We start from the raw sequence: 72,089 nt of genomic DNA, 5'->3' as shown, positions 1-72,089 counted from the left end.
AATCCAGCGATGTGAGAGAAAATCTCCTTGTATAGAAAAGGGCACAGATTTGCCTCATCTGCTCGTTTCACCACAGACAATTTATCTGCTGTTCAGGGGGAGAGACTTTCTGCGAAAGGTCCAGCTAGACAAGATGGCTCTGTGCTGCATACTAATGACAGCCGACTGTTTCCACCACACAGCCTCATCGTCATCACGCATTCCAGCCATGTTCTCCTGTTGTCACGCTGCAGTGGAGATGGAGCGCTTTATGAAGTGATGCTCTGGTGCAGCACATGCAAAGCCTCGACTTGTGTTGGAAATTCAATTCTGTATTGTCATGCAGATGGGCTCAGGCCTTACCCTCGTCATGCTGTCTTTTTTTTTTTCCTGTTCTGCAAGCTCATCATACCACGCCCGAAATACTGATTCAGCAGAAAGCTTGACCTGACAGAGGCTGATTATTGTGAGAGCACAGCTGCACTGCCTGCACTTCCACCTGCCTAATCCCACATGCATGTGGGAGGTGCATTAACATCAGATGCCCTGCAATAAAAAAAAAAAAAAATTCCCTTCCTCTTTTTTCTAACCTTACACTCCAATTAAAACTGCATAGCCCCAACACAGTGCAATTAAACCTACATCATATTTATGCAACTTGGCTGGTTTCCTTTCATCTGTTTTAATCTAACACTCTCATGCAATATTCACCAGAAGGCTTCGGGCTGATCCTGATGAACCACGAGGGCTAAATAATCCACTCTTTTGTTCCCAATCTGATTATTTTCTCATTTTCTCTCCCCGCTATAACTTCCTGCACTCTCTTTTTGTCATTCACACTTATTTCGACCTTCAAGGGCACTGTTCAAGATTTAACAGACCGTGCCAAGCACGACAGGTACCTCCAGACACACACACACACACACACACACACACCTGCACACATATAATTAATGGAGCATGTGATGTTGTGGTCAGGACGAACAAATGAACAGTGTTTTGTGTGTTTGCAAGCCATTTGTGTGAGCAAGGAGCAGTACCTCTGTCTTATCCAGAATAACAGGGCCGGCCTCACTGGTTCCTATTGATTTTCAACTTAGGTGGGAAAAGATCCTTTAGAAGAGAGATGGAGTTAATATCTCTGGCTGCCAGAGAGAGAGAATTAGATATATTTAAACTCTGGCTCGAAACTGTTGGAGAGACTTCAGCTGGAAGAGGTGAGATCAAAGAGTTGGAATCGATATCTTACACGTGTATCTTTATTTACCGCACTAGCAAAGTGTGTGTGTGAGTTTGGGGGCAAACAAAACCAACCAAAGGTCAAGTGCTTTATTAGAAGCTTCATGAAAAATAAACCTTATGTTCTCTTCTCAGTGGGAGAAAAAAAAAAGGAAAACATAACGCCTTCAGAGTTAGTGCACATTGGCGATACAGCAATCAGCTCTTTAAATAGCTCCCTCAGACGTCGCCGCCAATTATTTATGAATAATAATGAAATGACTTGCATAGAGACATGTCACAGTTCAAAACAACATCATCCATCTTTCCTTCCATCTCCATGCTCATTGCCCAGGGAGAGGTGGTGCGAGTGGGGGTGAAAAGAAAAAGAAAGGGGCGGGGGTGTTAGAGGTAAAAAAAAAAAAAGAAAAGAAGGAGAGATGAAAAGCTGAAAAATCTGTTGTTATGAGCAATGTGTGAGGTGGGTGCCTGCTTTGTTAAACCCCGCTGTCACTTAACACATCAACATTCACAGGAAGGAGAGGATCCAGAAATAGCAGGGGGTCAAATATCTTCCTCACACAGTGTTTCAGGGTCAGAGGAGATTTGGTGGTGAAATTATTTCTGGATCAAAGATGCATCACCAGTTCCTGCTTCACTCAGTAACATACAAAGAATATCACAACTCAGCTGCTCCTTAGGATTGAGAGGTTTCAGCTAACATATTGCTTTCCTCATTCTTAAAGTACTCAGCCCACGAGAGAGAGAGAGAGAGACGCACTTTTACATGCAGATATACAGTATTTAAATTACCTCCATGACAGTGTGAGCAGTACGGTAAATCAGAGCTATACGGTGATGGCACTGACAACTAAATGATATTCTGTGAGAAATCAACTGGCAGTAACGACGACATGTGACAGTAATACAATAACGACTTGTAGTGGATTACATCAGAACCCCTATCGTTAAAAGTGCTTTCTAAAGTGTGCTCCATCTGAGTGTAATGACCTCCGCCGCTGAAGCGTGTCACATTTTGGGATTGGACAAGCTTGGCCCATCATCAAACGTTACTCAGCATCAGTGTTCAGTTTAGTGTAAATATGAACCGGGGGGCTCACAGAACAGCCTGGGTCTTCTTTCAACGGTTTGCCTCATTTGCATTTATACAATGTTACACTAAAGTGTGATTGTGACAGTCGAGATGACACTATCTGATTTTTTTTTATGTAGCATTATGTTGTTTACTTTACTTCTTTGTACCTCAGCCTACAACCATCTTCACTGAGTTGCAGCTAAGTCCCTAAAACTGCACTAGCACATGGCTCTGCTGAACCCTTAATTCTGATTGGTCAATTCAGCTTAGCGCCGCTCGAGTGGCTGCTTGTTGCAGAAGCTCTCTCTTCGTTGTTCTTTTTTCGACTATTTTATCGTATCTGTTTAATTATCTTTGTATTTGGAGCCCGTCATGTCTTTAATGACTCATTTGTTGGCCATGGACACCAAACTTGCTACGTTTGCAGTGGTGTTTCTACTATTTTCGTTCCTGTGTGTGTCCGGAGATCCTATGTGTACCATGGTCGCAGTGTTTACATAGGAGATCAGCTGATAGCAGCCAGTAGCATGTCGATGCTAAACGATGCGAGGCCCGATGTTCCCTGCGAGCTGAGGATAAGGAGGCAAGGATGACGTGAGTGCAAGACAAAAAAGACGACATCGACCTGTCCTTCCACCCACCGTTATGGGGACTGTAAGATCTATCTACGATAAGGTGGACGAGCTAACCCAGCACCATAGGGAATACTGACAGAATAGTATCATGCTAACAGAGCTAACACCGACATGAACGCCACATTGGAAGGATTTCACCTGCTATGGCAGACAGGATACAGGAGGGAAAAGACTGAACTAACTGTGAAGAAGGCCAGCTCAGTCCATGACCCTGTGGAGGTGGTGGCTGACAGGAGAATCAGGCCAATCTGTCGTCTCTGATGAACATTTTCCTTTCTATATTCTTGTTAAATTCTGTACTGTACACCTTCTTGTTTGCTCGCTGTAACTCCATGAATTTCCCCGTTGTGGGACGAATAAAGGAGTATCTTATCTTATCTTATTTCACCCCCTCCTACCTCACCGACCTGCTCCACCACTACACCCCCTTCCCGTAACCTCCGATCCGCCAATGCCCACCTCCTCTCCCTACCACCTGACACCAAGCACCAAACCTGGGGGAGACAGAGCTTTCTCTGTTGCCTTACCACCAAACCTTTGAAAGTGCCCCAACCTGTCCACCTTCAAATCACTCACAAAAACCCACCTATTTAGAACTGCTTTTAACGTGTGATTGCTTTTAAATGTATTTTATTCATGTTTTTATTAATCTGTTGTTTTATATGCTGTTTTATCCTCTGTGCAGCGTCTTTGAGTTTTTAGGAAAGCACTTTATAAATAAAATGTATTATTATTATTATTATTATTATTATTATTATGATCTCTTATTTCTCAATGGCGACTGCTGCTGTTAATAACGGGCCCTTCCTCAGCACAGTTCTCATCATAGACTATATTTCATCACCATCAAACTTTTCAGTTTAATATAAATTATAACAACCATATCGGCTAATTTGAGGGCAACGTTGGATTAACATCACAATGGCTGCACTTCCAAACTTTGAATGTGACACACATTTTGTTGTTGTTAAGTATTAACTTTTGAATAAATAAAATACAATTCTAATTTATATTTTGGGTCAAATAATTTAACTTTTAGAGAAGTACGTAGCTGTTTCATAAGTCAGAGAATGAATAGGGAGCACGTGTCTTGGTTTATTTGTGCTATACTGATTTTCTGGTTGTACTTTATTCCTCACATACTGTAACACACTCCATACACTTATCTATATTTTGCTCTGGGATGAATGTTCAGCATTTGTGTTCAGTTTCCAGAATGCATGCAACTTTTTTCATAAATCACACCTCCCTACAGGGACAGAGGACTTACATTTAAGATATATGGGCGTAATCCTACATGCCAAGGACCCCTTCTTTACTTTGCAATGCAAAGCAAGATAGGGTTTTCCTTTTCAGTATGGCTCTAACCTTTGATAACACTTGATACTGTACAACAGTCAAAAAACAACTAGGTTTTTACTTCACATGACTTCAGTCGACCGCTCAAGCAATCAATTTATGTGAAAGACGAGCTCACAGTCTATGACTTCTCAAGAGCTCTACCTTAATCCTAATTGCGAAAACCAAGAGTTGGCTGAATTATCTCCATGATTTGCATAATATCTCCAATTCTGCACCTCCTGGATGAACGCAGGGATCATCTCCATCCATTTTTACACTCCTCATTATTACTCACCTGCCTTCCTCCCATCGTTCCTGCATGTGGAAGATGTGGCTAAATCAGGGCAATGCCCCCCTGAATTCTCCTTGACTTTTCTGGGTCATGCTGATAAGAGCCAACACTGAGCCTGTGTTTCTTATCTAAAGTTGAAACCTCTTTCAAGGGCTGTCACTCGTTAAAACACACAGCAAGAAGGTGCACAGGTACGTGTATTGAAGGTCTCACTCTTGGCTCCATCAAAGAAAATCTAACAGAACACCATCTTACCAGGTGAAATACAACAACAATCCCAATCAACTCCAGTGGGAGATACATCTATACATGCATCATTAAAGTACCTTTAAAAGGATTCCAAAGAAATCGTCTATTAGGGATGTTAACATTCAATTGAGTGTTGATTAATTCATTGTTAAGAACTTACTCAAACACGCATTTTTGTTTTCAATGTTTCATCAAATGGAACAAACAACATGTGGTCTCAAATTACATATCATATGTAATATCAGTGTATGCTATCAGTGTTTCAAGTTTAAAGCATGTTACAATGTGTATCCGCTGGCTAACGGTGTTGCGTCCAGCAGAGAAGCTCAGCTAGGGGCTGCAACTGAGCGCCAAGTTTCCACAAGCCCTTCTTTGAGAGGACTAATACGCAACTGTTGCCAACAACAACACGGACACAAAGGTTGAAAACTTTACACAGGACATTTCCTCATCTTTGGATACAAAGCCAACAGACTGGTGGACTGCCACTGATGTTGCTGGTATGCTAGTATGTCTCCAGGCCAACGCTCCTGACTGACACCTGACCATGTGGACACGCTTATTTATCTCAATAAGAACGAGTAGACAGAAAACTGGACACTGAAAGTCTCCAGTTTCTTTTCAGTTATCTTGTTGCAGCAAATCCACATAAAGTAGTTTAAGCCTAAACTTTATATGATTATATGAAGTGGAGATTAATTTACTAGCCTGCTCCTCACATTGATAATCAGCGTGTTAAATATTAGCCCTTAAATGATCCGTAGCTATTCCAATACCCTCAGTTATATTTTATTTAACCTTTATTCAACCAGATAAAAGACCCATTGAGATCAAGACCTATTTCACAAGGGTGACCTGGACAAGAGAGGCAGCAACACGTCATAGTAAACAAAACAGACAGATAACAACGACAACACGCAATTTGATAAAGTAAAGTGCAGAAGTTATTTTACAGTAACAATTTAAGAACACAGGCACTGCTCGAAGGATTTCTGTTGTCATTTTCTTAAGATAGAGCAGAAAGCTTCCAATGAAACAAATTTAGCTTTTTTTTCCGTTTCAGTTTGAACACAAGGAGTAGAAAGATACAAAAGGTCATTTGATCGTAGGGCATAACGGCTTCCAGTTCGACTTCCAAAGTGCATAAATAAGTAAGAGCCAAGCCAAGAAGAGCCTTATAAACCAGAGTCATCCAGTGTGTATATCTCCTTACATTTAAAGCTGGGGTTGGTAATCAGATTTAGATACACTTTTGGTTACACTGGTTAAAATGATCTTTATGTCCCGATGGCAATCAATACATAATGTGGTCTTAAAAAATAGCCCAAAAAAAGCCACTATCTACAGCAGGAGTAAACCTGGGAAAACACCAACCAATCACCGTTTTTGGGTCCCAAAATTTTAAACCAATCAAATCCTGTCCTGTCGTTCCTCCCACCTCCTGCACGTACATTTCCCCAGCGCTGCACCCCGAGTCCCCGTCCCCTGCCTCTGCTTCCCCTGACTCTACTGACTGCCCCTCTAGCTCCACCTCGGGCCTTTTCCCTCTGACCCGATGAGGTGCTTTGCTCAGGACTGTAGTCCAGATCAGAGTCTAAAAAGCTCTCACCACGGGGGCTCTGACAAGCAAAAGATTTAATGACATTCAGTAAGTCCTACAGAAAATGTAGATGCACTGTAGCGTCCGTCCAGACGCTGTAGGAATGACGAGCCAATTCGTGAACACGTTGAGCTTTACTAACCGGTCACTGTTGGCCGTGACCACGCCAACCAACAAAGCAACAATCAATGTTTGATTGAATGATAAACTTCTCTTGTCTCTCCTCTCTCCCACTCCCACTCTCTACACCTCTCCTGATCCCTTCACTGACTGTCAACACTGTAGGAATTAAGAACATCTGCACTGAACACGTTTAACAAACAGTAGAGTTGTTACAGTATTATATGTATTATAACTTTTCTCCTGATATCGTGTCACCAGTACAACTGGATAATGCTAGCATGACAGTTGTGAGTACTAACAATAGCCATGTTTGTTTGTGTTTTTAACTTTCACTATGATAATGTTTTGGTGAGGACCGTTTTTGAATCAGTCACGATCATATGGTCATGAATCAGCGGCGCTCGTGCATGTGAGCGGAGGCGTCGTTTTGGAGGAGCTCCGAGGGGAAGGGGGGAGGGGTTAGACGGAGTCCTGAAAACATGCTACATTCAAATTCATGCTAGTTTTCCGAGAATACCAACCCCAGCTTTAAGTGTGCATTCCTGTAACAAAATCCCAAACAAAAAAGGTATTCCTTTACAATGACAATACAAAATGTAATTTATATAAATTGAACATTAACTGTCTAGATGATTTCTCCCCTTTGTTCCCTCAATGTAAGTTAAACAGCAACATACTGTACATCATTTGTTGACATCTTTTTTTTTAGGGTGTATCAGAGCTGATTTTTGTGTGAATCATCTCTTTTTTCCCAACTCTACTTCATGCTGTTTAAATGTGGAGATATAATGGAGTCCAAACATTGTGTCAGCGTGAACTGCATCCATCCTACATGACTGTCCATGCTGCCACAGAGCGGATCAGATCGGCCGCGTGCGATGCAGGAATAGATAACAGCACCTCCTCTTTGCTGCCTACACTTTGTGCGTTTTTCTTGTAAATGGAAAATGTTCACCACCTGCTACAGCAGAGCAAGCCAGCAGCCTCTCAGCCAAGCCCAGACACACACACTCACACATACACACACATCTCCTGGTCTTCTGAGTGTGTAGGCGGACAAACTCCCTTCCACTTGCTAACAGCCTGGTATGTGTCCCTACATGTGTGTGAACTTCAGTACCTCCTCCTTCCTATGCATGTCTCAGCCGTCTCTTGAGAGAGAGGGGGATCTGTCAGCTCTACATCTGACCTCCTCTTAAGATCCCTAGAGCAACCTGAAGCAGAGTGAGACCACAGGCAGAGAGAGAGAGACAGACAGAGAGAGGGATAGTGAAAACAGCAGGGGTAGTAAGATTCGCCGGTGAATGAATCCATTACCCATTTTCACACTAAAGATGCGACTCCATCAGTAGTCCTAACAGGAAGAATGCAATACAAACTGGTTGATGGCCCAATCCTAAAGTTATGACTCGGTTTACGGAGCTTTTGCTGTCTACTCTGCATACTGTGCTCAGCCACTTCACTCTAACAAGACTCTGACGTTGCCTTTTGTTTTTCTTGTGTTTGCAGGGCTTTGCAAGGCCCAGGGAGTGAGATGTACAGAAGAGCTCAGATATCTTTGTTGGTAACGTTTTTTTTATATATTCCTCCAGTCGACTGTCAAAGTGACACACTTGGGCAGAGGTGTGTGAAATGCCAAAATATTCAGGTTCAGGTTCAGTTTACTTTTTTTGTACCCATAGGTAAACTTGTTTTGCAGCCAGTGAGATGTTAGGAATACAAAATTAAAAAGATAGATGTCAGACAGAACAAACTACTTAATGTGCAAAACATACAAAAATATCCTAAAACCAATCTAACACTAAAAATGGTAAAATGAATAGACATGATAAAATGATAAAAGTGCTAAAGGTTCCATTTAAAGTGCATATCAGAGAACAGTCAACCAATAAAAACAATAGAATCACATGAACAAATAAGACAATCTGGCCTCAAGTCTTAAAATTGGAGGCTGACTGTGTGAGAAAATAAATGCTATTGCTTGTTCAGCTCAGTAATAGCAGCAGGAACAAAGCTTTTCTTGTGACCCTGTGTCCTGCACCTTGGGACTAAAAACTGTCGTCCAGAGTGAAGAAGCTGGAAATCACTGTGCAGAGGGTGTGTGGCATTATTTAAAATGGAGGTGGCTATCCGCTGTAACTGATTAGTGTATAGGGATGCTGTGGATTCCTTTGTGTATATTTGTTTGTGCTTTAAGTTTAGTCTTGCTTCTTGGACGACTTGTTTTGCAAAATGGAAATGTAATTTTGAAAAGCCTAAAGGCTGATTTATACTTGTGCGTCGCCCCTACGCAGCAGGGGCTGACGCGGACATGAGCCCCACATACTTGTGCGTCGATGTGTCCGTGTCGCGCAGCAATTCTCCTCCGAAACGCTTGAGGGCAGTGTGGTCTCTCTGATAGCCGGTCGCCTGCTTCCGGTCCTGCTACGATCTCTGTTTACTTTTCCACATCGATTCAGAGCGTGTTCTGTTAATCTACAGCTGATACATGTTGCTGTGTATCATACAGACATGATTACATGAAGAATAGAGAGGAGGAGATGAAATACTCGGCCGATGTGTGGCCAATGTCCGGGATCCCGGAAGTGCTGTGAATGCGGGAAAGACAAAGCCGTCGAGCGGACCAATCACAGAGCTTGCGGTCCGCGTCGGCTCTACGCGTAGTTACATTTTGGAGGAGGTGCACGTCAGCTACGTGCGTAGGCCTCTGCGTAGGTACGGGAGCTACGCGGACCTACGGCGTAGGCTACGCCGTCGATTCGACGCAGAAGTATAAATCAGCCTTAATTGTCCTCTTTTTTCATCTTATATATCAGTTATATTACATAAAGTAGGGCTGCAACTAACAACTTTTTTGATTTTCAAATCGTCATCAATTATTGAAACAAACAAGCGACTGATTGAATAATGAACTGTACAACTACTTTATGGTTTATTTAGCAATCAACTTCTAACTTAACCATAACTCGAACTCTAAAAATGGCTATAAAATATCAATTTCGGATATTTCCTACTCTAGCTGATTCTGATTCTGATATAGCAATTGACACATATTTACAAGAAGCAAGGAAGGCAACACCCAGATATATTCAGGAAAAAAAAAGAGATAAACAAACAAATAAAGAAAGATCCAATGCATTAGCATAGTTAACAGCAGCAAACAGGCCAACCAAGTGGGCATCAGTCAGCAGGCATCAGATTCAGCTCTTTTACAAATTCAACAAATGGGGACCATTCTTCAGTAAATTTGTCAAAGAACCTCTCAGCGTATGTCTAATTTTCTCGAGTTGGAGCAGAGAGAGCAACTCATGTACCCATCTTCTAAAGGGAATCATTGTGTATCTTAAAGAATCGAATAATAGCCAATGTTTTGAGATTCTAATCGATGGTCTTGTAAAGGAGAGAAGCACATCTATAGAAAACATAGACGTGATGAAGAGCTGAGAGAGAAGGTACAACAAATGCGAGAGAACATCAGTGCCACTATGCTTTAGCCTCAAACAAATTGAGAAATGTTAAAACAAACATCATTATGCAACTGCCACAGTGGGACTTGATTACATTAAATGTCAAAGACAGAGGTGGCAAAAGCACAGTTACGTGCTTCCTGCTATAAAGAGCAGATCTGAAAAAGCAAAAAGATCAAGTTTTTAACCCTCATATAAATGACACCTTGTTAAGATGCAGACAGATGGCCTGATATCATCGTCCCGGTTTTTGTTTTTTTCCTGTATTTTCGTTTGAACACATAACCCTGAACTGGACTGACAGGGCCCTGTAGCTTGCCATCTGCTTGCCTTGTTTGGTGCAGGAGTATGTATTTCTAGTTTGAGTTGTCTCCTGTTGGGGACACCATTGATGACTCACTCTGACACTGCTGTCATAAGGATGGTTTATCATTTCCTAGCACAAATCACTTCAACTTCTTATTCACTTGTGAACTCTCTCAGTTCAATATTTCATCAGGAAGGATGAATTAGTTCTGACGTTTCAAATTGCACAGAAAAACAACTTTGTTGCTCACTCGTTTCATTTTGGACTTTCCCCGGAAAATTGTTAAATGTTCAGTCTCGGGGTGATGCAAAAAGAGTGTTTGAATCAAGACTAAGCAGTTGTTGGGTGTTTGTCTTGCTAATGTCTGCCTGTGAATTTCTTACAGAGCTCAGAAGAAATCCAATCTCTACTGATCATCCAGCCTGCAAGAAGAAATTACTGTCAATTTGTCAAGTGGAACCAAATCTAATATGTTTGTTTAATGATATGAGGCTCCTTTCTACAAGGCTCAATAAACAGCCTGTGTATAAGTCTCCCTGCCTTCATAGCTTATCACAACCGACATTTAATACCCTCAAGAACAAACCTACCACTTTCAGGGGTGTGATTACAAACGTCTTAGTAAGTCTCAGTTTTAGCTCCAGTGCATTTCACTCATTTACTCAAACTGTAAACAATGTAGTTAACATATTAATGGTATCCCGTCTAGAAAGCTGTATGACTTCATACGTGCATTTCTCTTCCATCAATGATTTCTCTACATTGCTTATATATCCTGCAAACTAAACCTTGAATTTCTTGCTTATATTTTGCCTTTGTGGCCAATAAATCAATGAACAGTACCTTCTAGCATGATTTCTTATGTCAATACAATGTGGAATCCCATTAAATTGTTATTGGCAATTACCATTTTATCTGGTAACATGGGCCTTTTTTTTCTCTAACCAATGCCAAAATCTGCCGTACCACATCATGCTGATGCCAAAATATAAACGTCTGTGATACCCAAGCGGCAACCCCCGGTCTCAAACTATGAAGCTCATGTGGAAGAGTTATAAATTGCAAGTCTTCGAGAATCCGCTTGAGGATGGCTGCAGAAACACTGGAATCCACATACACATGAATAGGAAAAATACGATCTTTGCAGCATTAATAACATGTTTACAGCCTGGTTCAAAAACAGCTTGGCCCTACGAAGCTAGTCTCTCTATCAGCACACACTATACAGGGGTGAATTTTTTTCTAACTTGACGGTTCAGAATATATTTAGATTACGAGTTTTTGCCCAAATAAGGACATAACTGACATGACTCCCGGTCGGGAACACATAGCTGTTGGCCAGGAGGCTCAAACTCCACCTCTTTACGTCACACTCTGCCTGGTTGAGTTCCGTATTTCCAATATGGCTACTGCTGCCGATTGGCTTGAAAACAGCGCTCAGGAACAGATGGGTGATGTCACGGATACTACGTCCATATTTTATACAGTCTATAGTGATACCGCCATGGAAGGTTTTTTTCTGATGACAAGAGCTTTGACTTAATATAGAATCCTCTACCATCAGTGTGATTAAATGACTGAATGTGATGTGTAGTGTAAAAGTGCTTTAAGTGGTTGGAAACTCATAAACGCGCCATATAAGTACAGTCCATTTACCATTCCATTTTCATACCTTTTTATATAAAAAGGGCCAGTTAAACAAAGGCTTGTGACTTAGGAATGTTTATTTTTAGCACTGACATGTTTCTGCCATTTTTTCATATTTTAAAGACAAAAACTGATAGATATAAGTAAGTCATGAGTTTTATTTTAACTGTTAAGTTACAGCTGTACCATCCACCACTGTTTTGTACCGCCTCCCTCTTAACTTACTTTCCAAGTCAGCCTGCCCAGCTTTCTGTCTGAATAAAGTAGATCAATTTATATTCTGCAGAGATGAGTAAGAGCCTGAGAGCATCAGCATCCTCAGTGCTGATAGACTAATTCACAGTGGAGGCAAACATCTATTAATTGAAAATGATCAGTAAATAACTCAACTCCACAGAGAGATCTGAATACTCAACGTCTCATTGGTTCTTCCTACTTCTTAAGTACAGCCAGATAAAGGTATTTGATGGCAGGTTTGATACAGAGCAGAGTATGAGTCAGCCAAGGTGACGTCAGCAGGATGCATTGATTGCATAGAAGTCTCTTCTTTACTATGACTCACAGCATTAATATTCTAATAGCACCTTCCTGCACATGCTTATACAAACACATACTTCCAGTCACACAGATGCCTGTTGGTGCCTTGAGAGTGAAAAGTGCTGATGGTGGTGACCAGCCCTGTGCTACCTTGACCCTATGCCAGACAATCAAGGGCAACAGACTGCTCCACCCATAGGCAGGGCAAATGCCCACTGTTACCTCCCACACAGACTGTCAGGATGTGTGGAGTCATCTTAGAGAAGCATGGGAGACCGGACTAAACTGCACCTGGTGTGTCTGGTGTTCTGAAAGGCATGATAACCTGCAGTGATTTAAGGACATCAGACTAATCCTGAAGTGCAGAGATAAATTGGCTTTCATTCCCCATCTGTCATAGGCTGAGTTTTGTACGCCTAGGTGTAAGAAAGAGCTGAAATCACTGTGCATCAACACCACAGCACACAGACCAAGTATGAGGAGCTAAGTGCTGCATTTAACTCTTAATTGCATGTAATTGACATCTATTTCCTACCATTCATACCGCAGATAAATGACAGGAAAAGATACTAGCGTCAAATTTTAGGGCATATACCCAGACTAATGATATCTATGTGGAAGTTAAAATGATGTCAAAGGTTTGCTTCTATATGATCGACAACAATCAGCATCTGGTCGATTCAGATCACACCTTGAACAAGTAATGAATCATGTATCTAAACTCCCAGCATCCTGCCAGGGAAGGCTTGGCAATAAAAACCCTCCTTATAACTGGTCATGAAGAAATGAACTAAGATTAGCCTTAACTTTTTTAATAGATATGAATAAATCTAACAGCCTATATAATACAGCAGAAAAGTAAACAACAGCCAGCCTAGGTATTATGATTACACCCTGAGGAGCAAAAACAGGCTGGATGCCTTTGGAGTGATCTAAAGGGGCATAAAAGCAACACTGAAGATGAACTCCAAATATCCTCTAATATGTTCAAATAAGAATGAAGAAATGTTGATAAAAAATGGTGACAAGCCATTGTCAAGTCAGCTATGTTTAAATTAGGGGCAGCTCCATCAGAGGATCCTTTACTGTGTCCCACAAATAGGGTGGAGAAACAGAATTTTCACCTGAATCAGCTCCCCTCTAAAATGTCATTGTATCAATGGTTTTGGAGAGGAAGAGGAAGAACTACTGCGGAAAATACCTTGTGAATGGTGAAAATTAGGGAAGTTCTGAAGTGAGCAATTTTTAGACGTTTAAACAGAAATTTTTATTCTGACTAATTGACTAGTCTGAGGTAAGAAAACACTCAGAAAACACTCAAAGTTCAGTAGAATTTATTTGAAGCGGATGATACAGGAGGATAGAGTCCTTGGGTAATAGTGACCAGCTAGTTTTTTCCCAAAGGTGGCTAACATCATTAGAGCCAGCACTTTTTAAAATTTTAGTGTATTGTCATTATTTGTGTGTCTTTATTTGAATGTTTGTAAAAATGAATACATTTAAAATCATAAAAAAAGAGCCAGCACCCACCAGCTTTTATCCCTATACCTGTGCTAGTTACATATCGATCAGTCGAGGTACCGGGTAAGCATATAACTGCCAGTTTAACCAGACACAACCTACATACAACTTCATCTCTACTTTCTACATCAAAATACTTCCAATCATCACAACACTATGAGATTCCAACTGTCATCTGTATACTTAATTTATTCTGTATACTTACATCTGGGCAGTAGAGTTATATTCATGGCAGTAACTATTAACCTGGGCCTGTATGCATGTCCAGCCATTACACAAACGGGACCATTTGTCTTAACGTACCGTTATGGAACGGCTCATTTGGCTATAGCGTTAGCCGCATGCACGACTGCAAATAATCGGCCAATCAACTAATTGCGCCATGAAAGCGAGGCTGGTGCAAAATGTCATATGTCCAGGGAACCTCCCGGAAAACCCCTATCCAACAAGCATGCCTACAACACATAAACAACAATAAACATGGGGAGCGGTACCGGTGTGACTGAGAGAAGATCAACAAAAAACTATTTTTCAGTGGAAGAAGAAATGGACATTATATTACAAGAATATAGAATGAACTGACAGCTATTATCAGCAAGTCAATCGTCAAAGATAACAAACAAGGAGAAAGGGAAAGTTTGTCTTAAGACCTTGAACCGGGTAAATGTGTGTGGTGTTTCTGAGCGTACAGTAGAAGACCTGCAAAATAAAATAGGCAACATGAAGGCGGCTTTGCGCAACAAGCACCGCCACCAACGTGGTCCAGGTGGAGGACCACCTGTCCCCCCATTGAAGGATGAGGACTTGTTAACGGAGTTGTTTGGAAAGGATTCACTTCACGGTATTGCTGGTAGGTTACATAAGAATTATGTCTCGTCTCCTAAATCAAAATTTTCTGTATATTTGACATCGTCATACTTTTCCAAAGGATTCGTTTGATCCCTAATATCCGTTGTCTTCCCATATTGTCTTAAATGGTAACGCACAAGCACAATGTCCTCCATCCTTTAAACAGCCTAACAGGTGCAGTAATCCTGCCGTTAGCACCTGTAATGGCGGGGTCTACTGCCATTAAATGTAATGCTTTGTCAGGGTGTTATCTGACTCATGCATACCACTAATCAATTTATTTTTCACCATTAGTACAAACGGCCTGTTTTCATTGCTAATGGCTGGACGTGCATATGGGCCCTGAGCTCTTGTAAAGCCCTGCTAGTGAATGGTGGATGTGCTACAGCTTAGACACAAATTATGAGTGACATTTCTGGTCTATCTAAAATAATTAAAATATTGATAACTACCTTAACATACTAAAAATGTTGGTGCAGACTACAGAGGGTGAGAACATTTAATCATTTGGTTGACTAAACGCGCACATCTCTGGTGAAAACTGAAGTAATCCTGCTGACATCCTGTGTCTGCATCAGAAAGACACTGGTCTATAACATTAAATTGCTTTGCTCAGTGTTTTCACTCATTTAAGTTTTCTTTCCTTAACTTAAAAAAATAACCAAAGTCCTTGAAATGTGTTAAAGACAATTGTGATTCAAATTAGAACAATAGCTGTTAGCATTATCTGCAAATCTGCCAGCATTATATGCAACTTTATAAAACCTAAATTATTGTTTTTTTATTTTATTTTTAGCACTATTACCCGGTCCTCCTGCCAGGTACATGAGCGTTGACGTGTTGTGCAGACCAGGATGTTGATATTGGCCTGCATGGTAGAGGGATGCTTCAGACCCTCAGCTGGCGTGACAGACACAGAGACAAAGGTGCTGATCTTTGTGCCACAGCTGCTTGAAGCGGCCCTTAATGAAGAGGTAGCAGCTGAGGAGGAAAGGGTTATACTGGCTCACACAGCCAAGGTGGTGGCCCATTAGTGGTGGACCGCAGATGAGAGAGGTCTGGCTGACAAGGTGTGACTGGGGACAGGCTTAGGATGTCAGCTAGCACCGGCTAATTATTGTAAGGTGCTAGCAAGAAGAGTGATATTGAAGAGAACCAGGCTAAAGCACAGGACAGCGGTTGGGGGAAAAATTGGCTGTTTGATGGAGAGAACAAAAGCAGAAGACTTGAGTCCTGATGTCTATGTCTACAAGGTGTAATATTGGAACCCTTCCCTGCAGGCATTACGTATCATTTAAAGTAGGACAGTTGTTGAGAGCTAAATAAATCACTGTTACATAAGGGCTACTCTTAGGTGAAAATAGGCAAGCCAGAATCCCCTTTTTAGTTTTTTTCATTTTTGAGGATTAGTGAAACTTCCTTTAAAGAGCCTCTAACCAGGAACTAAAGTCCTTACCCCAACGATCAAGGTTAATTTCCAGTATAGATTCCAGCCTTTGTCTAGCCCTTTGCTGCTGCATATCACATTGTCTTCCTCCCATTTCTTTGTCACTCTTATTCCTGCAAACACCATCCAAAATAACCTAATGTTCTCATACACTCCTATACTGATTTGTTTTTGTGAGGGATTGTGCATGAATACATGTGTACGTGTACAATCACGAGTTACTCTGCTTATTGATGGGCCTCCTGTTGGTGTTCACAGGCTGATCTATTGAGGGTAATCCCAAATCCCCCCAAAGAGTGAAAATCAAAGAGAAACGGAGGAGAAAAACAAGCATTGTTTGATGCCTGTGACTACAAGGCCACAAGGTTTCAACCACAGAGTCTTCTTTGCATTAGTGTGAGGACCAATAAGTACATGTGCTGTACAAAATATACAGACCTTTAGCTTTGTCTCTCTCCACTGCATACTTTAGACATGTACACTATATCATGTTTGACTAGAATAGTTTGAAAGGCTACACTTCTTTTTGTACCATATATGCACTGTGCTTCCATCTTTACTTAAGTAGAATAAGTCCGAGGGTCTCTCTTGAAAAGACCTTTGGACTTTTTAAAAATCTATATCACTGTTTATGAAGTTTCAAAGAAGTATCCCATCTTGGAGAAATCTCTTACCTCAGATCTTGTATATTATCTCCATGAAAGAAATCCTAACTAGAACTGTAAACTTGATAGTTTAACTGGCACTTATTATTTAAGTAGCATGTAAATAATACTATTTGGGTTTCCTGTTGTTACACATCCTTATGGTCATATTGCCCAACATTACCGACAACAGTGATGCCTGTTGTGGAAAACTTAATCTAAGAGCAAGCTCAATATAATCTTAATCTCTTTCTCTTCACCTGTTTACATAAGTCTATAAGAGATAAAATAACAGTGAAGGGCCCTTAAAGTCACTGTGAGGAGTTTTAAACTGATTTTAAAGTGGTGTCACTCTTTTACTGATGCCGCTTCATGACCTACATAGAATGACAAATTACCAGCAACATTTCTGTCTTCTGGATTTTAGTGCCTGTATTCTGGTTGGATATTCTTCAGAAGAAAAATAAAAAAAGGCTAAGCGAATATTCATCACTCACCTCAAAGTGTTCATGCTTAAAACTCCACTGGTAACATTTGGCAGAGAAAAGGACAGCAGGAGGAGTGTTACAACCAGGGCTTTGCTAGGTAAAATATCAAAGTGGCTATGAATAGAATGTAACGTGTTTGACTGTGTTTTTTTGTGCTTCACTGCTCTCTAAGGGCAAAAGAGTTAAACTGGGTGCATTACATCAGGGGTTCCCAAACTTTTCAACCCGTGACCCCCAAAATATAGGTGCCAAAGACTTGCGACTCCCACTGTCCCTCAAAGATTTAATGTGGCTTCATTTAGCTGGTCTGCAGAAAATTAGCCTACCTGTATGAGAATGTGGCTGCGTTTACTGTGCCTGGCAAAATGAAAAGCAGAAAACTCATGAGTTTTCTTTTTTTAAGGTTTTATTTCAAGGTTAGCTACTATTTTTGTCGATATTTTCTACTATAATGGGTAAAATGTACTACTTTTAGATAACAAAAAAAAAAAAACATTCTTGAGGACATTTCACGACCCCCCGTTTGTGTCTGGCGACCCCCAGGGGGTCCCGACCCACACTTTGGGAACCCCTGCATTACGTATTCAGTCACAATGATGCACTTATGACCGGGTCAGTGATGGGTTTCATTAAACCAGTATGTCTGGTCACCTTTAGTAAGCTAACCAATGATAATAAAGTTTCAAGTTTTGTCATTGTTATGTTACAGTTAATAATTCTAGGTAGCTACAAATCAGTACATTACCTCCATTACTTTGCATCCTGCAAGAAAATATAATTCATTTTGATCCACAACAAAAGCACACTTTGTCAAGTGCTACATCTTCACAACACTGAGTTATGGTACTCTAGGCATGCAGTCTCCACCATGGAAAACCTGACTGACTTTAAATCTCAACTAAATGTTACAAAGTTACAATGTTACAATGGCATTTAGCAGACGCTTTTATCCAAAGCGACGTACATACGAGAACAAGAACAACACAAGCAAAGATCTAGACAAGAGGAAACAAGATCAGTAAGAGTAACAAAGTGCTTCAGTCAATTTGGGTGCAGGTACTGCCAAGCAGTGTAAAGGCAATGCACAAAAGTATTTTTTTTTTTCAAAATAATGAACATCTACAATGAAGCAACCAAACAATTTAAGACCTTCCATTATCATCATCATCAACAATTAAAATCACCACAATAATGATCAAAGTACCAAGTGCTGGGTCACTCAAGAGCTGAACACAGATTCCCAGAGTAGAGCAGGACAGTGCGAGTCAATTGTAGCTGGAAGACATGATCTGCAACTGGGGACAACAGTGGAGAACAGTCTAGCTAAGTGCATAGTGCTTCCTAAAGAGCTGGGTCTTTAGCTGTCTTTGAAAGTAGAGAGGGAACTCTGCCGATCGAATGGAGTTGGCCAATTCATTCCACTATTTAGGGGCAACAGAAGAGAAGAGTCGAGCTAGAGGCCTTGTGTGCTGGAATCACTAGCACCTTGTCAGTAAAGTACGAGGCAAACATGTCCGGGGTCAACATAGTGGAGGGTTGTGGGTTTGAGGGAGAAAGCAAAGAAGTAAAGCAGAGAAGAGTTTGTGTGCATCGGTGGCAGCACAGATTTTTTCCATGATAAAACGCCTTCTTAGCAGATTTTAAAGCAGAGGTGAATGAGGAGAGTTTTGCTGATAGTCTGTCAAGTCAGTGGGTTGTTTGGATTTACGCTACTTTTCTCTCAGCCGCTCTTAGCCCTGCCCTTTGCTCTCTGATCACCTCAGTGAGCCAGGGACAGGGTGGAGTGTTTTCGGGCAGGCTTGGATACCAGTGGGCAGAGTTTGTCCAGAGAGGAGGTCAGTAAGGAGCAGAATGTGTCTGTAGCTTCATGAGTAGAGAGTGTGAAGGACTCGTTACATGAAGCCATAGCCGGCTGAGACCTCATCAGACAGCTTAGTTGGGTCAAGTGACCGAATGTTTCTGCGGTATGATATGAACTGAGTAGTGGACTGTTAAAATTCTGGTAATCCACGCGAAACTGAATAAAGTAATGGTCAGAGAGGTGAAGAGGAGTGGCAGATTAAAACAAAGTGCACTACAAAAACAGCTTTTAGATAAAACTAGCTGTGAACATAATCATAATTCTGTTAAAGTTATCGCTTTATAACATCTAAGTAAGCCTGTTTTCCACCTTTCTGTAACTGTATCGCCCAACATGGACAAATTACTCTAGCTAAAATGCCAACCAGGACTCCATAATAGACCACTACTCTGTGAGGATTGCTAAAACGGCAGTAAAATGTCATTGTGCTCCATTAAGAAGTCTTTTGTCTGAGATGCTGTGGCCACAGAGCCTAATGGTCTTTGTAGTCTTGAACATGTCACTTCTTTCAAGAGGGGAGCGTCCTGTCTGTTTGGTCCCACGTGGCTACTGAATACCGGAATAAGGCATTGTTTTAGCAGACAGTCTGCCAGGAAAGCCAGTGGGGCTGACAGGATTAGACCACAGACAGCATGGCAGCCTTAGCTCTTAACAACAGACACACCGAGAAAGTAACAAAAACACATGCACACACCCTGATATACAGCCTCAGGGGCTGAAATGTCCTTTACACAGAGCATGCATAAATCAATTTTCTTAATATGCATCCATGACACCGGAAAGTCAAAACCCGCACACCAGGTGACCCTTAAGTAAGACAACAAACTAGTTACTGTAGACCTTAAACTGGTTGAAGGAGAGACGCTGCTTAAAGAGAACTCGATCTTTTTCAGATACATGTCCCCAGAGGTAGCAGCATGACCGAACCTAATGAGATGACAAACACAGAGTGCTCTGATGGCTGAGTGCCTGAAGGGAGACGCATTAATGTGTGTTTATCTGCAGAGCGTGTGTGGTTGTCCTCTAACGTGCTTCCCTCAAGATCCATCCATCCTCTGCACTCACACCTCCCAACGGGTGAGCGTGGGGTCCCCCCATGCACTCCCTTGCGTTCCCACGCCTTGGCCGCCGCTCTTTGACATGGCTAACGTAAACAGATGTTTTTGCTGTGACAGGAAGTGGCCGACTTCTGAGGGGCTGATGGAGAAAGAAACTGTTGGGCTCCGTGACAGAGTACAGTAAGGAGGTCATAGTACAGCAGGAAACAGTGCATTTGCAAGGGGGTATTTGGATTGAAGAGGCTGCAGGGACAACTGTAACCGTGCGGACAGGGTTAAACAGCTGGTTTCACCTACTTCAGCTTTATGGTTCTAACCTTAGTGACCCGCAATAACTAAGGAATGGAAAATCAATGACAGGACATGGGGGAGAAAAAATGATTGAGTACAAGAGAGAAAGAGAGACACTCAGATGGAAAAAGACAACATCACAGATAGGTGCCTTGTCCAACAAATCACCACACCCAAATGTTTGAAGCTTCTACTATAGAGATTAATGAGGATCATTTTCAAGCACTTGTCAGAACCATGGTGATTCGGAAGACAACAGACACTGAACAGGTACGAGTATACGCAGATGACACTTTGATCTTTAGCCATAGAGCTTTCACCAAACTGTTGCCAAACATCCTTCTTTACATGTTTGTTGGGTCTGTCTCCATCTTTTGAAATGGTAAGTGAAACTGCACTCTGTGCCAAAACTCTATACAAACATTTCCACCATAAGCTACTAATAGTAATTGCTGATAGCTGCATGCACAGAATACTGTCCCCATAAGAATAGTAGGGCTATGCAAAAAATATTGATAGGGCAAAGTTAAGCGATATTTGTTTTCAACATGGTATATTGATCTTTCTGCCCTTCATATCGATACAATAAACTGACTAAAAACTCCTTCTAGTTCACTCGAACTCCTGAAATCACAATGACCTCTCCTGTAGATGAGCAGTGGTGGTTCAGGAAGAGGAAGTCAAAGCTGCTGAAACTGAGAAACAAGATGCTATCTTCTGATACTTCTGAAAGTTTCACAGTGGTTATGCTTTAAAAAAACAGATTTAAATGGCCAGTTTCACACAATGTGCAGGAAGGAGCTTAATCTTGTTTTTTTTGTTGTTTTTTTGTTTTGTTTTTGCAAAAACATTCCAGTACAGCCAATACAGTACAATAGTTAAGTCTTTTTCTGTTTTTAAACGAACACACATCTGCCCTCCCAACACCCCACTCCCTCAAGCCACAGCCCAAGTTAGGAAAATAAAATAATTAAAATACAATACATACAATACAATACAATCAAATGATAGGTGGTAAATAAATAAATAAATAGAAATACAAGATGTCGATCATAAGAAGTTTTGGTCTTAGTTTTGCTCACTGCCTGCATCCCAGGTGTGTTGTTGCAGATGTGTTGGTGCTCAGGACTTGAATTTTTGTTGCTGTATCAACAAAGGTATGAATATCACTTGTATCATACCACATTTTGAAATTTTGGTATTTAGACAACCTTTTGTCCTAATGAGTTGGAATGGAAAATTTGAGGTGAATAGTTTTAAAGAAGGAAATGAAGAATTCTAGTAATGGATGAGTGCCATGACAGAGATTTGTGCATCTGTCTCTCTGGGGGATCACATTTCACCACCGTACTATTTCACCATAGCAAAATAATAGATAAGAAAATATATAGAGTAATGACAAAAGAATGTGGAACATTGAGGGCTGCTATTTAATGTGTAATTAAATGATCTTGGTATCAAGAGCATTTAAGCAATGTTACCAAACAGCCTTACACATTGCACTTGATGTCACATAGAAACGACACCACTTCAGCACTAATGGACCAGTGCGAGGATGGAAGTGGGTACATTAACATTTCCTCAAGGACTGAGGTTGCATTTCATCTTCAGCAACTGTTCATCAATCTGGAGTGTTTAACATAGGAGCAGGAGAGGATGGGCTTCTTTTAATCTCTTCTTTCTTGATCCGGGTACTTTCATCTTTTACTAAATGAGCAGGTATCCAAAGAGACCTTGGGACTGAGGCCAAAGCACACTGCCCTGTGGTCAGAACCAGGCAAAATCTAGAGGACCATGGAATGTGTTCCTCCTTTCTCTGTTCATCTTCTACTCAGGTTCCTTCTTGTTCAACATCCTTTCAGGAAAATCCTCTGGGGGGCTTTGTGGATTATTTAGGAAGTGGATGAAATTGTTAAATATTAGAAGAAAAATATTCTTCCTGCAAAAACTATTGAACAAAAACAGGAGCAGCTCAAGAGACATCATTTGTCTTTCTCTTCTTCCTTTAAGTGCTCAGGTTCAAGTGAGGTTTCACCAGGAGTTTCTCACAGTTTGTGCGAAGAACAACAAAACCGATCAGATGAGAGCAGACTGATAACACTGGCACTGGGCTAGCTCTGTCCTGGAACAACCTGGAGCAAATCATAGTGGCACTAAACGGAAGTGCAGGATGCCTGACGCAGGGCGAAGATAAAAGTCCTTGCTTGGTCCTCTGGGCCTTCTTTCTTCCATCCCACTATTGCACCACTGCCTGTTGATGTTAGGCATGCAAAGTAGAGATTCGAAACCAGACGACCACTGACAGCCAATCTGCATCCACAGAGGTTCCTCTTCACAGACAGACCGCCACACATTGTTACATGGAGGGTATGAGCGTGCAATAGTGAATATCAGATAATGGAGTCTGAGAAACAGAGAAAAAGCTGGGTGAAATATTATGGACATAAAATATTAACCTCATTCTTCTATTGAACTGTTAAGTTTGGGAACACTTTTTTTGTAGCAGTACATTTACCCTTCTTGAAAACTTAGAGGATTTAAGGAAAGCCATGAAAAGGTTAAGGTCAGACAAGCCTTTTTTTCCTATGCACGTCCATTTCCACTCCCTGCAAGAGTCTTCTTCTGAAATGTGCAGAGCTTTCAGCTTCAAAGAGTAACGAGGGCGATCTTTTGAACTGATGTGCTGTGTAACAAACATCTAAGTGTTGTTGCAGAGGGGAAGATTGGTCCTTCGTAGGAAGCAGATACATGAGATTAGTAGTTTTGCACAAAAGATCTACAAACACCACAAAAACAAGCACATACCAAGCACATATCAACTACCAGGGGTAAACTTTCTTTCCCCTGCATCCGTCACTCTCCACATTGTTTATTCATCCACACATGCATTTCCTTTTGACCCACGTGCCAAGCACCATGTCATGCAATGTGAAGATCAAGTGAGATGTTGATGGCTTAAAACTTGCATTTTCTCTTCTTAATCCTTCAGTAACTGGTGGTCTTTGTGTGTCAAGTGGAAAGGAAGAACATATGATCTAAGTGTCTAATGCTTTCCATAATGCCAGATGGTAATTAAGGTTTTCCCCTGACCTCCTGTGTGTTGGAGATTAAAGGGTTGCCATCGGTACAGAAATAAGGACAAGATTCCATCAAGAAACTCGACTGAAAGCCAGACATGTAAGATGTTAGGATGTTAGGATGCAATTATTACTGTCTTTAGTCCTTTACAAAACCTACTTGAGGTGGGACTGTTTTGCCACCATGCTGTGATGTGTAAAAGGTATGTAGATCAAATGGGAGGTAGGAGGCGAGAGAGTGTTGGTTCCTTACAGTGTTAGACTTGTTTCTTTGGTGGACTATTATCAATCAATATCACAAGTACTTAACAAAATGTCAGGAACATGTGGATAATGTTCAACACAATTCATCATCAGAGCTTTTAATGGCATCCTCTCTTGGCTTGTTTTTACCAACATGCCAAAACCCAGAGCTGTTAAAAACCTCAAAACTCAAACAGGCAGCAAATCCTTACATTTAAGAAGAACTACTTAAAATGGCATTTTTGTACTAGTTGTCTTTTGTGCAAAGTTTTCAGTCTCTGTGACTGTTCTGCAACCTCTCAGTCTCTTACCTCATTAACCCTGTAGTGATCTGAGTAAGTGGGGAGGCTATGTTAATGAGGGCTGTGCTGATTGGCAACTTGAATGTTGTCAGGGGAGGATGCAGATCAGTGCAGTTTGATGTAGAGCCAAAAAAACAGCCAAAAAACATTAAAAAATGGTGAGCGCTCCAGAAGAACCTGCATCAGCAAACTAAACATATGATGCAGAATCTGACCCGAAAAGGAGGAGGCAACTGTTGCAGCATTGCAGCCGAGGTTACAACAGCAAATCTCTGAGTTGTACTTTAAAACTTAAACTATTACACAGAAAGCAAGAAAGGAGTAACTTTATGTGGTCTACTCTTGTCGTTGAAGCAGTCAGAGGGAAGTGGTTGGCAAAAACAAATTAGCAACAACTGCAGCCAGCATGTTGTTGTCAAAAATTTTAAAAAAGCAACCACTGTTTTCTTTGGCTCTCTGTTGCTTGGACAGAGTAAGGACATTTGTGTTGATTTTTGAAATGAATAACAGAGCAGTTGGTGTGTCTGGCTCTGACCTTCGACATCTTGACTCTGCAATGCCAAAGCAAAACCACAATTGCTTGGGGAGAAATGGAATCACTGGAGGAGTGGGAGTCAGAGTGGTTTTGCATGCATGCATGCTAGTGCAAATCATTCCTGACATGTCACGAGAGAAGCCAATTCAAATCGCCTTGTAGAGACTGTTTTTCCCAGTAGGTGGGCTACAGAAACAATTCAGGGGATTTGTCTCTCCCATTCTAAGGGAAGCTAGGCTGGAGGATAGGTAAAGAAATGCATAGATAAGCAAGGGGAGGCTTGTTTTTTAATATATGGGACCTTTAATGTTTGGAATTTTTACTCTCTGGATTGACAAATAAAAAAGTGCAGCTTATTAACATTAAAGGCTTTCAATTAAAGTAATTGAGCAGCCAACTAAAGTGCAATTATAGATATGTCACAAAACCCTGAGTATTGTTTAATAATTAGTTTAATAAGGTAAGCAACAGATGCCTTTTCTGCTTTACTAGAGGTTGTCTAGTACCAGAATGCCCTAAGGCACTGACTGCTTCTGGCAAATGAGCCTTGATAAAAGAAAAAATGGAGGGTGGTCAACCTCATGCTGATCTGACAGAGCAACTTAATTGAAACTATCACCAGAATCACTATCCACTATCTCTCTCTTCTGACTTTCATTCTATTCCCGCATAATCCATTTCTCCCACTCACAGCTGCATGAATTTATCTCCTTTCTGTTAGTCTCCCTGCCTCTCATGCTCACTTGCACACACATATTAAGACCTATGTTTGTGCACAAAATCAATACGAAAATATTGCTTCTCTCCTCCGGCTCTCCATCCTCATCGGTCCCCCTACGGTGCACAAACACATTACTTCTTCATTACATTGTGACAGAGCTAATTAATACATCATTACAGCATTTTCTGCAGCTTTTCCCAACAGCCTGTTTCCCTGACTCTGCAGCAGGTTGTGTGTTAAGCGCAGTGCCATCCAAAGTCTACGTGCATAAGCATAGTCAAGGCTTTTTTTTTCCTCTCCTCAAATTACCACAGCCCCACACGGGATGTCACAGTCACTGTCTGGGAAGAGAGGATAGAGTAAAGAACAAAAGGAAATACCTCCCTCCGCTGGAGAGGAAAGGGTTAAGCCTATTACAGAAGACCAATCAGGACTGGGGGAGCACTGCAAACCTCCGCAGTAAGAGAGAGAGAGAGGGAACGAGGGAGTGAGGAGAGAGAGAGTGGAGAGAGCAGAGCGGGAGATAGAGAGATACAAGGAGTGTGATGGTTTGCGCTCACAATCCACACAGTTGGGCAGGGAGGGGGAGCAACAGAGAGTAGTTCAGATGAGGAGTATTCACAAACCTGTTCATGTGAATGGATAGGAGAAAAAGAGGGGAAAAGGGAGAAAAAGAAGAATCCCATCAGCATCCCTGCAAGGAATAATCTCTGTGGACTTGTTTTCTCTGTCTGGGACTCAGGAAGGATATAACATCTGTCAGTAGTATGACCCTTGTATGTTCATCAATATTCAGTCCAACTTCTTGGATTACTGCAGGAAGGAGCAGAAGATAAACCAGGAGGTTTTATCGGTTGACCCAGATTGTTGCAGAGCTGTAAGGAGAGGAGACAGCGTTGTGTGTGGACCAGCTCCGGAGCATCTGTGTTTACCATGCATGGTGAGCTTAGCTGTGTTTTGATGGGGCACTCTACTTACTGGTTTGATTTACAGCACTAAGTAGAGTACAGCGTAGGTGACAGCCAATAAAACTCAATGCCAAACATCTCTGTCACAACATAATAGGCACCTGATTGAAAACCATCAGAAATGTCTGAATAACTTCAGTTATAATGCGTAGCTGGAAGACTTACATGTAAAATTTATTATCTTTATGAGACGCATATTTAAATGCATTCAGTCTAAAGCAAAAGTAGCTGCTATTGTAGACTTAACACCCTAAAAGGCTTTTGATGATTTATTTATACATTAACATGTCTTTATATTCTCATACAGCAGGCATATGTTTGCATCGACACACGTACATCATACTCTCAGCTGTCACATCCCATGATATGGGAGACTTGACATGCAAAAGCGCACTTTGAAACTATGCCTCTCTACAACATGCTTCCTAATCCTCTCTCTTGCCCAGTGCAGAGGCATTACACTCATTGCTCATTTCTGACATTGTGGCACAGTGAAAAACAGCATTCCTAATCGAAACAACCTTGAAGGATGACCGACATGTTCCCCCGAAGTGATTACATGGATCACATATAGTGACACGCAAGGGGGCATCCATGTCTTTATGACAAGTTACCCTAGGAATCACACAGCACTCAAGCTCTGAGGGCGGCATGTCCCACCATGAAAAATGTATGACCATTTCATCACCGCCGTGCTTGCAAAAGTCAGATTTGTTTTCCTGAAATGATTTACATTCAAAGAAAAAAAAGAACTGCAAAATGTTACCGCTGTTAATCTTGGATCTGAGAGCAGGAGGCTGAGACGTGAAGTAGTAGTTGTGCTGTGTGAGCCCTTTATTAGTGTTTATGTTATGTTAATTAATGCAATAGCAAGGATGTAAAGTGCATCAGGCGGTGAACAGGAACATGATAGGACATCAGAGGCTTGTTGCTATGCTAATAAGAGTTTCCTTGTCGACTCTCAACTGAGGATATGTTTATTTTCACTAACGCATCCCCCACACTTCTCTCTCCTACTCCTCCTACCTATCTTTTCTAACATCCATTATTCTGTCCTTTCTCTCTCTTCAGGTTGCTGTGAAAGAAAGATGGAGGACTGAGGGACGGACAGATGATGTAGTATGCAGCTCTTCCTTCATAAAGTCCAAATGTTGTCTGGGATCTCTGCAGTCTGATCAACTCACTTCCACTACCTCATGAGGATGACCTTCTCCTGAATTGCTCAATCAACCCCCCGTCCTGTGCACATATAAATACTGGTGATCACAAATGTCACAGTGATCACACATGTCATGGTGATTGGACACACATGCAATCTAATAATCTGCTCTTGCTCAAGCCATATTCGTTGATTGAGAGTTTGGCATGTAGAGCGGCGAACCGGAGACCTGTGCTCAATTTACAAGTCAATGGCAGCTGGAGCCAGGGGTAGAGTGGGTGACGAGAAAGGTGGAGAGTGAAGGCCTGTTCCATTAGAGCTCCCAGGGGAGGGACATGGGCCTGGACGCTGTTCGGACGCGCTGACCTCTCCTGGACAGATTCTGCACATTACTATGGCGGAAACTGGGGAATCTACATGACTGGCTGCCTCTGGAGTACAAGCTAAGGGATGTAACTGTTTTTTATATTTACAGATCTGACTGCTATCTTTTAACTGAGGACACAAAACAAGAAGCAAGAATTTGGATCCTACTTTGAGCGGTGCATTCCAGTCCTGCACAGGGGAAGGAGTCTGTGTTTCTTTGTTTTCTTGGTTGGCTTTGTCTTTCCTGCCTGGGAATATCATGATATTATAAACAGGAGGTTGCACTGACATCTTATCCCTTTTCCTCTCATACATCAGTGCTCCCACTGTTACCAAAGCAAACGGACAAGAGATCTGGGGGGAAAAAAAATTGGTGCACTATAATAGCTTATATTCTCCAGAATCACTCGCTACAGGTAGCTGATTCTTGCCATTTGGGTTGCAAAGAAACCCAACTGACACTCTTTAGGGAGGTGGACAGGTACTTTTCTGGCCGTCAGCTTCTCTGGGAGGGACAAGAAGTGAAAGTAAAAGCCTCGCTGGGGGGCTCTGCTGAAGCGGAAACACTTTTCCACAGGCTATGTTTGGATGTGATGCTTGTCTCTGTGGATGTAACATGGACTCTATGGCCTGATTATACAGCCCTGGTATTCAGATAGTGTCGGAGGGAAAGGTAAATAGCACAAATTTCTGTTTATTTCTTCCAATGCCATTTTGAAGCCAATTTCTTTGATTTGTTTATCTTGGGGAGGTTGGATCCCTTTAATATTTAATGTGCTAATCAGTTACTTTAACTCATTCTGGGGTAAATGCATCTTAGCATTTCCTCCCTCTGACCCAATAATAAGTCCAACATACCAATCATTTTTGGTGCATGTGTCAGTCCTTTAATTATTAAAGTCTTATCTGAAGAAACATCTTGTATCTTAAAGTGCATCTTTGAAAGTTGGAAGCCACTGGGTAATGAGGTAAACACAATCTCCTGCCAGAATATTCCTGTCAGTAATGAACCCCTTTGTAAATTTTAAATGAGAAGATAGTGCCAGAAATTCCTGTTTGGGTACTGAGTATTATCACCCACCACTCCCCTCAAACATCAAACCAGTCAAAGTGAGCTTCAAATCTACTCTTTAGTCCTTACCTTCTTTCTGTTTCAAGCCTTCTGGTCCATATTCAATATGTAAATGGTACAGGTCAATTAGAGCTGTCATGATATTAGATTTTCACCTCAAGATTTTTAGGGTTCAAAAAATGTCCAATAATATTCATAGTAAAATTAGAAACAAAACAATGCTATCAGTCCAATTAAGGAAGAGCAAGACAATGGTAGAGCGACATTACTTCATGAACTTTACTAATTTCACCGTGATTTAATCTGTCATTTCCTCTGACAGGATTTGCACTGCAGTAAAAGACACACACCTGCATAAAGGCTAGCTAGCCAGCTGGTTACCAAGTCTTCTTCTTTGTCTTTAAGTCCCTTTATGGCAGCCTGTGGCGACCAATGTAAAGAACCACTACCACCCCCTACTATGAACCAATGAGTACATGGTATTACTGTAAGCTTAATTTTAGCATAATATCAATTATTTTTCAAAAGACGGTATCCATCAATGCCAGTATATTATGAAAGCCCTGAAGCTAATAACTTACAGCGTAAGCTTGAATGTGCTGTTCAGAAGAGGCTTGAGAATTATGCCACAAAAAAGTCACAACATATCAAGCCATAACACAATAATAATTTACTTTGCCCCATGGTGATACCTTTATGTTCCTCTGTGATGGATGTAACTATCTGATAAAGGAAGCAGGGTAAAACAACTGTGTCTGCTCTCAGTATTTCACATTTAGACTGAAAAGGCTTCCTTTTCATTTGATTACTGCCAATTAAACTCTTGACATGACTTCCTGGATGTGTTTCAAATCCAACTTTCAATGGATGCACAGATATTGACCTTTTTTTCCTTTTCATAACTTTTGTCTTTCTATCTTCCATCCTTACTTGCAGGATAATGCATATCCTTCCCTTTCCTGAACAAGAAGCCACCATGAGCAACGTCACGGTCACCGACAACACTGAACCCATCAGCCGCACCATGAGTCCGGCAACCCCCAGTCCTTATACCTATCCTGTTAGTTTCCAGGTCTCACTGACTGGCTTCCTAATGCTGGAAATCCTCCTGGGCCTAAGCTCTAACCTCACTGTGCTTGCTCTCTACTGTATGAAGTCCAACCTCATTAGTTCTGTCAGCAACATAGTCACTATGAACCTCCATGTGTTGGATGTGCTGGTCTGTGTTTGCTGCATCCCTCTCACTATTGTCGTGGTGCTGCTCTCCCTGGAGGGAGACACTGCTCTTGTCTGCTGCTTTCACGAAGCCTGTGTCTCCTTCGCTAGCTTTGCTACTGCTGCAAATGTGCTTGCCATCACCCTTGATCGTTATGACATCTCGGTCAAACCTGCCAACAGAGTGCTGACCATGGGCCGTGCCCTGTCTCTGCTGTCTGCAATTTGGGTGCTTTCCTTTATTAGTTTCCTTGTACCCTTTATTGAGGTGGGCTTCTTTGCACAGGGCAACGCTGAGCTGAATCAGACGGTGGTAGAGAATGTGGTGCACACTAACCAGTACTACACAGAACTTGGCCTCTATTACCACTTGCTTGCTCAGATTCCGATTTTCTTCTTCACTGCTATTGTCATGCTGATCACCTACTCAAAGATCCTGCAAGCACTCAATATTCGCATCGGCACACGTTTCCACGCTTCACAGAAGAAGAAGGCTCGAAGGAAAAAGCGTCCATCCATGACAGCCATGACACCCCAGCAAGAGGCCACGGATGCATCCCAAAGCAGTGGCAGCCGTAACCCAACGCTGGGTATGCGTACATCAGTCTCTGTCATCATTGCATTGCGCAGGGCTGTTAAGCGCCACAGAGAGAGGCGAGAGCGCCAAAAGAGGGTTTTCAGGATGTCCCTCCTGATTGTGTCCACCTTCCTGCTGTGCTGGACACCAATCACAGTGCTCAACACAGTCATCCTGAGCGTGGGCCCGAGTGACCTAATGGTCAAGTTGAGACTGGGCTTCCTGGTCATGGCATATGGGACTACTATCTTTCACCCTCTCCTCTATGCCTTCACTAGGCAGAAGTTCCAGAAGGTCTTGAAAAGCAAAATGAAGAAGCGAGTAGTGTCAATCATTGAGGCAGATCCTACTCCCAATAACGCCATCATCCATAACTCGTGGATTGACCCAAAGAGGAACAAAAAGGTGACATTTGAGGACAAAGAGGCCCAACAGAAATGTCTGTCCTCTGAGGATGTGGAGTGAAAGAACTCATTGTCTTTAAGTTATACAGTCTATAAAAACTGACATCAGGTCAGGATGAAAAAGGGAAATTGTTTATCCAAAGCAGAAATGTAATAATATGTGCAATAGAATGTACAAAACAAGGAGTGGATAATTTATTACTATTTATTGAGAACAAAAAAGTAGATTTCATAGATACAACATATATTGTACTGTAGATATTGCATGGCTTTTTGTAGCAGTAGCAACATAGCCTACAAAATATTGTGTACATATTTAAAACATGTACAACATAGGGTAAACAAGGTATATAAATAGAGACAGAGACGTAGAAATTGCATTGTATATGTATATTTATAATAAATTTTGTGTTCACTGACCTAACACAACAAAAGGTTTCCTATTCTCCCCTCCCCCAAGTTAAGTATTTGTGATTCTGTAACAGCTGTGAGATTAGTCCCATTCATCACGATGCCACTTGCTCCAATACTAGACCCTGCACTCCCTTGTGACCGCTGACCTTATTGCCCTGGAATTGTCCGAGGGAGGGACTCCAGACTCAAATAAAACCATGGGTGTGAGGATGCAACAATGACAGACAGGTAGAACTGGAGGGAATGGAAGGAAAGTGGTACAGTAGCATGTTGCAACATGTTATGAGGATATAGCTGAGAAGACATGATGTGTCTGCTCGTAATCACTGCTATACGTTTTTTTAAAAGCCAACACATAACAGAACAGCATGGTTCTCATCCCCTTGTTTGACATAAACCAGATGTAATCAAAGTGTAGTCTGTTTCACTCTAACAGTCACCTCTTTGAGCCAAATGGAAAATCTACAGTTGCCTTATTTTGGTTTGATAAATTGAGAATGGTTTCATAGTGTGACAGGAGGAGCACATATTAAACAAAAGGAAGGAGGTGTTTTGTTTTTATTCTCAGAGAGTCAAATCCTCAAATGTTATGTTTTCACATAGAAGTATTTGAATCAACCTAAAGGAAACTGTTGAAATGGTTATATTAACAAACTGTACTCTAATAACAATAGTTTCACAACTGGCTCTCCAAATACGCAAATTCCTTAATGCAATAAAGAATTACCGCAAAAATCTGGAGGTCTAATGAAAGATTCTGTTCAAACACAATAACAGATAATGAAGTTCTTCTTCCTGGCCTGTGTTTATGTACCAACAGTGCATGCTCCTCTTGGTTTGTCAAGGAATAAGACACTGAAATTGTCTTTCACAAATGGCTGCTGCTGGCAGATTATCATGAAGCCTGCCTTGTATTTTTGGCTTTCATATGAAACAAGTTTGCCCTAAATAAGTAAGAATCATTTCTTTTTACAGCTGCAGACAAGTTGCTGTAGTATGAATCTACACAAAGAAAAAAGGAGGTAACAAAAGTCAGCTTATTACATTCAGCCAGCACTCTAATGCTGGATCTAGATGCAGAGTTACAACATCCATTAGCATATAAAACCATTCTCAGCTTGCCTGGCGGCTCACTTCATTACAATACCTGGGTCAAGGATTACATTTTGTCTAAGATTAGGATATATACAGTGCATTCATATGCATGCATGAAGGTAGATACACACACAGTACTAAACAGTATATCTCAATAATGAGCTTATTACGCCTTTGCTGTCTCAGGTACTGTGGAAAATTGAAGAGCCCTTTAGATCCTGAGAGCACAGGGCTGTTGGCTACCAGAACGATTACACAACCTCGATCAGATGCTTCCCTGGCTGCCAATGTGTGGTGTGTAGCACAAGAGAGAGGGCTGATATGGGAATATTGATGCAGACGAGGTTCTTTATGACCCCGCTGTAAACAGGCAGTGTGGATATCATAGTACCTCGAGGGCATGTCTGTGATTGAGCGAGGAGATGGGATCACAGCCAGCAACAGATTAGCCGACAGGGGAGGGAAGAATAACCTAGGAGATAAAACACAGCGCCAGAGGAGGGATTTAACACACGTATGTAAATGAGTCCGACTTTCAGAGGCAAACTTCACAGATGTGGTTTCAAAATACCTTGGCTTATTTCTCTTTTATCTATAACAATGATACATAACAAACAGCTATTTTCCAAATTAATACATAATTTAGACCTCTTCTTAAATGTCAGATATTGCTTCTAAATTCATCACTGCTCCTAAATAAATCACTTATATTGATTGACTTCCAAAATTGCCTCTTAAAGACCAGTACTATTTACACCCACTGGACATTAGTGCAGCCACACAGGCTCAGCCAAAAAGGCCTTCGAAGCACAACTAACATTGCGTGATGTTCTGACTTAATCGCCATTTAGTTATCACTCCATTATTCAGTCTGACATTCACTCCTTGTTAGTCATTTTTTCTGTTGGGGGGGGGGGGGGGGGGGGGGGGGGTTTGGCTCTCACTAATCACCGAGACTGATGTATCTGTTCTCTTGATGTAATTTTCATCAGACACAGAAGCTGTGTGTGCATCGAGTAGGAGCTTCAAATTTATTATATTCACTGATGTCTTCATGAAAGGTAGTTAATTAAAATATTTACTATGTTGTTGTCCCTTTGCACACCACGATAAGCCCTCAGCTTCTTTCATTTTCTCCTCATTTAGGTCACTGAGATAAAAGTACTTGAAAAGCCTTACATTGCATCATGATCCAGACGACCCTATAAACGTAACTTTCCTTACTCTATTCTGAAAATAAGGGGGGAATGGAATATTTCTAAAATAAATATCTTCAATGCAAGGTTGGGTTCTCACCTCAAAGATGTTTCTGGTTATTTTCATTTACAAGCTCAATAGCTGCACCTGTGTTATTGTTGCTATTTTTGTTTGGATTCTGGCTTTGGCTCACTGAAACAACAGTCTTAACCTTGGTCCTGTCTATAAAGGCAGTGACTGGCTCAGTAGCTGCTCCAACTGACAGGAAGGACACCATGCAAGAAACAACAGACCTTTGAAACAAAACTTTAGACAAAGCAATTCAGAAGTTTGAAGGAAGGCCCCTGATGCACTTTCAGTTGTAAACATATGTAAAATAGCAGCAAAGTGTCTTTCAGTGTTCCCAAGTGAGGCCTTTAAAATACCTACTGTGCACCTAAATATAATATTATATGTGTGACATACCTCATACATTTAGAAACCCTGCTTGCCACTTGAAAATACAAATCAGTCAAAGGTTAAGTCAAACCTCAAGGTTACTGGTTAACACATTGTTAAGGTTAGCAGGTCACTACAGCACTCTAACCTGAGCTGACCTGCAGATAGAAAAACGGTCAATACACTCCCATAGTCAATAGCAGAGGTGTAATAATGCTTCACTGTGAGCCTTGTTACAATCACTTGACCCTGGTGTGTCCTTCTCTCTCTCTCCCATATAATCCACATCAAGGCTGGTACTCACTCCTGTCCATATCTCATGCATTATGTCCCTCTCTCCCCCCTTCTCTCTCGCTCAATGGCTGCCTCTCTCAGACAGCCATCCCCAATTCAGATGCCATCTCTTCTGGGCCCCTCTCTCTATCCAGCCACAGACACAGAATAAAAGCCTGGGAAATCACATTACTTTGTCCGTATGGAGCCTCTATTGGATTAGGTCAGCGAACACTCAACTGTAATTCTGCTATCGGAGAGAAGAAGAAAGTGAATTGAGCACACCAGTCAGCACAGCTTGACAAATTGTGGCTTGTGGTCATTTTCCAAATGTTACTCTCACCGAGCCACATTTTAGAAAGACAGTACGGCACTTCTCGGAGTTGGAAGATAAATGGCTTTGATATGCAACCTATAATCTGTGTACAAGAAAATCTATGGCTCAAATAGAAGGCAGGAATCACATAAGGCGGATACAATGGGGTATGACCGCTACTTACTATGACCTTAACGGCACCATTGTGTAGCACTGGGGAAAAAAAGACACACCAGTCTGCTTTTAAATCAATGCCATGTAGATGACTGCTCTCTGTGTCGCTATCAGTAGAGAGCAGACTTTTACTGACACAACGAGATGTCTCCTTTATTATCCACTCTACATCAGAGAACAAATTAATCCTAGGGGGTAAACAAAAAAACAACTTCACATGCATGCTTAAGCAGACAATATGGAGCAATGTAGTGTTTTCATTTTGAAAAACAACATAATCAAGGTTTTCCTAATGAAGACGAATTGGCCATAAAAGAAATCCAACTGTGTGTGTAAGAACTTCTGGTTTGATAAAATGCGCCATTATACCGCAACATCTCGATCATCCTTGAGGAAAGTGGCTCAGTCAAAAGGACAGACAATCACATCCTTATCGCACCAAACCAAGAACGGGAAGGACAAAAAGAAGTCAGAAGTTTTGTGCAGGCATGGCTGCAACTGCCAGTCCTTGTGCGATTGTGTGCTTTGTGTATGCAACTGTCCAGCAATGTGTGCATTCTGTATTTGTGTGAGTAGACTCCGCCATGTGCAGCTGTGCCCATATGTGTCAGTCCAATTGTTTTATCTGGCACTGACAGAGTGTCAACCACTGTGGGTGAGAGGAGCGACAGCAGAGAGAAGATTGCAGCCCTCCAGCTCTCCTCACAGTGATGATGACTATACTGTCTGGTGATTATACCGTCGCTCTTCTCTCCACATGGAAAGAATATGAATGGGAATGCTACAACAGAGCTCACTCACACTGCCAGACAGCTTGAATCTGCCTCTACAGGGTAAGCGATTGTGTTCACTAAAGCTAAAGTTGTCTTTCACATTCAAAAGAGTCAATTTTCCTCCAAGTGTTCTCAAGGCACAATGGAAAAGCAAAGTGGTTCAACACTCCTGAAGTCCAATTCATTTTCTGCAAGGACAAAGTTTGGCTTGAGTGAACCAGAAACTTATTATGGTGGAATCATTAAAAAAAAAAAAAAAGAGCACTGGCTGGCTCTTTACAGAAAAGTTCACATCAGTAGCCTCTGTGTATAAGATCTAAAGACAAGAAGTTCCCTACAACAATGTGTCAATTCAATTGTGAATTTGTTCTGACCTAACTTCTGAAAAGCTGCATCTTTCCAACATTTAAACCGGGTCAGTTGTTGATTGAAGTTCTGTGACGACAACAGTCAAGATCAATGAACAACAAACTATTTAATAAAGAAGAAAAACATTTCTTCCATGGTGGCAGACCTGATTTCTTCACCCTTAACAGACAACACTAAAGCAGCTTTTACATTTGCTCCCCACAAAGTAGGACCAAGCGACAAGTCTCAAAATATGAAGCCCATGCAGAAGTGTTATAAAATGGAGTTCATCGACATGCACTTGAGGCTGGCTGCAGAAACACCAGAAACCACATACACACCAATTAAAAAAAGACCATCTTTACAGCAAAAATAAACATGTTTACAGCCTGGTTCAAAAAACGGCTTCAGTCTGAAGAGCTCATTTCTCTACTGGCACACACTGTACGGGGGTGTTTTTAAAAAAAATATATATATATATAACAAAACGGTTCAGAAGATATTAAGATTGCGAGTTTTTGCCCAAATAAGGACATGACTGACGTGACTCTCGGTCGGGAACACATTGCTGTTGGCTAAGAGGCTCACACTACTTCACACTCTTCCTGGTTGAGTTCCGCATTTTGGCTGCTGCCGCCGATTGGCTTCAAAACAGCTCTCAGGAACAGATGGGTGACGTCACGGATACTACGTTCATTATTTTACACAGTCTATGCACATCACACATCCCTCAATTGTGAAGTTTTCCCCCGTTGGATTGGAACGGGGGGTCTCAGGAGTAGGCTTGGGTATCAATGAACTTGGGACTGGTTCCAAATATCTGAGATACATAAATTTGATTATGCATGTGCGTTTTGGTTCAATTTTCCCCACAATAAAGGCAAGCTAATTTTACATTCTTGTACTATTCCTTTTTTAATCTCCAAAAGTAATGGAATTGATAAGAACCGTAATCAATAAGCAGGAACTGATTGGGAACTGTAATCAATTAAATTCAAATGGTTCTCAACCCTGCTAAAGAGGTAAGACATGATGCAGAAAAAGATGCTGCAGCAGTCACAACAATGATTACAAGATATCCAACATGATGGAGCAGAGTCTGAGAGCATTTTTGACTTGATATCAATGCTATGAGTAGTTGTACACATTCACAGTATCATAAAGGAGTGGAAAAAAACATGCTGGCATAAGAAAAGAGTATGAAGCTGCTTCATTGTTCACACAAAGATCACACTGGCTGCATGATTAACACGTACGTCATCACTACTTCTCACTCATTGTCGTGAGTTTTCTAGAAAATCCCTTGCAGCTTTCACTGAGTCTGTCAGGACATTCTCAGTATTTTAGTTAATGGAAGAATACAGCACCAGTTTCTCTTGCATTACTTCTCTCCTAGCTTAGCCTCCATCACATACATTTTTTATCTCATAGGTCATATATGACATAAATCAACTCTAAGTGAGGTGGTCTGTGCCGGCCTCTAGAGGTGGGTCATGCATTGTGGTGATGTCATCAGATGGGCAGCTATGAAAACAATAAAAACCTTTTTTTCTACCTCTAACCAATAAATACAATCTAATTCCCTGTGAGTTAGCTTTGTAGCTGAGATATAATCATTTTACAAAAGAGTGCAAGGGACATATATATACTCTATATATCTATATGTGTCTCAAATGTCAGAGGAATCACAGCTGAGAGTAACTGTAGATGGGAAAGATCCTGATAAAAGATGTGGAGTTAATCTCATACAGAAGATAAAGCATGAGTGTGATATTGGGTGTTCAGGGGTAGTAAAAAATATAAATGTCAATGCTGCTTAAGACTTAAACAAATGTCAGTGTTTTATGGAGAACAAGCTGAGAAGATGTGACTTCCAAAGGTGACTGGGACTAACATCTGGGGCTGCCAAGATCCAGAGATAAGATAGAAAAACAGAAATACGGTTTCATTTCTTGTGAAAATTAATCATGCAATTGAATTTAAGTCATATTTTCCATCCAACAACCTCTGCAAAGCAACAGCATCTGAAATGCTTAGTTACTGTGCATGCCACGTATACACAGCTGATACACCCACTATAACTGAAGTGATTCATCCTCCAAGTTCTCATTCTGCCTCCACTTCTAAACCTGAAATACTTCCTGCTGCACATGAATCAGCAAAGCATGGACAAACTTGTAATTTAACCACCCCTAGATATTCATAGTGTCCTACTCTACCTAAACCAGGTGTTTTTCCTGCACCACTCTCTGTAGAAGAACATCCTCCACACATTATGATCAAGCCATAAACTTGGATGCATAAAACTATGCGCTGTGTTATGAAAAGAATGTTAACCTCTTTGACAACTACATTAACAGACACATATTTTTTTATTCACACGCTTAACTTCACAACAAAACCTCCTCACCTCCCCATATTGGAACTCTGCAAAAACTCTGTTTGCGACTCCATATTCATAAATCCTAAAATAGGGTTGGAAATAATCTACAGCTAGGAAACTGCAAATGTGCTGTGAATTCATCATATTGCCCTCTTATCTTTTTCAACTAGTCTGAGTCTGAGACCTCTTCCACATATGGTTTCCGAGGGTTTTATTATAAGCTGAAAGTATTACTGGGACTCCAGATGGACAACCAGTTCAAGCGTGCGTCCTCATGTGCGGAGGCTACAGTCCTCTTCGTCGCAGCGGTCGCTGGTTTGACTCCCAACCACTGCATTTCTTCCCTTATTCCCTGTCTCTTATCAGCTGTCCTGTCTAATAAAGGCGTAAATGTCCGAAATTGATATATACTGTCCCCCCTAGAAAATATGCTTTCTCAGAGTCAGGACTTGAGGGCAAATACTGCAGTCCTTCAGTTATCCACTTTTGTCTCACTCTAAAGGCCGACCAGTCCTTATCGGTCATATTTAAAAGATGAAATAATTCTCCAGTCTTCCAGTAATTATTACAGGAAATAAAACCAGGCCTTTATCAAATGTTTTAAATCTTTTTGTGGGATACATTTTAAGGAAAACTAATCTAAGTGAGACATAGAAACTTAAAATGCCTACTCTTCGTCTGACTTGATATCCATATTCCAAAAGGCCAAAAATATGGAAGCCCTAAACGGACATTATTAAATACATTTTATTTTCCGTGTTCTCGAGATAACCTATTTCTCGTTATCTAAAGATAATTTAACTTTTAAATACACACATGATTTTACATGATTTTATCTCCTCACGCCAGGAGCATATTAAAACATATGGTAACCAAGTAACTTCAGGTAATAGGAAAGGCCTGGCATCAGTTTGAGTAATGTATTTAAACTTGCACTTCCTGTATGATCAATAAGTCACTGGTAGCTTTGTTTTTTGTATAGGTTGCAACCAAATGACGTCACTACCCAAACATCATTGCGACGCAAAGAACAATGGCGGCCTACGAGTGAAAATATTTTTTCCAGTTTTATACAAACTAAGATATTTTGAGAGATTTTATTATCGTTTTTATATAGCTGATACAAACATTTATCATATAGGAGAATACGTTTTGGTAGCCGGGGTTCCTTTTAAGACTTTACTAAAATTATTTTGAGAACTGAAAAAAAAGTATTTCATAAGATGATTAAAATCAGCATAAGTGTAGGTAGTAAGAGTCGTGAAAACAACAGACTGTTTTCTTCATGCATGTCAGCTGAAGCATTTGATTCCTGGGTGCTCTGTGAAGGCTCTGCGATGAACTTGTGTTATATTTCGGATCAGACTGTCTGTACAGTGGCTGACTGCCCTCGCTGAAAAAGTCATCATCTGAGAGGAAAAGATCCAGAGACTCACTGTCCTCCTGAAACTGTTTTTTCAGCTAATTTTCCCAATTAGCAGCATAAACGTGGTTTTGAGTAATAAGTTGGTGCGCATCAGCTGGCCACTGTACCGCTGCATCAGATGTGTGTTTTTCCGTCTGAGTTGCGACATCACTCTCATTTGGAGAACACTGTACACTTACGGACTGCTGTGTTGACTGATCGGGGGACTCGGGGTCAGCTTCCTCTGTGATCGTGGTAGTGGTCGTGGTCGTGATCGTGCCAGATGGTTCGCCATCAGAGGCTACATCTGCAGGTGCGGGATGTTGACATCCCCGCAGGAGCACAACCAACGTCTCCTGCCAATGGCATTTCCTCGAGCGGACTTCACTCTTTTCCCGTGGGCGTTTTGTCTGTTTATGAACAAAAACTGACGGCACAGCATTTGGCTTCAGTCTCCGTTTATAACTAGCAGCACCTGTGAGCTCTTTCACCAGCATGGGTCGGCTAAATGCATCAAAATGCATCTGGAGTGAAGTGGCGAGAACATAGCCGCGGGTCCTTCGGAAGTTGTGTACGTCCACAAGCAATTTCCCACTCCTTTCTTCTCTTTTTGTCTCTTGGAAAGCTGTGTAGACTTACATCAGTCCCCTTGTTTCTCTTCGACTGGAAATTACACCCAAACACAGCACAGTGTGGTGTTATTATGGTTTTCACGCTCCTGAAAGCCAGCAAGTAAACACGGCGAAAACCAGAGGCTCGGCAAGACGCAACCATTACACGTCATCAACCCAGCTTGCATTGCGCTAGTAAAACAATGGCTGCGCTCGTAGGTTAGAATCAAGCGGCAAACTCCGGTCTCAAACGATGAAGCCAATGCGGAAGTGATATAAACTGCAATACATCGAAAATCCGCTTGAGGCTGGCTGCAGAAACACCGGAAACCACATAGATATGAATGGGAAAAAGACGATCTTTGCAGCATTTATAAACATGTTTACAGCCTGGTTCAAAAAACGGCTTGGCCCTACAACGCTAATCTCTCTAATGGCACACACTGTACGGGGGGTCAATTTTTTTCTAACATGACGGTTAAGAAGATATTAAGATTATGAGTTTTGCCCAAATAAGGACATGACTGACGTGACTCCCGGTCGGGAACACACAGCCATTGGCTAAGAGACTCACACTACATCACACTCTGCCTAGTTGAGTTCCGCATTACCAATATGGCTGCTGCCGTCGATTTGCTTCAAAACAGCTCTCAGGAACAGATGGGTGACGTCACGGATACTACGTCCATATTTTTTACAGTCTATGGTTAGAATATGTGTTATAAATTTCGCTCTTTAAAGAAATAACAATTCTTCATGTCAATTTAACAAAGCATTCTAGTATGAGACAAACATTAAAGCAGATTTATGCCTATTAGTCCCCACATTCGGGGTTCCTTTTAATGCTTACTAAATACTATTCATTGACATGATGAAAAAATATCGGTATCGGTAATCGGCTAAATGAGTTGTAAAATATCGGCATATCAGATATCAGTAAAAAATCCAATATCGTGCATCCCTAATTTTCAAGCCACTTTATCTTAAAGGTTCCTTGTTACATACAAATGTCAACAACTGTCGCTATAACAGGCAGAGCGAGTACAGGGTAGGCTTACAAAAGAGTGGTCAACTGGCCCAGGTTGAGATGGACATGGTTGAGTTGGGCGATGAAAACTGCGGCGACCACTTCATAGGGTGCAGTTCCAAATTATGTTTCTCCCAATGGGCAGCATCAGGCAAGTGACACTTTTGTCTATCCTGAGGCACTTCTTGCAGCACATGTAAGTGTGCGGCAGTGTGGCAGAGCTTGGAGAGACACAATGTTTAATATTCACTGCACCATAAGTTGTAATAATAATAGTAATAATACCTTTACTTCTATAGCCCTTTTCGATACAAGTAACAAAGTGCTTCACAAGAACAATAAAAACACAATAAAAGCAAAGAAGCAATAAAAGCAAACTGACAGTAAAAGCAGAGAGGTAGTCTGTTTTGGATGCTTGGCAGGTTGAAGCATTGAGTGATTTAGTCTGTTTTAATGTCACAGAGATTACTCAAATAATACCTTCAAATCTGATATTTTGATGCTGACTGAATTTTGGGCAGTCCCACAAGGGGCAATTTATGTAAGTAGCTTTAACCTCTTAATAATTGTAATAAATAAACTTGATCTGATAAACTTGAACACAATAAATGATCAAATCTAGGGTTGCTGATACAGAACAGCATTGTAGATCCATTATTCTGTATGATTCAGTGCTGCTCTTTTTCTGTTGTGCATTCATTTTTAAAGACTTTTGTAACTTTGATTATGATGTTATTATAAATGATATATTACAAGACGTATATGGGGCCCAATGTGATATTTTTTCAACGGGCCCAAAATCCCTGGCGGCGCCCCTGCACATACCTATAAAACTTACAAGTTGTATCATTAGTATTTTTTTAAATGCTTTTTAAGCTACTTTCAATATAAATTTCAGCCAGTTCAAGGCCAATCGATGTTTTTTAATTATTTTATTAATTACACATTTTTTTTCTTAACAAAATTACCAAGTGGAGTGAAATTTTGGGGCATTTTGTTTATTATTGTTTTACATTTGTTCTGGTTATTTTTTTTAAGTTACTAGACAGTTGGGCTTTTGCTGTTTATTAGCTTCTTACATTTTTCTCTTTTTGTATTCATCATTTTGCTGGGGAAAAAAACTGAATTTTTGATGCTGTATGTATAATCTTACTCTGCAGGGAGCCTGATTTTCCTTCAGCAGAAGCTCCAAACCTTGCCAACCCCCTCCCACCTGTTTCCAACTAGGCACTACAAGCCAAGGCATCCATGGCCCATATTAACAAAATGAGGACACCTTGTTGTGGATGTAAAGTATATGACAAGCAAGGTTACCAAGGCCCCAGCTGAGTGCAGGCTTATAGAAGCCATAGGTAAGGACAATTTCATTTCAGTGAAAACACATCGGCACGATAATGGAAAATGTTGAAGGGATCTAACCCTTAGACATGGCTTAGTGGATCAGAATCACTGTGATGCTTCATTGTTTTTTAAGGGTTTTCAGTTCTTATTTTTGCAGTCACTTTTTTTGCAAACAAGGAGACCATGAAGTTAAAGTTAGATATCTATTGAAAGGAGGGAAGGCTTTGCTCCACAGTTTTTTACTCAAAGTGCAGAAGTGCTAACCTTGCTGAGACCAATTTTGCAAGAAAAAACCACAAGTGAGCAGAACAAGAAGCCTGCGTGACACCCTAGGATGACTGCTTGAGTGGGTCTCTCAGGTAATTCCCTTGTTGTCCATAAGTGACAGATTGTGGCAGACACACGTGGGACCAATACAGAGCTCATGATGGACCTGTTGACAGAGCTGCTCGCAAAATGTGGCAACATAAAGCACAACACAGGTGAATAGATGCATGAAATAGCAGATAGGTGTTGGATGCTTTGCCATTGTGGTCATAAAAAGCATCTGAGCCTGAGGGCCAAGATGCCAATTTATAAGTCAATATGTACTAACCTTCAGCTATGATCATGAGCTTGGGAATGGACTGAAATGATAAGGTTATGGATTCTGCTGCTGAAATGAATTTTCCTTGAAGGTTTTTGGCGCAACCCCTCAGGGACAGGGGTGAGGAGCTCTGACGTACATAAAGTTTGTGGAGGTTATCCTTTTTATGTGGAGGTATTGCTCTGAGCGCTATGTGTAGACCCCATCTTGCACATATAATGCTCAGTATACCCAAATTCTCCAAAACAGAAATACCCTAAGGAACTGGGACCAACAATGCAGGTTAATTCTGGTTAACATGCTGTAACTGTTCATTTGATGTGATTAAACTAAATCCTTTGAAGAAAGTGTCACATTCTCTCTCTGTCTATCATGTCAGACATTTGTATGGACAGTCAATAAATAACATAGATGGAGCTCTTCACCAACCATATAGTCATCAAAGTCTGACCATCTGTTTATTGCGGGCGTTTCGCTATAACGGCTCTTCAGTCTCCTGAGCTGTGACCTCTGAGATGGTGAGGAAAGGAGAGCAATCAAAGCCCATTCAGTTCTGCTACAGTCATTTGCCCACTCTCCAAAAAAGCTATCACTGGGTGCAGCTGTAAACATTTTGCTCCTCTGCACTCCTGAGACTTGCAGTCAAAGAGGATAGCAGCTATCAGTCTCCTTCACAGAGGAAGCCCATGTGAATACACCCTGCAAGCTGAATACAGTGGAGAGCGCAGAATACACAAAACAGTCCTTGGAGCTGAAATTGAGCTGCAAAACTACATTATTCAATAGGAGGAAGAGTGCACTGTGGGACACACTGCAGAATTCCCCTCAGCCTCTGGTGCTTAGGTTCAAACCAATGCAATTTCTGTGCTTATAAGCAAGCAAAGTTGTTTGTGCCCACCTTGAAAAAGCTCACAGAGACACAGAACAGCAATCCTTTTCAGTCCTTTGGGATGAAAGCTTTTTGGGATGATCCTGTATCAGCTATTTTAGTTAAGACTATTTATAACCAGCTTGTGTGTAAACTGAGACCTCTATCCACACTGATGGATGTCTTTAGAGCTTCTTTACACATACGGACTCTCTGGATAGGATTTCCACAATGATAGCAAAACATACAGGACTTTCTACTTCCTGCTTCTGTGCCAAAGCATCAGTACAGAATTGGGGAACACCGCCCCCTTGTGGACATTTGACTGGCTTCTCGTTTGTGGAAGAAACCGTCAACATATTAATTTATTGTAAGAGTTTAGTCTATTTTCTCCTTTTAGGCAGACCTCTTGTGATGAATTAAAGACATCAAAGCTACATTATTTTGTTATTAGAAGACATTTTGTGTTCCCCTCACATGGCTATTTTTGTCCCATGACATGAAATATGAGACGCTGTAACTAAACAAACCTTTTCTCTTTCTCACACACATTGAAAGAAAATATTAAGGAGAAAAGAGTGAAAATCTGGTATTCATTTAGACTGAAAACACCTCAGTTTGCTTGGTCATTGCAAATCATAGGGGACTGACTAACACTTGTCACTTGAGTTTTTTTTAGGGCTGCAGCTCGTCTGATGCTCGCCAGCAGCTGTTGTGAATGTCTGTGAGCCTATGAGTGCGCATGTCTGGACTTTCCCATTCGTCTGATCACACAACTTTGACCGGTAAGCCAACAACTCTGTGGATTGCTTTGAATGGATTGACCACAGCCTGCTTTTAACTAAATGAGAAAGAATGATAAGCATTGTGAATAGGTGTGGAGCTAAAAGTCTGAAAGTAGCAAATGGGTTATAAATACTTGTTGTGGATCAGCTGTTGTATGTAGTGGGCCTACACTAACATTGTGTGTGTATGCTTAAAAAGTCACTTAACATTACAAGAGAGAAGCAGAGCACAGTGTATAGGTAGTGTGTTTATGTTGGCAAAGAATCTATAAAAGTATTGAGGGGATTTTCTGCACTTTTTCTGCCATTCACTTTGGTAGCTATAATTTAAAGTAAAACATTTGATTGAAAAAACACTGTTTGTCATACTATATTTTCAGCTAACCTTTAAATTTCCTCAGGAGATCACAGTCAAAATGACTCTCCAGTGGACGGCTGTGGCGCTCTTCCTCTATGCAGAGATAGCAGCCAACCTCATCTTGTGTATACCCTTTATATCAGCAAAGAGGTACAGCAATTTAGCACAAACCCTCATCATTATCACAAGTTAGTTCGAGAAATATTGCTGTCTTGGAGCGTATGCAAACCGTAGCACTTATAATTTAGCAATCACTATGAGCACTGTTTTTTATTTATTTTATTTTCTTGTGTTAATCTATCTCTGTATCCAGATCTGTTTTTTCTTAACCCTACTGTTATGTTGCAGGTCAATTTGACCCATTTTGAAGTTAAAAAATCTTAAGAAAAATGTTAAAAGTATTTTTTCGGTATGAAACTTCTTCTGCTTGGCTTAATTAACGCAATCAACATATAGAATAATTTATCAACATCACTTCATAAAAGTAAATAAATAAATAAATAAAATGCAAAATAAAATTAACAAAAATCTAAGTCATGTAAAACTATTGTAGTTATATCTAGGGCTTTCCAATGTACATAAAAAAAAAAAGTTTTAACATGAATTTTCATAAAAATACGAGTGAGTTATCCTCATTGAACCATGATCTGTGAGAATTAAAAAACACCATTGCACTAAATATTGATTTAAATGGTTAGTAATTGAGTTAACAATGAGATTAAAAATGTTTATTGGGATTTTTTGGGGGGGTTCTTACACTTTTGGTTCATTAAATATGCCCTGGGTCAAATTGACCCAGGAACATTATTGCTGTCCCTAAGAAACGAACATAACAGGAGGGTTAATCTATATCTACAGTATTTGAGCTGAAACATTTGTTTTTGGCTTACACATAAGCTAAATTTACCATGTGTTGTATGTATATTGAAAAACTATAAAGAAACTGTATGAAACTACTGTTTACGATAGGAAAAACAGAACAATAAGAAAATAGAACATGACTCAGCTCCTCATGATTTGCATACTAAGCATCAGCACATTTTCTGGATCAACCATGAAAAAAAAAAACATGATTGTAATAGAGAAAGTGAAAAGGGCAGTTCACACAAATAACCAGCAGAGTGCATTCATGTCCTTTCTTTTAAAAATCTCCTCTATATGATGCCAGTGAAACTCACTGTGTCCTTTTGACCTACTTTCTAGATGGCGCTCTGTTTTCAGCTTGAGGATATGGAACTGGTTATCTCCATACTGGAACAAATGCTTCTTCACAATGATCATGGTTCTTATTGTTCTTTTTCTTGGTAAGCAATCTGCTGAGTCACTGACAATCTGCTGAGTCAGGGACACATGCCAAATATTACAGAGTGGACAGACAGAATATTTCAGTCCGGTACGATCCTGTTTCTGTCCCCCTGTCGACTCCTAGATGCAGTGCGTGAGGTGCAGAAGTACTCTGGGCCTGAGCCCATGCAGGATGCCAAGGTGAACCCAAGTGTGTACGACCATGTCCACATGAAGCTGTTCAGAGCACAGAGGAACCTCTACATATCTGGCTTCTCCCTCTTTCTCTGGCTGTTAGTGTCATTTCTTCCCCCTTTAATCACAACAACAGAACAATGTGGTTTTAAAATTCCCCCAAAATATTTCATGTCATTTCATTAGACTATACCCTGTACAATTCACTTTACGATATCCTGTCTCTTATGTCCTGCTTTTCCCTTTCCCGATTCTCACCTTCTTGTCCCGTGAGCACAGTATCATGCGTCGCGTTGTCACCTTGCTCAACCAGGTTGCTGTCACCTTGGAGGACACTGCAGGTCTTCAGGCACAGATGGACAGTGCTGTCAAAACAGCCAGGCAGCACCAGGAGGACAACCTGACACTCAGAAAAGTCAGACTTATTCAGTTTGTTGACAAGATAAAAACTGTATCTTTTGTCTTGTAGTGATTAAGATTGCTCCTTTACTCTTTTTCCACCAAAATCAACATTATCACATCCCAGCCAGTTTCCTCTGACATCACACGTACTTCAGTTAGTAAAAATGCAATAAGTCTGTGGGTCATTATTAGGTAAACGCTTCCAGATGAAACTACAGAAAAGATAAGTGAGTGTCAACCTTATGGGACTGCATGTTAATCAAAAATAAGATATTTGACAAATGATCAGCTAATGTCAGACAAGGGCTGGTATTAGCATCTAGGCATGTCCTAGCCCAGGGGTTCCCAAAGTGTGGGTCTGGACCCCCTGGGGGTCGTGAGATGTCTTCTAGAATTTTTTTTTTAATGATCTAAAAATAGTACATTTGACCCATTATAGTAAAAAATATTGACAGAAATAGTAGCTAAACTTGAAATTAAATCTTGAAAATAGAAAATGGAATGAGTTTTCTGCCTTTCTTTTTGCCAGATGACTACTGAGTTTAGGATGAGTGAACAGTTAATTATCAAAAGCATCAGTAGCAGCAGGTTAATTCATAATGGCACAGGAAACACAGACACATGCTCATTTAGGTAGGATCAATTTTTGCAGACCAGCTAAATGAAGCCATTAAATCACTTTGAGGGACAGTGGGGGTCGCGAGTCTTTGGCACCTATATTTTGGGGGTCACGGGCGGAAAGGTTTGGGAACCACTGTCCTAGCCTATATTATTGTTAGCTATAAAGGAGCTAACAATTAATCTATGAACGTGCTTCATAATCTAAAAGGACAGACTTAATATTTTAAATCATGTTAGTCAACCTACTGGCTTTTATCAGTTAACAGCTTATGTAAACAGTCAACAGGTTTTTGCTAACTGTATCCTTTGCTAGTCATTTACTCGGTCATTTTTTTTTGCTATAATATTACACAATTATAAGTTATCAAAAGGTTATTTTAGCATCCCGCCATTTACTAGCTAACAGCGATTTCATCTCAAAAGAGACCACGTTCTTTTTCTCCAAATATGACAGGATGTCACTCCCTAATTTACACTAGCCATCACTTTTTTGAATGGCTATACAAGTGGTAGTAATTGCTAGATTTCCTAGGTTCTTAAACGTTTCTCCCTAAAGATACATCATTACTACATCAAAACAACATTTGAACTTCCTGCCCACTGTGAGATGTCTGAGAAAAATGGCCACCTTGTGAATATTATGGTACTATCTAATGTACAATAACATTTGCCTTTAGTATAATACAACTTTGTGTTTTTAAAATCTTTGGGGCTTATCTTCTGTAGTACACAGATATTAGAATATTTTTCAGAGTGTTGTTTCAGTACTCTGTCTGCTGTTTGTAATTAAATAGACCTATTTGTCCTCAGGCTCTCCTGGATGAGGAAGGATCCATGTCAGCAAAAAACCAACAACTAAAGCTGGAGGCTGAAAGGCTGGCAGATCAAGTGAAGGTTTCTGAAGAAGGTGAGTAATCATCACTGTGTGTCTTTTAAAATCATGTAACCATGCTTATTACAAAATGTTAATCAACATGTACAACAATGAGAAAGCAATGTACAAGTGTTAAACATAGCAGAGCATGGACTCACCTGGTCACATGCTACAGTGTTGATCAATGTATAGATGAAACACTGTTTGTCTGTGTAGCCATGCGTAAGTCCAACGCTGAAGTGGAGGCTATGAAGAGGCAGGCCAAAGGTCTGGCACAGGAGTATGACAGACTGTTGAGGGAACACCATCAGCTTCAGGTAAAAAACAACAATCATGAAAATATTTATTATATGTTTACACTAAAACAGGAGTGATTCTGATTGTAATCATTATTTTGATCCCCAGAATCCACAGAGTGCAACAGACAAAAAGGATCAGTGACTCTGGAAACACTCATTGGTTCAATTCTTTTCATGGATACCTTTTCTTCTCATTATACTAGAACTGTGTGCAGCAGGCCAGGCCAGGCTAGAGGCCATGTTCTTTGATAATCTTTTAAAACTCATGTTTTACTTTTTACTGATTTTCAAATGGGATGGCCAGCAGCATGACAATGTTCTCAAGTTTTCACTGCAGTCTTCATCATGAGCAGAAAAAAGAGCCAGGACATCTCTTTCAATTTATCAAAGTATGCAGATTCATTTAAATTATGTCTTAGTGGCAAAGCTTATGCTAACATTTGTACAGAGACTGAGCACATGTTTACTCTTGGATTTGCATGCATGACAGTGCATGAAGTGTCCTCTTTGAAACCATGACTGTCACATAAATGCTGTATCTTGAGTAACTGCAGAAGCTACCCACTTTTTATAGACAGATATTGAAATTCTTGCATATGTTACTGATCTCTGGACTTTGTGAAGAACCCTGAGTACATCCTGAATACTTGCCCTTATACAAACAGTTTTTGAATTGACCCTTAGTTGACATTATGTGACCTTTTAACAGTTTTTGTGGCATGAACATAATAAACAACAAAACTCCTTAGTGTTTTTTCATTGTCATGCTGCAATCTACTGTTGATTCATTGAAAAAAATTGAATTAAATTAACACCACATATTGCAAAGAAAATACAGTGAGACTCATAATGAGGCAGACTGTAACATTTTGATAGTTGCAGATGGTTTTGTTACAAATATCCTTATAAAAGCCAACCAGGGGCGTTTGCAGAACTTTTTGGCCCAATTGAGGCTCTCGCATAGGCAGGGGTGGCCAGTGCATTTACAAATAAATAACATTTACCCTTTCTGTCTTCACAAACTACTTTCATTAAAGTATTAAACAGATGTTATATTCCCTTTGACTTAAAAAAAAAAAAAAACAGGACAAGGTGGCATAAATCTTCTAAGCTTAATTCTTTAAGGTCTTTCAAAAGATGTTTTTTCAAAGTCACATTGAGGGCACTAATAAAGAAATCTACTATCAGCCTTTTAACTCATCCCAATTATAGATTTTAACAGAAACCCCACCTCTGACAAGGCAAATAGCCAATCATAGTTTAGGATGTTGAGGTGGCCCCTGGGGTGGCCAATTGGATTTCAAAGGGTGCCAGTGCCATCCTTGGCCACCCCTCTGGACATGCCACTGAAGCCAACATATATAGTGCAGATCAGATAAAAAAATGCTGTTGTTCGTTAAATGGACCATTCTTGGTACTGGGAGCAGTTTCTGAATATTTGAACCGTGTTGTGTCATTAATGTTTATCATAACTGTAAAAAGACAGAGTAGCAAATTCATACATTTTTGATGGACAGTAATCTTACTGATTTAAACCTTACTGTAACATGGACAGAAAGTGGTTTCCTCCCTGTGCTGCTTTTCCATGCCTTCATTTTCATCAGCTTTTGCCCATGTTTCCTTTGAGGAAACTCTTACCTACCTCTGTGTAACAATATTAACAACTCCTCCTCTATAGGTGAGCATGGAAACTGCATACAGATGTGTTAATGTATACATTAGCCAAGGCGTTAACATCCGACTGACATTATGGTGTTTTACCATCTTCTTCTGGCACTTCAACATACATCAAAACCTGTAAATTCATTTGATCAAATTTATTCATAAAAATGATGACAACATTATAAAATACAGCACAGTTACATTTTTTTTTGCATTTCTACAAAAGGTTGTAATTCATGAAAAACACGGAAACATAAATGTATACATTGCAGAAATAAAAAATTGTATGTCTACACAAATCCTGTACAAATATTTACTTGATGTGCTACGAAAGTGTCCACAGTGATTCTCTGTACATGCTATGTGCTCTATGGAGCCCGGTCAAACGAGACAAGGTTGTGCTAAGGCTTATAAGCGTGTCTCCCTGTCGGGATTGCGATCTGAGGCAGGTATGAACTGCTCACAGTTTGTGTAGCTGTTGTCCTCTTTCTGTAGTGTCTCTAACTCTGCACTCCCATTAGTCAGAGCATTTCTCTCCTCTCTCTTAATATGCCTTTTTAGTAGAGCAAAGCCGGGGATACAGAGGAAGAAGGACACTGTTCTCAAGCCCAACGTCAGGCCCAGGTACACGATCCTAAAAAAGAGGAAATAAGTAGTGGTTTTCTTCAATGGATTTCACTGAAATTCTTACAAAACATACAGTATAGGTTATAGAAGAAATAAAAAAACATTTTTTTGTGTGCCTTTTACTTATAAAGTGAGATTAACACCACTTTTTTTCTTTTGTTACTCTAAACGAATACATCTCTGAATCAAGATAAAGAGGACATGGCTCTGATGCTTGTTGCAGCCTTGTGCCAAACTTGTATTATTGAACTTGTTACCATTAGTAAAGGGTCAACAATAAAACAACAGCTATATGTACTGATAATTTGGCAGCAAAGAAAACCAATAACATTGGATGTTTATAAACACAGCATTTAAGTTTCAGAGTCAACTCTAAGGTCTAGTACCTTCTGAATAACGCAGTTTTATAATTAAGCCCCAATGGATCAAATTACCTGTATGATGAGGTGTTATATATTCTGCAAGCACCTCTTCCTGCACACATCTTGTATCCCCACTTGAGGCATGTTGTGTCAATTATGGCTCCAAAGTATATGGGGGCGGGGATTCCAGCTGTTGTGCAATCCATACAAGTTGTTAATGTAAACAAAAACACCAAAAGAAGAGATGCAACAAGATGAGATATCAAAGATTTGAACACTGAAAAATAGGAACATGATCATGAGTCATACTTGTTATTTTGCTACTCAGTCAAAAATAGGAAAACTGTTAAGTTTCAATCCCTTCCATTTTTAGAAATAAGTAACAATAAGCTTCAAGTAATGATTTGTTGCCATTTGTACTTCTTTTCCAGTATTTTGTCTCACAGCATACAGTCTTCTGAATGTGAGCTTTAAGGTCTTGACATTTACTCTAGCAAGGTCATAAGTAGAAACTACTGAGGACAGTTCTCACCGAGGGTGCGAGTGGCCAGCGTGTGGATTCCAAGAGCGAGAGATTTCAACTCTGGCTTAATACATCTATAAAAAACAAGACAGAGAAGTTCAAGGAGACTCAACATTTAAGCCATACATTAACACTACACTGATCAGATGCTTGAATGTATGAGAGCTGAACAATTCTTTAGAGGAAACTTCACATTTCTGTTACAGTTATTTTGTGAAACAACTAATCTGATGACACTGTCTAGTGTGAGTACTAAACAAATTACAGAACAGCAGGATTTACTATTTGTCCAAGAATGACCAGATGATATATTGCTTCAACAAAAGGCTGCACATGAAATGAGTCAACTGACTCCAATATTTTTCAAAGGGTCCACACAGGAGGTTTTTCGACACACCTGACAAGCAGCACAAAGCCAGGTGTTCCCCCCAGAGAGATGATGAAGGAGCTGACCACGGACAGAGCCAGGAAGTATGGAAAGATTTTGTCACAGCTGTCTCTGCGTGGACACTGGCCCAGAGTGGCTGTCAGGTTGCTCGGTTGGGTATGAGCCAGCGCTACACAAGTGCAATTATCAAACACCTGAGAAAGAAAGAAAAAAGATTTATCAATGATAGATGAGATTCACATGGGAAAATGTACCCTGCAATTATAAACTCAGTGCCATGTGCTACACTGTAGATATCAGTAACAGTGGACAGCAGAAAAAAGCCTGTTGCATGGTATGCCTGCTGCTAAAGACATGCTTGACTCCACCTGCTACAACTTTTAATAACATCACTCATACTTGGATGTTTTTCTTAATTGTTATTACTAATATTTGACAGATTTCTTATAGTTATAGTTGGGGTTATATTATAATTTTTACCATTGTGTTTGCTCATATAAACATATTTTTACATGTTTTATTTTTTTCTGCTTTTACTTTCATAATTGACATTCTATCATATTTGTTTTGGTTGCTATCCCTATTGATGGGCTTTACCTATGATTATCAGTAGTATGCTATTCCATTATGGTGGTTATAGCTTGTAATAGACATATTTCTATCATTAAAATTATTATTAAAGAGGCAAAACAGGCACAGTGAGAGGAGGGGTTTATATTCATCCCTAACCATAGAGGCAGAGGCTTCATGATGTGATGCAACAGCTTCTACTACTCGTCTCATCACTATCACCTCTCTCTCTTATTCTCCTCTATTGCTCTTTCAAGACCCAACTCAGCCGAGGCATGTTGGCTGTCTAACATGAGTCTGGTTCTGCCTGAGGTTTCTACCTGTTAAAAGGAAGTTTTTCCTCGCCACTTTAACTAGCTAAATACTGCAATGTGCAGTGCTCATGATGGATTAAGGTGGGGTAAGACTGAGTCTTACCTTGTCTTGAAATCGTGTCTCTGTTCATAATTTGACATAGAGTGGTCTAGACCTCCTATGTTTGTAAAAGCGTCTTGAGATAACGTTTGTTGTGATTTGGTACTATACAAATAAAGATTGATTGATTGATTGATTGATTGATTGATTGATTGATTGATTGATTGATTGATTGATTGAGTATGTGGAACAACACTGCTTTGTTCTATGGCTGTATTAATGTAACATCACAGTTTCAAATGTTTCGATACATCTGTCATTTTAGCTGAGGGTCTAAGCTGCCCACTGAGAATATTGTCATGTCATAACTACTAAAAGGATGGCGCTGTTGAGCTTATTTGAGGCTACAACTCTCAACATAACCTGTTCCTAATCAGGTTAGCTTTGCTAAGTAAGTTAGCATGCTCATCTAGCTATCTAGAATCAAAACATTCCATTTTTTTTCCTTCATCTTCCCTTGCAGGACTCCCCTAAGTTCTTTGTTTGGAAGTCTTTTTGTGTTTTCACAGCATTCAGGTTGAAAGCTGCTGCTCAGTGCTTTCACTGCTTGGTGCTAGGTGCTTTCTGCCACTTTGTTGATGTGACAGCAGTGACTTTGCTTACATTGATGTAATGTGCATGCTCTATTCACACTACTTATCATTTTTGTAGATTCTGTAAATTTCTTTATAGTTTTAATTTCTAATATTACACCATTTTTTCCAAATAATTTTAACAGTAAGACTGTATAATCTGTTGTCGTTTCTGTTGCTATGTGTAAATACCAAGCAGCAACCTCCGGTCTCAAACTATGAAGCTTGGCTCTACGTAGCTAATCTCTCTATCGGCACACACTGTACGGGGGGTGAATCTTTATTCTAACGCGATGGTTCAGAAGATATTTAGATTACGAGTTTTTGCCCAAATAAGGACATGACTGACTTGACTCCCGGACGGGAACACATAGCTGTTGGTTAGGAGGCTCAAACTCCGCCTCTTTCTGTCACACTTCGACTGGTTGAGTTCCGCATTTCCAATATGGCTGCCTTCGTTGATCAGCTTCAAAACAGTGCTCAGGAACAGATGGGTGACGTCACGGATACTACGTCCATATTTTATACAGTCAGTGGTTAGTACGTAAGTAAGACTGTCTCCATCTGCCTCTCTTTTATGTCTCTCCCTCTATTCTACGTTCTGCTCCACGTGTCTACCTGTTAAAGTTTTTTCCTAAACATTTTTACCAACTACTTGCTCACGTTTGATAAATGTTGGTTCTCTATTTTTAGTATAACACAGACAACACTACACCTGCTCCATATGTTCAGCAACATGAGAAAACTTGTAATGACTTGGCACTGTATGAATACATTAATGTTGATCAGTCAATTAAATGAAGGACTGGATAAAACAGAGCATTTAGGCCATGCTGATAGTATGGTGTCATTTATTAAAATGCGTGTGTCATGAAGCTCTGTGTCTGTGTCTGACCGTATTTCTGCCAGATCCAGTAGACGAGTTGCATCCAGCCCAGCACGGTGACACATAGGTGATCCCGTTCTCGCCACATACTGGATCCCAATCCCTCTTTGAGCACAAGCAACCTGAGTTACAGCCAGAGAAGAGAAACTGATCCTGATAAGACAGGCTCTCCCCTCTGCATGTGACAACATGAAGAAAAAGATGCATATTTTATCGACAGCTCACATAAAAAATGCATCAAATAGATAGACACTGCCATTACTGTGCATGGAATATGAAAATAAAAGGCAAGCAAAGGCAGAATTCCCAAAAACCTATTACCTATGCAACTTAGACTCAGGAAAAATGTGTCAAGACTTCACATACCCTGTGTATGAAACCGTGATGCCTGCCACCTTGGCGTTCTCGCAGCCCAGGGCTAAGAAGAAGAGTGACAGGAAGTAACCCAGCAGGGAGGTCCCAATGGAGAATTTGGCTGCTCCCATGATACCCAGCTTATATTTCTTCATGATCACTCCTCCAGAAAACATCCCAAGAGCCACCGCTGGGATGTTGATCATGCCTATCCAAAATACAGAGTACAATAGAGTCTTAAAGGGATAGTGGATCAGGAAACAATGTGGACGGGTAACATCACAAAGCAAAGGCAGCAGTCTGATTCATATCAAAGTGCAATGACTCAAATCTGATAGTTGAGTGAATACAGATTTATTTTTCTCTAACATCCCCCCACTGTCTCTATTTTCATCAGAATGACCTGATGATTTTTCACACTGATCGGTTTCTATATGTTCATGTTTGTCTTTTCAGACAGATGTCAGAAAACCTGGTTGTCACTTTAAAGCTGTAGCATTTACTTGAGTGCAACGTGCGACTAGGATCATAAAAAATTCATCAAAAGCTCTCTCATGAAACAGTTATGATGACCGTCCAGCTCTCATCACTTTGCATCGTTGAATGTGTTCCTCAGTGAGGAGACACAGGTTTTCAAACATGCTTGTAGCTCATTTACATATAAAATGACCAGACAGAGACCATCAGAACAAGCTAAACATCATAAATTATCAAAGCAGTCTGCTCACCCATGAGGAAATTGGCTTTGGATGCTGATTGGCCGTAGTGCTGCTCGATGAATTTGGGTTTATAGGTTACCATCCCGATGAGAGAGTTGAACTGAATGATGGTAATACATAAGTAGATGATGTACACAGGGTTTCCAAGGAGACTCTTCAATGTAGGCATGAATTCTGTGGGAGGACGTTAATGAATATCACTTTAAATGTAGGATATGCCTCTTTTGATACATCCAAACATTTCTTTTTTATCTTTCCACAATGCACACAGTATTTTAGCAAGCATGACAAGCATAGGAATTCTAAAACTTGACCCTCAACCATGTTTGATATGACAGCAAATGATGCACCTATGTATCAGAAAAACTTTGGAATCAATGATGCTCGTCCACTGCCATTGGCCAATCAACGGATAAGATATCAACCACTGACGTCAGTTGCACAATCCCAAAATCCACTCTAAATTACAAACTCTGAACCATCACAGACTGGATTGGTATCCGGCATGCAGTATGAGTGTATGAGTTCATTAGTGCCTGAGATGGTATCTGACATCACGCGTTGCTTGGAAGATGCATTATCAAATAAAAACAAACAAAAAGCTGATCTTCAGCGTGACTATACATGTGTGACAGAACATTTTTCTGTATTTGGGCAAACTTACAAAAGTCAGAAGGACATTAATGATAATGAATGTCAATATTTAACTGTTGAAGATTAAAACTTCACAATCATGGAATGAATAGCAACACAAGTGGTTAACCTACATGTGGTAACTCAGAAATGAACTTACTTTATGCCTGTGTTATGTACATTTATTTTTCAGACTGCATCAATACACAAACAATTGCTAACAGTTGGTAAAGGGTTGGACAATCACATCCTTTACACCAGTGGTTCCCAAAGTGTGGGTCGAGACCCCCTGGGGGGTCACGAGAGACTAATTTAGGGTCGCAAAACGTCTTCCAGAGTTGCCTATGTTATCCATTATTCTAAAAAATATTGACAAAAAATAGTTACATTTGAAATAAAATCTTGCAAAATTAAAATGTTTTGTTAGTTTTCTGTCTTTCTTTGTTGTCTGATGACCCCTAAGGTTACGATAAGTTAACGATGAATTAATAGAAGCATCAGTAGCAGCAAGTTAACTCACAGCACCGCAGGGTATACAGCCAGGTGTGCATGTATGTTCTTAATTTTCTGCAAACCAGCTAAATGAAGTATGAAACAACATTTATCACTTCAAGGGGGGGTCACGAGTCTTTGGTCACTATATTTTTGGGGTCGCGGGCTAAAAAGTTTGGGAACCAATGCTTTACACCGCCAAGTTGACCATGAACTCTGAGTGAGTCCCACAGTTCAGTCTTAGAAACGCAGACTAATGGTAGTATTTGCTGTAGTAGAGTCCACATCAGAGAGCTCACACATTTGATGATTCAACAGTGGGACAATGAGTCCATTGGTCTGTGAGTCTGTGGCTGTGAAATCTGGGATTGGGAAAGTAATTGATGTTTATCTGTTGTGCTCCATCAGATTTTCACTGTTCACGTGTTTTTTTGACTATTTCTGGTAGGAATTAAACTACAAGAAAAATACAATATCTGCATTAAATATCACTTAATTTTTATCTATGTATTTAGGCATTAGCCCAGAATTAATTTGTGTTGCATAACTAGTCACAACCTTTGTATAATTCATAAAAAAGTTGACAAAATGTTCAGGGATCTGTGGATTAATCTGAATTAACATGAGTGAGATTGAAAATGAGTGTGGGACAAAAAAGGGTGTATTTACTTCATTATCCAACTGAACAAACTCTGTTCTATTTTTTCATTCATTTTTTAAAGTTTTTTCCTCTAGATAGCTACATATAAATTCAGATGTGTCCCTAAATATACACCAGTCCTAAACAATCTCTAAAGGTTACCATGAAATGTCTGCACAGTTCCTCCTCATATATAGTTCTTTGACATCAGGTTGTGAGACAAATGTCATGCCAAACGTCTGACCAATATGCCGGCTTCAAGACGCTGGTTTTAACCTTTTTGTGAGCTGGGTCCCTCACATGCTTGCCCTAGGGCTTACTCTGAAAAAACAAATCATATGTTTTATGATCTCTTGTAACCTTCTCAGAGATTTAGCTAAGTCCAGCTCAGGACTGTTCTTCAGCCTGAACCAGAAACTCGATCTGGTTGGAGAGAATTCAACAGCTTTGTTGTGAACTTTTGTTTCAACTGCACAATGAGTAAAACTCATTAAAGCTGAAAAAAGGAACTGTTCATCTGCGGTAGAAATAAAGTTCTTTAATAAAATCGGCCTGCTTCTGGCTCTTAATGTAAGAACAATTTGAAGCAGTAAAGGTCTCTCCGGAAAGTATTTGCAAAAGAGACTCAGGTGACGGAGGTAGAATGGAAAAGCAGAACCTCCCTCATGAATCAATCGACCACATACAGATGACTTCCCTTCAATAACTGTGTGCATGTAGGAGCATTCATACCTTTGGCCATTTGATGTAAATTAGCCGGCTCTTCAGGTCGGAATTTGTGCGCCATGGTCGGGGAGTCTTTGATGAACCTGGTTTGCTCAGGGGTGCAGTTGGTATCGTGTTTTTCTAACGGCATGGGTAGAGATTTAGGCAGGAACCAGAAAGGAACCGCAGACATGAGGGTGATAGCACCAGCAATTAGATAGCCCAGCCACCAAGCCCCCACCCAGCGGGCGTCACTAGGGGTAATGGTCACTGTCTCTGAAGGAAAAAAAAAAAGTATAGCATTAGCATATTACATGAATTGATTGCATTTTCTCAATGTACTTTCTATAAATAAAATATGCAGCAGTTCAGTTTCAAGCTAAATTACATGAGCTTTAAAAGTAGAGCTGTTGATTTTATCTAACTTATCGTCAAAGTATGTCTTCTGACTGGTATTGTTACACCAAAGGTTTGCTTTGCAGTCAGCTTTTCATTACAGATTTACACACATTCATTTATTGTCTCATTTTCTCCAAAGCAGATGTGTTGTGTCTTTTGCAGATTTTTCATGTTCAACAACCCATCATTAAACACATCTGTCCACAGACGAGTGTCTGTGTTATTCTGTCATAAGAAAATCTGCAACAACAACAACACACCACTGTTATCAATCATAGTCTGTGATTCAGGAGACGGCTCACCCACCCATATCCACATAGCCAATGTCAACGTAGATCTTTGCACACAGGGACCCAAGCAGGTACCCAAAGACAGGACCAATGATGGATATGGTTTGAACACAGCCTGGAAATGTAAACAAAGAATGTAATTATAACACCCATTTAATGTTTAACACTACCAAATGATTTTATATAATAAAAATAATAATAATAACAATAATAATACATTTTATTTATAAAGCGCTTTTCTAAAAAGTCAAAGACGCTGCACAGAGGATAAAACACCATATAAAACAACAGATGAATAAAAACATGAATAAAATACATTTAAAAGCAATCACATGTTAAAAGCAGTTCTAAATAGGTGGGTTTTGGTGAGTGATTTGAAGGTGGACAGGTTGGGGCAGTTTCTAATGTTTAGTGGTAAGGCGTTCCAGAGGGTGGGGGCGGCGACAGAGTCAGGTGTCAGGTGGTAGGGAGAAGAGGTGGGCGTTGGAGGATCAGAGGTTACGGGTGGGGGTGTGGTGGTGGAGCAGGTCGGTGAGGTAAGAGGGGGCCTGGTCATGGAGGGCTTTGTGGGTGAGAAGGAGGATTTTAAAATGCATTCGCTGTTTGATAGGGAGCCAGTGGATACAGTTATAATACAGTTAAGTAAATGTAACTAAGTTTTTTTCTTATGTTACCTCAAACTCTGAAAGAAAGTGAGAGAAAATGAACTTGAAATGTAACACGTGTGAAGCTAATATTAGCTCAAATAGAATATAGCACACCATGAGAACTTTGTTTAATATAAAGTGCAAATGCATTATGATTATAGATACATTCATAGAAGCAGTTTTGATATGTTTAAAAATAAAAGTCACATTTTATAGCCACATAATAAGAACTGTAGAGTTTTTATATTCACAGTACACTCTATAAAGATATAATGCACTGTCTAATTAGAACATATTGAAAATGAGGTTGAGTTGTGTATATCACAAACACAGACAGCAATAGGGTGCATTACCAATATACAGGGCAGCATTCTCAGGTTGTGCGTAATCATCAATATAGGAGATTCCCAAAGGCTGCACTGGAGTCTCCCCGATCCCACGCAGGACGTTTCCAAGAAACACATAGATCCACATGGAGACACTGGACTCTCGCTCACAGCCTACAATCCCAAATAAAACAGGAAAAATGAGAAGACAGCATCACGGGTTTCCCCACAAATCACAACACATTGGCTGCTGTCAGATGTCAAAGAGAAAACTTATAGTAATAGAACTTAATTTTCTAAATTTTGCAATGTTCTTTCATATCTTGGAAAAAACTATTTGATTTAACCTTTCAACTACAAAAGCAAAAGCATGGAAAAAGTACTTGATCATAAATAAAGTTCTACAGAATGTGGTCCACTCTTACCTCTGGAAGGTAGTATAGAGGGTCTGTCACCTGCCCTGGTGGACTCAGGTGAGCTTGCTGGACATGGAGAGAGGTTATTGGTTGAATTCACTGAAGATCTAACTGATGTTTCGATCTTATAGCTGCGTACAAAATACCAATGTGACTGTTAAACAAGGGAAGGAGAAAGCATCAAGTATTGTTAGATACTCACTATATGAAGCACAAATTTATACACCGGAGACTACAGTTTCAAAGTGTAAGAGAAAAAGAGTCTTTACATTGTCTTTAGGTGGCTTGAACACTGAAATAAAAAAAACAGGTTAACTTCAATGCATGCAGACTTTACACTGCTCATACCGTCCAATAATGAAGTGCGGCATGGCGATTAAGAAAGTCCCAAAAGACATGAGGACACATCCGACTGCTATGATTTTGGGTCGATGGAGTTTGGCACCAAAGTAGCTCACGAAGGCAATCACCAACAAATTCCCTAGAAGGCGTGAGGATGAGGAAAGGAAAAGGAAATGGGTCAAAGCCATCATTCATAAACCATCTGTTAAGAATCTATCAATCATTTTAAGTATACTTCACATTATGTTTCAGGCCATAAACTTGCTTACATTTATTCATGGACTGTATAAAATTGATGACATGACAACTCCCAAGGAATGATGCCAAAATAGTGTAGTTTAATACTGCTAGCCAAAACACAGACTTGATGTGCGCTGACATGTTGCACTGGTGGAGCCAAGGCATGTGTTGGTGTAAAGCGGACACTCCTGGCTATGTTTGTTACATTTTCTCTAACCTTCCTATCCCTTACTCTGCTCATCCAGTAAAGAACACTACCAGAGCCCACATTTGTCAATCAATTATCTTTTTGAAATCAAACAACTAATTAAACTAAACTTCTCCAAAAAATGAATACTCTCATATAATAACATGATGAGAACTAACTATCATGACAGAGAGCATGTTTGCATTTTAATTTTCTAGTTAGACTCTTGATTCTTCTGTCATAATGGAGGAGGCGTGTTTTAGGACCTACACTGCAGCCAGTCACCGGATGGAGCACTAAATGTTTTGGCATCACTTGAAACAGCTGTTGTTCTGTCCATGGTTTTATACAGTCTAGGACACTAAAACATAATGTTTATATGTATAATATTTGTCTACATGTCGGCATGTGAAATCTGGATCACTATGAAAATCGTTAAACAGTAGTGAGAGATGTTTCTCATGACTCCCTGACTTGTTTGTCATTTACACCACAGCCAGCCCTGCCAGACTACTCTGCAGGGTCTTTAACACAGTCGGGAAAATATTCCTATTTTTTTGTGAGACATATGCATTAATATTACATTCAATATCGAGTCTGCTGTGCTAAAGCACAAACCATCACAAAAAAAGCTTTTTTCCAAGAAGCCTACATGCTGTAGCTTCAAAGGTTTTCTCGCTCATTAAAAGTCAATTAGGTATGGGACCATTGTGACTATTCCAAGCTCAAAGGGGACACATGGATGCTATAGTGTCAAGCTGGCTGACATGCTGAGGACATTTTTCCGGCTTACTTGCATTAGCATCTAAATGCTTCAAAACGTGCATGAATAGCCAGAGCATCGAGAGAGAGAGACATGAAAAAAGGAATTGAAAAAACTCACCTATTTCAAAGCTCCCGTCTATGATGCCGATCAGATAGCTGGGAATCTCAAAGCGCCTTTCCAGTTGTGTTATTGTGCTCTTCATGTAGCTGCCGGATAAAGCTTTGGCGAAGTAGGCAAAGGACAAGGCAGCAAGAAACATCTGCAAGGAAACAGACAGAGAGGAAAGAACAGTGTGTCAGGAAAAGAGGCATTTGAGATTATTTTAACCGTTGACAACACTACTTCTTCATTCAGCAACAATACTAGAATAAGTGTGAGAACAGTTCAATCACAGTGTTACATAAGTGCTTTAATTTTCTAATTTCAAAGTCAACAATGGGGCAGTTGTTGTAGAAATTAAATTAGCAAAGAAGTGCACAATAAAGTTAAATTTTAAAGGCTGAATATAAATGCAAACATAAAGTAACTTAAAGAGAGCACATTTTCTCTGGTTTTTAGTATGAGTATAAGCATGATGTCAATTTGCAGTACAGATACACATATGCAACAGGAAAGCTCTGAATTTTGCCGTTAAAGCTTGTACCAGAGTGCACTGAGCTTGCTCTCTTCCTCTTTGCAAAGCCACCTGTGGACACTGACAGTCACTAACAAAGGAAGGATTAGAACCAAGGTAGGGTGGATAGAGAAGCCAATCCCACCAGGGCACAGACACATCTCACTGCTCGAGGAGCTAACAGACCTACCGACACGCTACATAATTAGAAACAGATGAAAGGTAACCACAGCTCGCACTCTCAGAGATGAAAATAGCTTGAGCACGGATGAGACACATGCCACTAACATAAAAACAGGGTCGATTAGATTTCTCTTTATAACCTTAAAGTTTCCACATATCAAAGAAAACAACAGGTGAGTTTTATGGTTAACTGCTTATAATCGTATTACTCATTCACCGGGTCAATTTTTTATTTTTTTAAAGTTATATTTTTTCGCATTTTGGCCTTTAATGGACAGGACAGCTGAAGAGAGACAGGAAATGTTGGGAGTAGAGAGTGGGGGACGACATGCAGTAAATGGTCGACCAGCCTGGCATCGAACCAGCGACCTCTTCGACGAGGACTACAGGCTCTATACGTGGGGCACTTAGACCGCTAGGCCACCAGCACCCCACCAGGTCAATTTAAAGTACATACATTTCAAAACTTGAAATGTACCCAACAAATAATGATCACGATTTAAGTTCGTTATTTTTTGTCCTGCGACATTCATAATCTGTTAAGCTGTTTTTTGAACACACAAATGACTTCGAAACACTGACTTTACTGTTATAATGCTGAGGTGCCATTAGTTATTAAGCTTCCTCGAGTGGGTGGTGGGGCTCCATAATAGTTGATTATAAGCTGCAGTAACAGATGGATAATTTGGGTTCATCCATGTAACGTGATTTATATTGGCTATAAGACACTTGAAAGAGCAGCATGTGTATTGTTAAAATACCCCAAACAACATGAATGACAGCCTGAACCATGAATTTCAGCCTGTACCAGACTCAGCCTGATATAACAGTTTAATAACCAAGGTGTTTTGAAAAACTTTATTTGTATAATACATTTCACCTTAAGTTGCAGCCCAATGTGTTTGACAAACTAAGAACAGGTAAACATATGATCAATCACAAAAGCGATATAAAAACAAGCAAACAACCTTATAGGGTGCGGTAACAAAGCAATACGATATACATAAATATACTGTATTTATTTTCAAAGTGCCTACCAACAACAAAATGTAACAATTAAAAACAAAACAAAGCATAAAAAAATTAACCAAACTAAACCAAACTAAACTAAATGAAACAAGAAGGTATACAACAGCAATATAATATTTTGATACCAAATTAAACCCAAATTTTATGATACAACTTTAATTTCTGTTTTGAAAGCCCAAGGGAGTTTCCTCTGGGGGGGCGTCTTCATTCAAGGGCCATACAAACTGCAAACAGCCTCAACAGATTCCCTTTAGGACACTAGAAGAAAGTAGGTGGAAGATCTGAGACTGGCTGGCAAAAAGTGACTCCAGACTTTGATGTTCCATATTTGGACCAAGGAGTAGGATTTCAGACTTTTGATGATTTCTACTTTCAGAAAAAAAAATTGTACTTACCCAAAGGTCAATATCAGTGAGACAGTAATTCAGATAGAATTAAAAGCAGTGTCGTTGTCTGGTGAGACAGAGATGTATAGTGGTGTATCATCAGCATAATAATATTTCACCCTATGATGACTACTTTTCTGATGTATGATATGCTACACAACGCAATGCAACGCAACTCTAAACGCAACGCTACTATACAATATGTACGATACAAATATGTGTCATGAATTATCATGAGCTTAAAAATATTACTACTTTTCTGATATGTGATGCAAACAATATGAAATGATACCGTACCATACAATTTGATACGATATGATAAGATACGATACGATTCTGAACAAGATCTTCACAAAACGACATTTACACTCAGAGTCAAGGATGTAGATGGATCAGAAAACACTTTCCAAACTTGCCTAAGAACAGACTGCTCACATATTGACTGGAGGGAGAGGTCTTCAGTCCTCCATAACCTCCCAATGAGAGAAAAATATTTAGAAAAAAGAAAAGGACAGAGAACCATTCCTTGAGGAATACCGATTTCAAGGTCATATGACACTGAAATGGAGCCACGTAAACCAAAAAGAGCTTTCTGTCCCATGGAAATTTTCGAGACTTGAGATTGATGTAGTGGTGTAACCACAGAGGTTTTAACTTGTCAAATGCTCAAACTTCAGATTAAAATAAATGTAACCTCATTTGTCTTTGCCCTCGTGTCAGATTTGAGCTGCGTAAGAAGCTTAAAGTCCTAAAGAATCCAACACCAAGTAATAAGAGCTTTATGCCATACAAAGTGTATTTCTCAGCATTTATTTGACCAAATAAACAATCACCCATTCCCACACTTTTTCGCAGCAGCAGTCTCTACAACACAAGATTTTCAAAGTGATGGAAGGAAAGAATGGAGCTTGAATCTGTGAGGAGCTGAGAGGGACCAGAGGAGCTATGGCAACCACCTGGGTGGTCTGCAGCTGATAAATAATTCTCTCAATACAAGTGCAGGCTTTTCTAATGTCAAGTGCATAATTGCCCTCCATACCACACAGTGTACACTGAGTGGATGTAATGCTCCTGCAGGAATGCTGAGGCACGATGCCTCTCATGTGACTGCATTGACAATGTTGACATGAGTTTCAGGGAACCTCAAACCTCCTACCAGCATCACCACTTTAGTGTTTAGCTTAATGCCTTCACTTAAAGGAACCTTAAACACTTTTTCAAATGTTGAATGGTGCAGTGTGTGGGTAACCGATATCCTCTTAGAATCATAATTTTTATTTCAGTCTAATATCAAACAGTGTTTAAAATACTCTGGTATCTTTCTGTTATAAGATCAGTTTCCACTTAGTTTGTACTGATTACGATGCCGTCACGTAATCCACAAAGCTTTTGTTAAAGAGGCCAGTTTACAAAAGTGGCATTTTTAGATTCAGTTGTGTCGTAACGGAGTGCACAATCAAAAAAATTTGTGCAATTAGAGCAAATACACATAAGAACCAAATATTTCCCAAATTTGGATAATAAGTGATTTTGATGCTTTCACAGAGTAATCACCATCTTGTGAATTATTCTGATTTGATAGTTATTCATTACACATTACATAACAATATTTGAAGGTGTGATTAAAAGAATAATCAGTAATCACAACAATCCTACGGTCGGCTCAATAAATATGCAAAAAACTGTCAAGATTGCAACGCGTGTGCTAAAAGCAGACAAAAGGCCTTTCACTAGATAAAGTGAACGTTGCATCAAAAGCGCACCACTGAGAAGGTCATTGCAGGATTACCACAACAGAATACTCACATGGGCAGAAAGGCAGAAAAACTGGGATAATTGTTTCTCGCGGTATTTGCAAGCATTTAACTAAGCAGCTTTTTGCAACGTTCCTTTACTGTTCTGCATAATCCAATAAAGAGGTTCAAACTCTCCATTCTGACCTTTTTCCACTGAAGCACAAACTTTGTTTAAGAAATTTTTCACAACTTAATACCCGGTCCAAAGGGCAGAGAGTGAGCTGCGGCACTCAGCACCTCGCATGGTCACTAAGAAGGCCTATGAGAAACCTACAGCACGCTGAACAACTGTAAGCGTTCAAAAACTCATGGATTCATAACAACACATACAGAATTCAGTTCATATACATATTTTTAACTAATCCTGCCTAAAAAAAAAGAAAAGCTTTTGAACTGACCAAACAAAAAAAGAAAAGTACAGCAGAGATGCTTTAAGGTACTGTAGCTTTTAGATACTCTTAGATACTCTTCAAAGCTCAAGAGAAGAAGTGGAAAGGGTAAGTAAGGTTTAATATGGATTTCATTTCTCTGAATATTAATAATTATACCGTCTTTACTTGAAAGATGTAAATCTGATAAATTATAGCCATACTTTTCATGATACCATCAGAAAAAACACTTACATTAAGGCCAAATTCAAAGCATGCATTTCAGTTGCCTAAAGGTGTTATAAGATTAAAATGATACAGATTTCTAAAAGAGGGTTTTTTAAGAGTCACCTACCTTTAGATTGGGGTGGCAGGAGTTTTTCACAGCGGAGGAGGTGGGGTTGTTTTCTAGCGTCCAGCTGCCTGAGGCTGTGTTATCCATTTTCATCTAAACAGCTCTTCTTCCGTACCTCACGTCAGATATGTTTTCTCCTCTGATGATCTACTGCAGCTGATCATCCACACCTGTTGGATAGAATTGGACAGAAGTCCGGTTTTGGAATATGTTGTAACCACTTAGCTCAACAACATATATTGTATCACCAAAGAAGGACGTTACCACAGGGCAATGTGCGAGAAATTAAATGTTTTCTTTGATTTAAATGTGAACTACACGGAGAGTGTTATCCTTGGCATATCGTGGATACAAAAGATAGTATGAAAGGTCCAGGATGTGTCAGTCGTAGTTTAAAATACTGGAAGTGAGTACAAACTGCTGTATCAAGGTGCCCTCCATAAACTTGCGATGAAGGAAGTTAAGAGATGCACTAGCAACTTTTAAAAACCATAGAGAGGAGGAGAAAAAAAATTCCAGCTCTTATTCTGCCATTACTCAGGTATCAGGATGCATGTTGCAAGGTTGTTTTACAATCGTGAAATTACTGTTGTTTTGGGCCACACATCTTTTTGCATTGTATCGCACATCGTATTGAATATCAGACCTGTAACCTGTCATTTTGTATCGTATCGTATCGTATATCGTATTGTTTATCATATCGTAACATATCATATCGTATCATAACATATAGTATCATATTGCATTGTAACCTGTCATTTTGTATCGTATCGTATAATATTGCATCGTATTGTATCATAAAGTGTCATGTCATGTAATTGGTTATTTTGTTTATTATCTAAGCATTTTCTTAGCCCTTGTTAATTAAGGTGCTTTATGAATAAAGGTTTTAATTATTGTTATTTTGTCTTATGTTTTATCCTGTTGTATCCTGTTATATCCTGTTATATCCTATGGTTATGTATCATATTGTGTTGTGTCATACTGTAATGAATAGTATCACATGGTATAGTAAGTCGAATGTTATCGTATCCTATGTATTGCACAAATTGTATTGTATTGTATTGTATTGTATTGTATTGTGAGTCATCCAGCAATTTCTACCCCGTTATCGAATGAGCTTGTCTAGCAGGGAAGCTATTGAAACCATGCAATTAAATATATCTAGCAGCTGCTGGTAGGCCACTTTTTCTTCTTTTGCTTGAAGCTAAAGTTGGCCATTGGCTTACGACCGCCTCCAATCTTGTTGTCCACATCTTTTTGATCAATAGAAAAATGTCCTTGATAGCAATTCTTTGCAACACAGAATGAATGCTTAAGGAAACACTGACCTGTGCTAATGATTTAATTTAAGGAAAGAGAAGCTGATCGATACTGCCTGTGTAGACTGTTTTTTAGGGGCTGTATCTGCTGTGTCTTAGATGTTCTAGGCCTTAATGACACAGGAACCCCTGGTAGAGTGGTACTATAACTAAACTAATAAACTCCAGACAGTTTTAGCATAAATGCATGTGTTTATCATTCTTTAGCTGGAGTTACTGGCTTGTTATGCTTGGAACATGACATTTAAAAATCCTTGGATGAAGGCAGGGACATTGACAGCCTTGCAAATATCATGAAATACAAGGCAGGAAGAGGAGAAAAAATGCTTCATGTGTTCTTATACACTGGTGATAAGATTGCAAGGGATGTTTAAATCATGTGAAAAACACTTTAAGTAGATGCTCTCACATATAATTTCGTATTCCTGGCTGTAGGCACATCTAATTTAGCATATAGGTCAAGTGTGTCTACATTAACAGAACAGAGTACACTCAAGAACCTTTTGTGAAATACAGACAAGCCTCTGGATGAGTCAATGAGTGTAGCTCAGTAAATACTGTGAATGTGCAATTTCATAACTAAGAGGAAAGGGATTGCATTGTTATCATAGGGGTTTCAAAGTGACATGAAGAAAACAGCTGTAGAAAAAGAAAGAACACAAAGTGAAGATGTGTCACAGCTGAAGCAGTTCTTTGTAGATTAAAGCTAAATTGAATGTAGTCACACATAATTACCATACCAGAACTGTTCTACAGGAACAGGAAATTCTAGTTTATAAACACATGCAGCGTGTTTAACATACGATACAACCAGGATCATCTGGTATTATTATCAACAACCGTGAGAAGCTATGAGGCCATTGCTTGTTATTTTGGATCCAGACAATGAGATCTTCTGAGGAGAGGAGAGGAGAGGAGAGGAGAGGAGAGGAGAGGAGAGGAGTATTTTACTGTAATATCATTCTGCTAATTATCTTCTCAGTAGCAGAGACGACACTGGGATGTCTTTGAGAAGTGTCAAAGGCTAACGTCAAGAGGAGTCTTTGAAGTGAATGATAGGTGTGAAGAAATGTTCATAGGAAGACATGGTCGAGTAAGAATTCAATGATGACAGTAGTGCTGTGATTGGATGGTAAATTATAGGGCTCATGAGAAATTTGGAGTCAGACAGGTGTGTTTTAAATTTGCCTCTTGACTTGCTAGATATGTCCTTCATTCTGACTTTGCCAAAAGAGGGACAGCATAAATGTTACAAGATACACGACATAATCAAGTAAGCAAGAAGCAAAATGTACTGAATTTATTTTATCTTAGATACATTTGTACTGAGACATACTGTAGACAGAGAACTATAGGAGGAGTCTTAGTGTGGGTGTGACCTGCAGACCTGTTTCAGAAATATTAAAATAAAAATGCCTTGAATGTCGGGATGCCACAATGAAGCAGACATATAGAATTCCAGGGCTATGAAAAGAGCAGAGATGTGACACAGTTTTTTTTAAAGCCAGACTTGTTCAGTGACACGACAAGTCCCTATGGATTCCTCCTCTGGGCACAAACCACACACGCTGCTTTTGAACTGTGCAGCTGCGGAAGATGACATAAGGGCTTTCATGCTTATCTGACCCGAACAAACAGAATTTTGGCAACAAGAAAAGTCTGTAAACAACAGTACGCTCCATGTTTCTCCAAAATGCATGAAGGAGTTCTTTGTTTTGATTTAGCAATTAGGGATGCACAAAAAAATGATCATTTATGCAATCTTATCATCATACAGTGGTATGATTACACTTTTACTCTCATTTTCAATATCCTAAACATGCCAAGACCAATATGGTGTATTTGATTCCACTATATCAAGCTAAGTGTGTTTGCTCCAAAACTGGGACACACCCCCTTTTGTACAGACATACTGCATTGTCTCTAGATTCACTGTGGGTTTTAGACTAGACATCCCGTTCAATACAGAGGGAAGGAAGGGAGGGAGGGGGAAGTTATGTGAAGGTGAGTGAAGTTTTTCCCCCCCTCTTACATGAACATTGTGTTCAAACTCAGTTAAATGCACCAACCTGCACTGTACATAAACAATATTACTGAGTAGGTCTATTCTAACTACCTGGCTATGCAGCTTAAAAGGTTATGTGAATGTGATATATTACATATATTTAAAATGATATAACGATGCTATAATTAAAATGATTAGTTGTCCTTTAAATGCCGTGACCTGCTTTCTGATCACATTCCTGGCACTAATGCACAAGTTTTTTTTTTGCTGCTGTGTGGCCACTGCACTAAAAATCAGAGGTGCACAACCAAAAACATTTACTATAGAGCGGAAACTGTCAAAAGAAATAAAAAGTCTTGTTTCACACCTCACAAAGCCCGGGAATAAACTTGTTTGGAGTGCAAATACAAACATTCTTCAGACTTTTAATAAAAACGAGGAAACAATCACTTGATCTCGCTTCACACATCGATGATACAAAATGCACTCAGGTGAATTCGTGAATATGCAAGTGTAGTAAGTAGATAAGCTTTCTAAGTATTATCCAAATGTCCATCTGTTAGTGCGTACAGCTGTGCGCACTGCACCGCTCAAGTGTTCCCTGATGCGGAGTTAACAATTTTGGGTCTGTCATTTAGACCTGCAAACATTAAACATCACATGGCTTCAACTTCACTAAATCATAGCCTCAGAATCTCACTTAATATATAAGGAACAATATCAGTATGTTTTTTCAGTTTCAAAGAATTTACCCAAAAAAGAACATCATGGTACTTACCCAACCCGCAGCTTTAACCCCGTCCCCTCGCGACGTCTCCAACTTCCTATTTTCAAAATAAAAATTAAGGCAAGATGGGTCCAGCTGTTTCATTCGAGGCTTCAGTCGCACAAAGAGACCGTGGTCTGGTCGAGTCACCTCCTCTTACTGTACATAAGAACAGCATGTCTCACCGGGAGCGACAGGGTGGGTACTGAGCACTGTGTTCACTGAGCTGCACACGTGATGCGCCTTAAAGAGCTGCGAAAAGTACTCGCTATACCATGTCCCACCTTTCCCCTGTCTGAGCGGCTAGAAGCGGGGGCATGCTAGTGCTAAACGTCTGCCGTGTGTCTGTGAACCTACAACACGTAAATGTGCTTTAGAATTTAACAACTGACGACAAATCTAGCAGACCTGCCGCATGTTGTGGCTTTAATTTCCCAGAGGTAGACCTGCATCATGCTCAAACATGCATAGATAAATGATTCCGTCTGCCTCCCACAGACTGTGTGTTTGCTGCTTTCAAGTACGACTCAAATCATGGTAAATATGCAAACAGACATCATAACACTGCAATGAGGTCACATGTAAATATAAGAAAACAGAGTCCCGAAATAAGAAGGTGTGGATCACTTCAAGTATTGGTCTTTGTTCCAGTTTATGGAGTTCAAAGGAGTTTTTAAACTATCCTCTTACTTTTAAATTGGGTGGATATCCTAATTTTACTATATAATATATAATATTATACAATTATCT

The 72,089-nt window shown here is 40.1% G+C and overlaps 3 protein-coding genes across 5 annotated transcripts; 2 read left to right on the top strand and 1 right to left on the bottom strand.

Annotated features, from left to right (window-relative positions):
• Positions 1 to 25,858: 25,858 nt before the first annotated feature.
• LOC117813906 (G-protein coupled receptor 22-like) lies at positions 25,859 to 32,433 on the top strand. Its single transcript, XM_034684966.1, has 3 exons — positions 25,859 to 26,468; positions 27,568 to 28,694; positions 30,030 to 32,433. The coding sequence occupies exon 3, from the start codon at positions 30,034 to 30,036 to the stop codon at positions 31,348 to 31,350; it is 1,317 nt and encodes a 438-aa protein (XP_034540857.1). The 5' UTR covers positions 25,859 to 26,468; positions 27,568 to 28,694; positions 30,030 to 30,033; the 3' UTR covers positions 31,351 to 32,433.
• A 12,784-nt stretch (positions 32,434 to 45,217) lies between these two features.
• LOC117814591 (B-cell receptor-associated protein 29-like) lies at positions 45,218 to 50,104 on the top strand. Of its 3 annotated transcripts, none has more exons than XM_034686022.1 (8): positions 45,218 to 45,323; positions 45,725 to 45,831; positions 46,885 to 46,985; positions 47,111 to 47,166; positions 47,474 to 47,575; positions 48,994 to 49,090; positions 49,274 to 49,374; positions 49,463 to 50,104. In XM_034686022.1, exons 2-8 carry the CDS (start codon positions 45,740 to 45,742, stop codon positions 49,496 to 49,498), a joined length of 585 nt encoding a protein of 194 aa, XP_034541913.1. In that variant the 5' UTR covers positions 45,218 to 45,323; positions 45,725 to 45,739; the 3' UTR covers positions 49,499 to 50,104. The 3 variants fall into 3 exon arrangements, with proteins under 3 accessions (XP_034541913.1, XP_034541911.1, XP_034541912.1); XM_034686020.1 differs by having other exon boundaries at positions 47,111 to 47,258; positions 47,440 to 47,575; XM_034686021.1 differs by lacking the exon at positions 45,218 to 45,323 and adding an exon at positions 45,371 to 45,413 and having other exon boundaries at positions 47,111 to 47,258; positions 47,440 to 47,575.
• A 989-nt stretch (positions 50,105 to 51,093) lies between these two features.
• On the bottom strand, positions 51,094 to 71,834 carry LOC117813848 (solute carrier organic anion transporter family member 1C1-like). Its single transcript, XM_034684886.1, has 15 exons — positions 71,352 to 71,834; positions 67,247 to 67,416; positions 62,634 to 62,775; positions 61,330 to 61,462; positions 60,991 to 61,112; positions 60,593 to 60,739; positions 59,609 to 59,707; positions 58,931 to 59,179; positions 56,443 to 56,607; positions 55,727 to 55,922; positions 55,370 to 55,535; positions 52,928 to 53,112; positions 52,540 to 52,604; positions 52,080 to 52,197; positions 51,094 to 51,652 (listed from the first exon to the last, which is right to left on the bottom strand). Exons 2-15 carry the CDS (start codon positions 67,337 to 67,339, stop codon positions 51,427 to 51,429), a joined length of 2,106 nt encoding a protein of 701 aa, XP_034540777.1. The 5' UTR covers positions 67,340 to 67,416; positions 71,352 to 71,834; the 3' UTR covers positions 51,094 to 51,426.
• Between the last annotated feature and the right edge of the window lie 255 nt (positions 71,835 to 72,089).

Source organism: Notolabrus celidotus, chromosome 6 (genome assembly GCF_009762535.1).
Source record: "Notolabrus celidotus isolate fNotCel1 chromosome 6, fNotCel1.pri, whole genome shotgun sequence".
Classification (NCBI taxonomy): Eukaryota; Metazoa; Chordata; class Actinopteri; order Labriformes; family Labridae; genus Notolabrus; species Notolabrus celidotus.
The sequence above is the reverse complement of the archived record's forward strand: the minus strand, read 5'-3'. Positions and strand labels throughout refer to the sequence as shown.

Excerpts from the sequence above, each read along its gene's own strand:
- LOC117813906 (XM_034684966.1), top strand. The coding sequence starts at position 30,034 with ATGCATATCCTTCCCTTTCCTGAACAAGAAGCCACCATGAGCAACGTC.
- LOC117814591 (XM_034686020.1), top strand. The coding sequence starts at position 45,740 with ATGACTCTCCAGTGGACGGCTGTGGCGCTCTTCCTCTATGCAGAGATA. Across the intron at positions 45,832-46,884 it reads CCCTTTATATCAGCAAAGAG|ATGGCGCTCTGTTTTCAGCT; the intron begins GTACAGCAATTT and ends CCTACTTTCTAG. Across the intron at positions 46,986-47,110 it reads TCTTATTGTTCTTTTTCTTG|ATGCAGTGCGTGAGGTGCAG; the intron begins GTAAGCAATCTG and ends GTCGACTCCTAG.
- LOC117813848 (XM_034684886.1), bottom strand. The coding sequence starts at position 67,339 with ATGAAAATGGATAACACAGCCTCAGGCAGCTGGACGCTAGAAAACAAC. Across the intron at positions 59,180-59,608 it reads CATTGGCTATGTGGATATGG|AGACAGTGACCATTACCCCT; the intron begins GTGGGTGAGCCG and ends TTTTTCCTTCAG. Across the intron at positions 56,608-58,930 it reads TTTACATCAAATGGCCAAAG|AATTCATGCCTACATTGAAG; the intron begins GTATGAATGCTC and ends GTCCTCCCACAG.